The 72,089-nt window shown below is 41.0% G+C and overlaps 1 long non-coding RNA gene and 1 pseudogene across 3 annotated transcripts in view; both read right to left on the bottom strand.

Annotated features, from left to right (window-relative positions):
* The window catches only part of LOC123732901 (uncharacterized), a 10,543-nt gene extending 2,291 nt beyond the window's left edge, over nucleotides 1-8,252 (bottom strand). Inside the window, exon 1 of one of the 2 annotated variants that reach the window (XR_006763478.1) lies at nucleotides 7,254-8,252. This is a non-coding gene — a long non-coding RNA (uncharacterized lncRNA). Of the gene's footprint in view, nucleotides 6-7,253 lie in introns of those variants that run through there. The other variant, XR_006763479.1, reaches the window with a different exon arrangement.
* Nucleotides 8,253-49,676: 41,424 nt separating this feature from the next.
* On the bottom strand, nucleotides 49,677-52,683 carry LOC123732899 (haptoglobin-like; annotated as a pseudogene). The gene is made up of 4 exons (XR_006763476.1): nucleotides 52,502-52,683; nucleotides 52,061-52,173; nucleotides 50,626-50,894; nucleotides 49,677-50,440 (listed from the first exon to the last, which is right to left on the bottom strand). The product of XR_006763476.1 is annotated as a haptoglobin-like (transcript).
* Nucleotides 52,684-72,089: the final 19,406 nt, after the last annotated feature.

Raw genomic sequence — 72,089 nt, 5'->3', positions numbered from 1 at the left:
CCCTTCACATAACAACAGTAACCAGAGGGTGGAGCTAACAGTCAGTTTCAACTGTAGTCAAGGAGTCACCCTTCATATAACAACAGTAACCAGAGGGTGGAGCTAACAGTCAGTTTCAACTGTAGTCAAGGAGTCACCCTTCACATAACAACAGTAACCAGAGGGTGGAGCTAACAGTCAGTTTCAACTGTAGTCAAGGAGTCACCCTTCATATAACAACAGTAACCAGAGGGTGGAGCTAACAGTCAGTTTCAACTGTAGTCAAGGAGTCACTCTTCATATAACAACAGTAACCAGAGGGTGGAGCTAACAGTCAGTTTCAACTGTAGTCAAGGAGTCACCCTTCACATAACAACAGTAACCAGAGGGTGGGGCTAACAGTCAGTTTCAACTGTAGTCAAGGTGTCACCCTTCACATAACAACAGTAACCAGAGGGTGGAGCTAACAGTCAGTTTCAACTGTAGTCAAGGAGTCACCCTTCATATAACAACAGTAACCAGAGGGTGGAGCTAACAGTCAGTTTCAACTGTAGTCAAGGTGTCACCCTTCACATAACAACAGTAACCAGAGGGTGGGGCTAACAGTCAGTTTCAACTGTAGTCAAGGAGTCACCCTTCACATAACAACAGTAACCAGAGGGTGGAGCTAACAGTCAGTTTCAACTGTAGTCAAGGAGTCACCCTTCACATAACAACAGTAACCAGAGGGTGGAGCTAACAGTCAGTTTCAACTGTAGTCAAGGAGTCACCCTTCACATAACAACAGTAACCAGAGGGTGGGGCTAACAGTCAGTTTCAACTGTAGTCAAGGTGTCACCCTTCACATAACAACAGTAACCAGAGGGTGGAGCTAACAGTCAGTTTCAACTGTAGTCAAGGAGTCACCCTTCACATAACAACAGTAACCAGAGGGTGGAGCTAACAGTCAGTTTCAACTGTAGTCAAGGAGTCACCCTTCACATAACAACAGTAACCAGAGGGTGGAGCTAACAGTCAGTTTCAACTGTAGTCAAGGAGTCACCCTTCACATAACAACAGTAACCAGAGGGTGGGGCTAACAGTCAGTTTCAACTGTAGTCAAGGTGTCACCCTTCATATAACAACAGTAACCAGAGGGTGGAGCTAACAGTCAGTTTCAACTGTAGTCAAGGAGTCACCCTTCACATAACAACAGTAACCAGAGGGTGGGGCTAACAGTCAGTTTCAACTGTAGTCAAGGAGTCACCCTTCACATAACAACAGTAACCAGAGGGTGGAGCTAACAGTCAGTTTCAACTGTAGTCAAGGAGTCACCCTTCACATAACAACAGTAACCAGAGGGTGGGGCTAACAGTCAGTTTCAACTGTAGTCAAGGAGTCACCCTTCACATAACAACAGTAACCAGAGGGTGGAGCTAACAGTCAGTTTCAACTGTAGTCAAGGTGTCACCCTTCACATAACAACAGTAACCAGAGGGTGGAGCTAACAGTCAGTTTCAACTGTAGTCAAGGTGTCACCCTTCACATAACAACAGTAACCAGAGGGTGGGGCTAACAGTCAGTTACAACTGTAGTCAAGGTGTCACCCTTCACATAACAACAGTAACCAGAGGGTGGAGCTGACAGTCAGTTACATGAGACAGCAGTAACGTGACATTGTTCTGAATCTTGCTTAAAAAATGTTATAGTCCTTCTTCAAGACATCTCTCTTACATTATTTTAGCTAAACTTATAATTTACTCGAAATCAGGTTTAGTTGTGTTTTTCCCCTGTAAGGTGTGTACGTGCTGGATAAGAACCAAAGGATGAGAAACCCTGAGATAAACATAAAACCATATAATGTAAAAGCTCCTCCACCATCTTTACCAGACGTTTTACTGATAACATGTAGACCTACTGATTAGTTTCCACTTTGAAAACTGCAGTCTGTCAGCAACTCAGCTCAAGTAGCAGTTCTACTAACTAGTAATATCTCATTCCAGGTATTCATTCACATACTCTGTCATTTAGAATGAATTATTGTTCATAAATACTTACTTCATTTGTCAGTATTGTCCATATAGTGTTTTCTGCTCTGTCGTCTCAAAATGGATCCTGTACAAAATCACATATTTACTTTCAGTCACCTCCTGGGTGGTGCAGTGGTCTAAACCACCCCATCTGAACAGTTTCTCACCAACTGGCCACCTGGTCTATAGAGACTAAATGACTATACACTCTACGCTGCACACCACATCAACGGGGATGTGGTGGAGGGTAAACCCACGTAAACGCGCTTACGCACCTTTTTATTTGTAAAATAGCGTTTACTCAACTTTGTATTTTGTTAATTATCGTTTACCACTTCTTATGCGTTTCCAGCGTTAAGCCTAAATTCCATCGTGGAAAACGGGCCCAGGTTGGTCAGCATGATAAAGAATCATATCTCAAGCCTACTCTGTCTATTGAATGTCTGACTACGACCTAACTTTATAATAGTTATATGTAGCCAAGACTTACCAGAGTCTGTACGTCTGTCCTTCAAATCAACATCATTTATCCTGCTTCTAATGTTGCAGAGAAATGTGCGCTACATTTTGTAACCACAGTTACTTTCACTTTCATATGAGGAAACACGTCAATTCGCACGTCACTGGTGTATGGTTAAATAATGATGACAGAAGAGATCTACTAACTAGTAATAATATGTAATTCCAGGTATTCATTATCTTACTCTGTCCTTTATTGTTCAGAAATACTTTATTTGTACTTCTCTCCATATAGTGTGTTTTCATCTTTTGTCATCTCACCATGGATCCTGCACTCAGCCGTCTCCCCACCCTGATAATAAAGTGTTTTATTGGAATCTTCCACTAGATGGCAGTAAACACCTGCTGTAACTACACTTTACAACAGCATTCCTTATTCATAAAGGCAGTGTCTCAATTGAGGAGTGCTGATCTAGGATCAGGTCCCCCCTCTCCATGTAATCTGATTCATTATGATCTAGGATCAGGTCCTCCCTCTCCATGTAATCTGATTCATTATGATCTAGGATCAGGTCCCCCCTCTCCATGTAATCTGATTCATTATGATCTAGGATCAGGTCCCCCCTCTCCATGTAATCTGATTCATTATGATCTAGGATCAGGTCCCCCCTCTCCATGTAATCTGATTCATTATGATCTAGGATCAGGTCCCCCCTCTCCATGTAATCTGATTCATTATGATCTAGGATCAGGTCCCTCCTCTCCATGTAATCTGATTCATTATGATCTAGGATCAGGTCCTCCCTCTCCTTGTAATCTGATTCATTATGATCTAGGATCAGGTCCCTCCTCTCCATGTAATCTGATTCATTATGATCTAGGATCAGGTCCCCTCCTCTCCATGTAATCTGATTCATTATGATCTAGGATCAGGTCCCCCCTCTCCATGTAATCTGATTAATTATGATCTAGGATCAGGTCCCCCCTCTCAATGTAATCTGATTCATTATGATCTAGGATCAGGTCCCTCCTCTCCATGTAATCTGATTCATTATGATCTAGGATCAGGTCCCCCCTCTCCATGTAATCTGATTCATTATGATCTAGTTGTCAGAGCTAGAGTGGTGTTTGTCAGACTATGAGACATCCCGGTTTGGCCAACAAACTATTATGATACCACTCTATTGTAAACTGTGACTTGTACAAACAAGCTGGTGTTCTATGTGTTGCTCTAGGAATTACAGCAAACTAACAGGGTGGAAAGTGATATTAGGGACACACAGAAAAACTTAAATTAAATAATATGAATGAACAAATGAATGAACAAATGAATGAATGAATGACATTTTATTTCCATGTCAAATCGCCAACTGGCAACCCATCCCTTATGGGGTTAATTGCCACATAAACAAACATTACAATAATTGACTGTGGTAATTAAATGATCATTCTCCTTCCGGTGTTCTCTGCATTGGGCATCGCATGAATAGTGAAAAAAATAAGGTAAAAATCAATACATAATAGTAAATAAGGTGATGCAAACAATAATTATATCCCTAGAGCAGAACAATAATATACATATATACACACACTGTATATATGCACATACCATTTACCACATAGAAGAGTCATATGGGAGACAAGTCTATACACAATCTATATATACACATACCATTTACCACATAGAAGACTCATATGGGAGACAAGTCTATACACAATCTATATATACACATACCATTTACCACACAGAAGACTCATATGGGAGACAAGTCTATACACAATCTATATATACACATACCATTTACCACATAGAAGACTCATATGGGAGACAAGTCTATACACAATCTATATACACATGTACCATTTACCACGCAGAAGCTAAATATTTTTACAATTTAATTATAGGTAAACATTTTTCTTATATTCCAGGATTTATCTAAATATTCCACAAACGGAAATACACAATGGACAAAAAAACATTTCAATTTCTCCTCATCACTCATCACATACTGCCAGGGTATATCTGGTGGTCTTTCTGGAATAAGAGCAAGCGTATATCATGGTAGAACAGGAAATAGAGGATTAAATCAGTTTAATTCTCTATTTCTTTAAGGTCACAATAGTTACATAGTCTTTCCTCCATTTCACCACAATACTGACCTGTTTCAATACTCAGAGAAAATATCCCTGATCTTACCTGTTTCAATACTCAGAGGCAATATCCCTGATCTGACCTGTTTCAATACACAGAGACAATATCCCTGATCTGACCTGTTTCAATAGGCAGAGACAATATCCCTGATCGTACCTGTTTCAATACACAGAGACAATATCCCTGAAATAACCTGTTTCAATACTCAGAGACAATATCCCTGATCTGACCTGTTTCAATACTCAGAGACAATATCCCTGATCTGACCTGTTTCAATACACAGAGACAATATCCCTGATCTGACCTGTTTCAATACACAGAGACAATATCCCTGATCTTCCCTGTGCACATAGAGATCTCTTGCTTTTAGGTAGGTTATACATAATATATCTCTCACACACCAATTCACCCTGAATCAAACAAAAGGTTCTCAATTTGGGTTGATGATTCATCTCCTCCACCCATCTTTTTTCATGTCGCATCAACAGTTGTTTTTTAATCATATCTATGTCTCCCTTCATTTGGTTTTGGTACAGATGTTCATAGTTACACTGTTGAAAAAGCTCAGACATTTCAGTTGCCCAGGCTTCCCCTATGGATAGATAAATACAATAATCATGAAAAAAGTCATTGATGAAAGAGACTTCAACTAGGACTATAAAATAATGAAGAAACAGTTTAACATTTTGTTATTTTATGGCTTATATTTATTGTAGAAGTTGTTAAATAACACCTGGGGACAAAAACGCCTACATCTTCTGACAAAAAGTGTTAAAATGCATAACATTCCCTTTCAGGATCCATATTTTGGTGTTTATAAGGTAAAGGACACCTGATATTTAAAGCCTTTTTGAATCCACATTTTACACTAAATAAGAACTGATTTTTCCCGGGGACAGAAAAGACACCACATGGTAGGAATGACTCAGCAGCACCTAGACACTAGTTTAGTGGATTCCAAATGTTCCCTCTACTTTATTCTACATTATTAACCTGAAATACTCACTTTACTTGGAAACTGAGTTGCAGTTTAGAGGTTAAACTATGAGCTGCTCTGTCATCTCAAAATGACCCTGTACAGATACTTTCTTATATTCAGTTTCAACTGTAGTCAAGGAGTCACCCTTCACATAACAACAGTAACCAGAGGGTGGGGCTAACAGTCAGTTTCAACTGTAGTCAAGGTGTCACCCTTCATATAACAACAGTAACCAGAGGGTGGGGCTAACAGTCAGTTTCAACTGTAGTCAAGGAGTCACTCTTCATATAACAACAGTAACCAGAGGGTGGGGCTAACAGTCAGTTTCAACTGTAGTCAAGGAGTCACTCTTCATATAACAACAGTAACCAGAGGGTGGGGCTAACAGTCAGTTTCAACTGTAGTCAAGGTGTCACCCTTCATATAACAACAGTAACCAGAGGGTGGGGCTAACAGTCAGTTTCAACTGTAGTCAAGGAGTCACCCTTCACATAACAACAGTAACCAGAGGGTGGGGCTAACAGTCAGTTACAACTGTAGTCAAGGAGTCACCCTTCACATAACAACAGTAACCAGAGGGTGGAGCTAACAGTCAGTTTCAACTGTAGTCAAGGTGTCACCCTTCACATAACAACAGTAACCAGAGGGTGGGGCTAACAGTCAGTTTCAACTGTAGTCAAGGTGTCACCCTTCACATAACAACAGTAACCAGAGGGTGGGGCTAACAGTCAGTTTCAACTGCAGTCAAGGTGTCACCCTTCACATAACAACAGTAACCAGAGGGTGGAGCTAACAGTCAGTTTCAACTGCAGTCAAGGAGTCACCCTTCACATAACAACAGTAACCAGAGGGTGGAGCTAACAGTCAGTTTCAACTGCAGTCAAGGAGTCACCCTTCATATAACAACAGTAACCAGAGGGTGGAGCTAACAGTCAGTTTCAACTGCAGTCAAGGAGTCACCCTTCACATAACAACAGTAACCAGAGGGTGGAGCTAACAGTCAGTTTCAACTGCAGTCAAGGAGTCACCCTTCACATAACAACAGTAACCAGAGGGTGGAGCTAACAGTCAGTTTCAACTGTAGTCAAGGAGTCACCCTTCACATAACAACAGTAACCAGAGGGTGGGGCTAACAGTCAGTTTCAACTGTAGTCAAGGTGTCACCCTTCACATAACAACAGTAACCAGAGGGTGGGGCTAACAGTCAGTTTCAACTGTAGTCAAGGTGTCACCCTTCACATAACAACAGTAACCAGAGGGTGGGGCTAACAGTCAGTTACATGAGACAGCAGTAACGTGACATTGTTCTGAATCTTGATTAAAAAATGTTATAGTCCTTCTTCAAGACATCTCTCTTACATTATTTTAGCTAAACTTATAATTTACTGGAAATCAGGTTTAGTTGTGTTTTTCCCCTGTAAGGTGTGTACGTGCTGGATAAGAACCAAAGGATGAGAAACCCTGAGATAAACATAAAACCATATAATGTAAAAGCTCCTCCACCATCTTTACCAGACGTTTTACTGATAACATGTAGACCTACTGATTAGTTTCCACTTTGAAAACTGCTGTCAGCAAGTCAGCTCAACAGTTCTTCTAACTAGTAATATCTCATTCCAGGTATTCATTCACATACTCTGTCATTTAGAATGAATTATTGTTCATAAATACTTACTTTATTTGTCAGTATTGTCCATATAGTGTTTTCTGCTCTGTCATCTCAAAATGGATCCTGTACAAAATCACATATTTACTTTCAGTCACCTCCTGGGTGGTGCAGTGGTCTAAACCACCCCATCTGAACAGTTTCTCACCAACTGGCCACCTGGTCTATAGAGACTAAATGACTATACACTCTACGCTGCACACCACATCAACGGGGATGTAGTGGAGGGTAAACCCACGTAAACGCGCTTAAGCACCTTTTTATTTGTAAAATAGCGTTTACTCAACTTTGTATTTTGTTAATTATCGTTTACCACTTCTTATGCGTTTCCAGCGTTAAGCCTAAATTCCATCGTGGAAAACGGGCCCAGGTTGGTCAGCATGATAAAGAATCATATCTCAAGCCTACTCTGTCTATTGAATGTCTGACTACGACCTAACTTTATAATAGTTATATGTAGCCAAGACTTACCAGAGTCTGTACGTCTGTCCTTCAAATCAACACATTTATCCTACTTCTAATGTTGCAGAGAAATGTGCGCTACATTTTCTACAGTCATTTTGTAACGGTGTAGACTACACAGTTACTTTCACTTTCATATGAGGAAATCACGTCCCTTCTGACGTCACCGGTGTATGGGTAAATAATGATGACAGAAGAGCCTCTACTAACTAGTAATAATATGTCATTCCAGGTATTCATTATCTTAATCTGTTCTTTATTGTTCAGAAATACTTTATTTGTACTTCTCTCCATATAGTGTGTTTTCCTCTTTTGTCATCTCACCATGGATCCTGCACTCAGCCGTCTCCCCACCCTGATAATAAAGTGTTTTATTGGAATCTTCCACTAGATGGCAGTAAACACCTGCTGTAACTACACTTTACAACAGCATTCCTTATTCATAAAGGCAGTGTCTCAAAGGAGGAGTGCTGAATCAGGATCAGGTCCCCCTGTCTATGTAATCTGATTCATTATGATATAGGATCAGGTCCCCCCTCTCCATGTAATCTGATTCATTATGATCTAGGATCAGGTCCCCCCTCTCCATCTAATCTGATTCATTATGATCTAGGATCAGGTCCCCCCCTCTCCATGTAATCTGATTCATTATGATCTAGGATCAGGTCCCCCTCTCCATGTAATCTGATTCATTATGATCTAGGATCAGGTCCCCCCTATCCATGTAATCTGATTCATTATGATCTAGGATCAGGTCCCCCCTATCCATGTAATCTGATTCATTATGATCTAGGATCAGGTCCCCCTCTCCATGTAATCTGATTCATTATGATCTAGGATCAGGTCCCCCCTATCCATGTAATCTGATTCATTATGATCTAGGATCAGGTCCCCCCTATCCATGTAATCTGATTCATTATGATCTAGGATCAGGTCCCCCCTATCCATGTAATCTGATTCATTATGATCTAGGATCAGGTCCCCCTCTCCATGTAATCTGATTCATTATGATCTAGGATCAGGTCCTTCCTCTCCATGTAATCTGATTCATTATGATCTAGGATCAAGTCTCTCCTCTCCATGTAATCTGATGCATTATGATCTAGGATCAGGTCCTCCTCTCCATGTAATCTGATTCATTATGATCTAGGATCAGGTCCCCCTCTCCATGTAATCTGATTCATTATGATCTAGGATCAGGTCCCCCCTCTCCATGTAATCTGATTCATTATGATCTAGGATCAGGTCCCCCCTCTCCATGTAATCTGATTCATTATGATTTAAAATCAGGTCCCCCTCTCCATGTAATCTGATTCATTATGATCTAGGATCAGGTCCCCCTCTCCATGTAATCTGATTCATTATGATCTAGGATCAGGTCCCCCTCTCCATGTAATCTGATTCATTATGATCTAGGATCAGGTCCCCCTCTCCATGTAATCTGATTCATTATGATCTAGGATCAGGTCCCCCCTCTCCATGTAATCTGATTCATTATGATTTAAAATCAGGTCCCCCCTCTCCATGTAATCTGATTCATTATGATATAGGATCAGGTCCCCCCTCTCCATGTAATCTGATTCATTATGATCAAAAAGGCTAAACTGACCCTAGATCAGCTCTCCTACTCTTTATGAATACTGTCACAGGTGACTCCTCAAGATGAGGCTCATGATTTATAAGTTATATTCTTTAAGAATCAATTAGTATCTTTATATAACAACAGTAACCAGAGGAGACTTCAGGGATCTCTTCGTCACACCTTTATATAACAACAGTAACCAGAGAGTGGCGCTAACAGTCAGTTGCATGCTGCAGCAGTAAATCATGACATTGTACCGAATCTTGCTTCAGTTTTTATTATAGTCCTTCTTCAAGACATCTCTTTTACATTATTTTAGCTAAATGTAGAATTTACTCAACCAGGTTTAGTTGTGTGTTTTTCCCTCCTTACTCTAGGACAATAATAATTGTTAACAGGCCTACAAACCCAAAATGTTTTAATTTGAGAATGTTCATTTGTATGCCTCAAATATTAAACTGTCTTAAAATATTTAATGATTAGTTGAATCAGGTGTGTAAGTGCTGGTCAGAACAAAAGGATTGAGAAACCCTGAGATAAACATAAAACCATATAATGTAAAAGCTCCTCCACCATCTTTACCAGACGTTTTACTGATAACATGTAGACCTACTGATTAGTTTCCACTTTGAAAACTGCTGTCTGTCAGCAACTCAGCTCAAGTAGCAGTTCTACTAACTAGTAATATCTCATTCCTAGTATTCATTCTCTTACTCTGTCCATTAGAATAGATTATTGTTCAGAAATACTTACTTTATTTTTCAATAATCTCCATATAGTGTTTTCTGCTCTGTCGTCTCAAAATGGATCCTGAACAAAATAACATATTTACTTTCTGTTTCAGCTCAGCCGCCTCCCGAGTGGTGCGGAGTCCCGCCTCTTGCGTCACTGCAGTACCTGGTTAGAGTCCAGGCTGCATGGTTGGGAGTCCCATAGGGCGGCGCACAATTGGCACAGCGTCGTCAAGGTTTGGCCGGGGTAGGCCGTCATTGTTAATAAGAATTTGTTCTGACTTACCTAGTTAAATAAAAGTGAAATAAAAATAAAATATCTTCCACTAGATGGCAGTAAACACCTGCTGTAACCTGACTTTACAGGAGTATCAATATGATATAAACAGCTAAACTGATCTGAGATCAGCTCTCCTATGAAGACTGTCACAGGTTTACAGCAGTATCAATATGATATAATAAGCTAAACTGATCCGAGATCAGCTCTCCTATGAAGACTGTCACAGGTTTACAGCAGCTGACAGTTGCTACTTCATCGCTACTAACTCAAACTACCTTGGTTTAAATAAAGACAATATATGTAAAGATTAAAAGGTATATAACTTATAAATCATGAGCCTCATCTTGAGGAGTATGTGATTGGATGTTATAGACCCCCATCTGAACAGTTTCTTTTCCCATGCTGTGGCCCTCACCATCTGGCCCATAGAGACTAAAGGACTATGCTGTGGCCCTCACCATCTGGCCCATAGAGACTAAAGGACTATGCTGTGGCCCTCACCATCTGGCCCATAGAGACTAAAGGACTATGCTGTGGCCCTCACCATCTGGCCCATAGAGACTAAAGGACTATGCTGTGGCCCTCACCATCTGGCCCATAGAGACTAAAGGACAATGCTGTGGCCCTCACCAACAGGCCCATAGAGACTAAAGGACTATGCTGTGGCCCCCACCATCTGGCCCATAGAGACTAAAGGACTATGCTGTGGCCCTCACCAACAGGCCCATAGAGACTAAAGGACTATGCTGTGGCCCCCACCATCTGGCCCATAGAGACTAAAGGACTATGCTGTGGCCCTCACCATCTGGCCCATAGAGACTAAAGGACTATGCTGTGGCCCTCACCATCTGGCCCATAGAGACTAAATGACTATGCTGTGGCCCTCACCATCTGGCCCATAGAGACTAAATGACTATGCACTCTACGCTGCACACCACCTCAACGGGGATGTGGTGGAGGGTAAACCCACGTAAACGCACTTACACACCTTTTTATTTGTAAAATAGCGTTTACTCAACACTGTATTTTGTTAATTATCGTTTACCACTTCTTATGCGTTTCCAGCGTTAAGTCTAAATTCTATCGCAGAAACCGGGCCCAGGTTGGTCAGCATGATAAAGAATCATATCTCAAGGTTACTCTGTCTATTGAATGTCTGACTACGACCTAACTTTATAATAGTTATATGTAGCCAAGACTTACCAGAGTCTGTACGTCTGTCCTTCAAATCAACACATTTATCCTGCTTCTAATGTTGCTGAGAAATGTGCGCTACATTTTGTAACCACAGTTACTTTCATTTTCATATGAGGAAACACGTCAATTCGCACGTCACTGGTGTATGGGTAAATAATGATGACAGAAGAGATCTACTAACTAGTAATAATATGTAATTCCAGGTATTCATTATCTTACTCTGTCCTTTATTGTTCAGAAATACTTTATTTGTACTTCTCTCCATATAGTGTGTTTTCCTCTTTTGTCATCTCACCATGGATCCTGCACTCAGCCGTCTCCCCATCCTGATAATAAAGTGTTTTATTGGTATCTTCCACTAGATGGCAGTAAACACCAGCTGTAACTAGACTTTACAACAGCATTCCTTATTCATAAAGGCAGTGTCTCAAAGGAGGAGTGCTGAACCAGGATCAGCTCCCCCTGTCTATGTAATCTGATTCATTATGATCTAGGATCAGGTCCCCCCTCTCCATGTAATCTGATTCATTATGATCTAGGATCAGGTCCCCCCCTCTCCATGTAATCTGATTCATTATGATCTAGGATCAGGTCCCTCCTCTCCATGTAATCTGATTCATTATGATCTAGGATCAGGTCACCCCCCTCTCCATGTAATCTGATTCATTATGATCTAGGATCAGGTCCCTCCTCTCCAGTTAATCTGATTCATTATGATCTAGGATCAGGTCCCTCCTCTCCATGTAATCTGATTCATTATGATCTAGGATCAGGTCCCTCCTCTCCATGTAATCTGATTCATTATGATCTAGGATCAGGTCCCCCCCCTCTCCATGTAATCTGATTCATTATGATCTAGGATCAGGTCCCTCCTCTCCATGTAATCTGATTCATTATGATCTAGGATCAGGTCCCTCCTCTCCATGTAATCTGATTCATTATGATCTAGGATCAGGTCCCCCCCTCTCCATGTAATCTGATTCATTATGATCTAGGATCAGGTCCCCCCTCTCCATGTAATCTGATTCATTATGATCTAGGATCAGGTCCCCCTCTCCATGTAATCTGATTCATTATGATCTAGGATCAGGTCCCCCCTCTCCATGTAATCTGATTCATTATGATCTAGGATCAGGTCCCCCCTCTCCATGTAATCTGATCCATTGTGATCTAGGATCAGGTCCCCCCTCTCCATGTAATCTGATTCATTATGATCTAGGATCAGGTCCCCCCCTCTCCATGTAATCTGATTCATTATGATCTAGGATCAGGTCCCCCTCTCCTTGTAATCTGATTCATTATGATCTAGGATCAGGTCCCCCCTCTCCATGTAATCTGATTCATTGTGATCTAGGATCAGGTCCTCCTCTCCATGTAATCTGATTCATTATGATCTAGGATCAGGTCCCCCCTCTCCATGTAATCTGATTCATTATGATCTAGGATCAGGTCCCCCCCTCTCCATGTAATCTGATTCATTATGATCTAGGATCAGGTCCTCCTCTCCATGTAATCTGATTCATTATGATCTAGGATCAGGTCCTCCTCTCCATGTAATCTGATTCATTATAATCTAGGATCAGGTCCCCCTCTCCATGTAATCTGATTCATTATGATCTAGGATCAGGTCCCCCCTCTCCATGTAATCTGATTCATTATGATCTAGGATCAGGTCCCTCCTCTCCATGTAATCTGATTCATTATGATTGTTTTGTCTCATGTCTTTATATTCATATAGCCTGGGGGCCATGTAGCTGTATTGAAATGACCTTGTTTTATAACCTTCTTTGTTGCTCAGTGGTACTTCAATTGTCCTGACCATCCACTCAGAGCTTATGCATCTAATGCATTCCTCAAATACTGCAGAGTTGTTAAGCAAGTCCCTGAGATCGTCATGTTGAACCATATTTATTTGTCAGATGAGACCTGAGGGGATCACTGTAGTGGGTCATAAATGCATCAAAATGGTTCTGAGGTCCTCAACAATGTTATTCTGTACCGTAGCTGGGATGCAGTGTTCTTTCCTGATTTACTAAATAAAAAGACAGATATTGTTTTAGAGACCTTCAATTAGCTGCTCAGTGTTGATCTCTGTGGCTTGAACATATTCAGCCTCTGGCAGACTCTCTACATCGCTCATGTCATCTTCAATGGGATCAGTCCCAGTCTCAAATTCATCATGAGGGCAATTCTCATCTAAGTTGGCTCTTAAAATCTCTCTGTGGTTTTGGTAGATGTGTGACTGATAGATGCTGAAACATCTATTTGTTTTCCCCACACCCATTAACTCCACAGGTCATTACAACATGTGGTTCGTGCTGGTGATAGAGGACAATATGTGTGAGTAGTCTGGACACAGAGGAAGGATGCTCATTGCAAAGTGGACAGTTGAATAGAGTTGGCATTCTGCAGACAGATTGTGAACCTTGGAATGATGGGATGGAATCATGGAATCATTGGTACTCAGCCACTTGCAGACATCATCAAGGGACCAGTCTTCCACAGCCACACTCTAATTCAAGTTGACACTAAAAGCAGAAGTGAAATGTATCAGTGTTGAGGCTAAAACAAAACCTCTCCTACTCTTTCCAGACAACCACCTTTCCTCCTAATGTGTATTCATGGTTGTTCTATAACGAAGCAGAGCTTGTCAGGAAAGGTGAAGATGTCCGTCTCTTATTTATCTGACTCCATATTTCTTAGTTTGGGACATGATGGGATTCTGCAGTTCCACATTTAAGTGTTCAGATAATATGATGGTCCAAATGGGGCATTAAGTTCTTCTTCCATGTCGACCCAAGTTGGCCTATTAGAGTTGTCAATAAAGAGCCTATCAGGGCAGTTATAAAGTCTTCTTGATATAATTACATGTTAGGGAGCTTTAATCCTCCTTCTAAGTCTTTGTCTGTAAACGAGCTTGATTCATCCTGGTCCTTTTAATAGTCCAGATTAATAATTTTGCCTCTGGTGTTAAAGGTGTAGGCAGGTAATGGACATTGGAAACATGCTGATGACGTCATTCAGTTTAGGAGCTGTAACCATCTTTATAACATGTGGTCATCATTCAGTTTAGGAGCTTTAACCATCTTTATAACATGTGGTCATCATTCAGTTTAGGAGCTGTAACCATCTTTATAACATGTGGCCGTCATTCAGTTTAGGAGCTTTAACCATCTTAAAGCGTCCCACCTACTCAACAGCCAGTGTAATCCCATGGCGCAATATTCAAATACCTCAAAAATGCAAAAACTTCAATTTTTCAAACATATGACTTTTTTACACCATTTTAAAGACAAGACTCTCGTTAATCTAACCACACTGTCCAATTTCAAAAAGGCTTTACAGCGAAAGCAAAACATTAGATTATGTCAGCAGAGTACCCAGCCAGAAATAATCAGACACCCATTTTTCAAGCTAGCATATAATGTCACATAAACCCAAACCACAGCTAAATGCAGCACTAACCTTTGATGATCTTCATCAGATGACAACCCTAGGACATTATGTTATACAATGCATGCATGTTTTGTTCAATCAAGTTCATATTTATATCAAAAACCAGCTTTTTTACATTAGCATGTGACGTTCAGAACTAGCATACCCCCGCAAACATCCGGTGAATTTACTAAATTACTCACGGTAAACGTTCACAAAAAACATAACAATTATTTTAAGAATTATAGATACAGAACTCCTCTATGCACTCGATATGTCCGATTTTAAAATAGCTTTTCGGTGAAAGCACATTTTGCAATATTCTCAGTAGATAGCCCAGCCATCACGGCTAGCCATTTAGACACCGACCAAGTTTAGCCCTGATCAAACTCCGATTTACTATTACAAAAGTTTGATTACCTTTGTTGTCTTCGTCAGAATGCACTCCCAGGAATGCTACTTCAATAACAAATGTTGGTTTGGTCCAAAATAATCCATTGTTATATCCAAATTGCGGCGTTTTGTTCGTGCGTTCCAAGACACTATCCGAAATGGTAAATCAGGGTCGCGAGCATGGCGCAATTCGTGACAAAAGATTTCTAAATATTCCATTACCGTACTTCGAAGCATGTCAACCGCTGTTTAAAATCCATTTTTATGCCATTTTTCTCGTAAAAAAGCGATAATATTCCGACCGGGAATCTCCGTTTACCTAAACAGAGGAAAGAAAACAAAGCTTTCGGTCGACGCGGGGTACGCGCCTGAGTCTCACAGTACTGTAACCAGCCACTACCCAAACACGCTACTTTGTTTCAGCCAGAGCCTGCAAAGCCACGATTCAGCTTTTTGCCACCTTCTGAGAGCCCATGTGAGCCGTAGAAAGTGTCACGTAAGAGCAGAGATCCCCTGTAATAGATAGAGATAATCAACAAGGCCAAGAAATGGTCAGACAGGGTACTTCCTGTACAGAATCTTCTCAGGGTTTGGCCTGCCAAATGAGTTCTGTTATACTCACAGACACCATTCAAACAGTTTTAGAAACTTTGGAGTGTTTTCTATCCAAAGCTAATAATTATATGCATGTTCTAGTTTCTGGGCAGGAGTAATAATCAGATTAAATCGGGTATGTTTTTTATCCGTCCGTGAAAATACTGCCCCCTATCCATAACAGGTTAAGAAATCATGTAAAGCGCAATGCCTTATTTTTATATTGCCAAACAGCTTAAAACAGATTTACGTCAACTTCTGCAGATGTCAGTGGGGAAATGGTTTCTGTCTCTCTCATGGTTCTGAACTCTCTGATGGAGTCACCACTCTAATGAATCATTTCAATGGTTTCTGTCTCTCTCATGGTTCTGAACTCTCTGCTGGAGTTACCACTCTAATGAATCATTTCAATGATTTCTGTCTCTCTCATGGTTCTGAACTCTCTGCTGGAGTTACCACTCTAATGAATCATTTCAATGGTGTCTTGTCATCAACTGTAACAACATCATTATAACCAACATTTATTGGTTCAATTCCAAACTTGAAAATGATCAGTGACTTGAATCTTTGGAAAAGCCTATTCTCCATTGGCTAACCAAGTACCCTAATGCTTTACTTATAGTAGGTGTGGATATTATCACTTTGAGGCAGTTTATGTAAAGGTTTGATATTATAGATATTTGGAGAGTAAAGTTTCCTAATGACTAGTCTATCACTTGGAGTAACTAGACCCAGTCCAGACAATCACCACAGATCTTTGGTTGGTGTCTCAATGTTTTGATAAACAGGCTATTTCTGTTAACATCCTGGTCACTCCCCTTACTGACCATAGAGCTGTTTATATTGACATTACACTGTTTATCTCTGATAATGGCCCTTACTGATCATAGAGCTGTTTATATTGACATTACACTGTTTATCTCTGATAATGGCCCTTACTGATCATAGAGCTGTTTATATTGACATTACACTGTTTATCTCTGATAATGGCCCTTACTGATCATAGAGCTGTTTATATTGACATTACACTGTTTATCTCTGATAATGGCCCTTACTGATCATAGAGCTGTTTATATTGACATTACACTGTTTATCTCTGATAATGGCCCTTACTGATCATAGAGCTGTTTATATTGACATTACACTGTTTATCTCTGATAATGGCCCTTACTGATCATAGAGCTGTTTATATTGACATTACACTGTTTATCTCTGATAATGGCCCTTACTGATCATAGAGCTGTTTATATTGACATACACTGTTTATCTCTGATAATGGCCCTTACTGATCATAGAGCTGTTTATATTGACATTACACTGTTTATCTCTGATAATGGCCCTTACTGATCATAGAGCTGTTTATATTGACATTACACTGTTTATCTCTGATAATGTCCCTTACTGATCATAGAGCTGTTTATATTGACATTACACTGTTTATCTCTGATAATGGCCCTTACTGATCATAGAGCTGTTTATATTGACATTACACTGTTTATCTCTGATAATGGCCCTTACTGATCATAGAGCTGTTTATATTGACATTACACTGTTTATCTCTGATAATGGCCCTTACTGATCATAGAGCTGTTTATATTGACATACACTGTTTATCTCTGATAATGGCCCTTACTGATCATAGAGCTGTTTATATTGACATTACACTGTTTATCTCTGATAATGGCCCTGGCAGAGCATCCTATTGGAAGATTAATAGCTCTATTAAAACATGAGTTGGTCCAGATGGAGATAAACAATGTAATTACACACTTCTGGAACAAAGCTCTAAATAACAATTCATACAGTAATAACTGGGAGCTTTTTAAATATGAGGTTGGAAAATATGCAAGTAAACATGGGAGTATTGTTGCCAAGACCAGGAGAGCTGAAGTAGAAAGTGTTATTACAAAGATCACCTGTCTTGTTCAAAAGCCTGTTGAAAGTCTTTCAGAGGAGGATAAATCTGTTCTGTTTGATCTACAACACCAGTTGGATGATATTTATAGACTGAAAGCAGACGGAACCTTTGTCACATGTAGGTAGAAATGGCTAGAGGAGGGTGGACAAAATTAATCCAGTTTTTCTTTTCAGGTTAGAAAAATACCACTCTAAAAATAATACAATTCAGCAATGAAATATGACTGGTCTCATCACAGATGACCCCACATTAATCTCCATCTTTAGTTCAACTTCTACAGTATTGTGAGGTGTCCTCAACTCTTTGTTTTGATTGTCTGGGGGATGTGAAATCAGTTGGTGAGGCTGACAGGGAACAGTGTGACGACCCTACTATAGTTGAACACATCATTTATTCTATTGAACAACTTAAAATAATATGTCTCCTGGGACTGATGGTGTAACTGCTGCGTTTAACAGAACTGTTTCTGTTGGAGGTCTCCTGGGGACTGATGGTGTATCTGCTGAGTTTAACACAACTGTTTCTGTTGGAGGTCTCCTGGGACTGATGGTGTATCTGCTGAGTTTAACACAACTGTTTCTGTTGGAGGTCTCCTGGGACTGATGGTGTATCTGCTGAGTTTAACACAACTGTTTCTGTTGGAGGTCTCCTGGGACTGATGGTGTATCTGCTGAGTTTAACACAACTGTTTCTGTTGGAGGTCTCCTGGGACTGATGGTGTATCTGCTGAGTTTAACACAACTGTTTCTGTTGGAGGTCTCCTGGGACTGATGGTGTATCTGCTAAGTTTAACAGAACTGTTTCTGTTGGAGGTCTCCTGGGACTGATGGTGTATCTGCTGAGTTTAACACAACTGTTTCTGTTGGAGGTCTCCTGGGACTGATGGTGTATCTGCTGAGTTTAACAGCACTGTTTCTGTTGGAGGTCTCCTGGGACTGATGGTGTATCTGCTGAGTTTAACATAACTGTTTCTGTTGGAGGTCTCCTGGGACTGATGGTGTATCTGCTGAGTTTAACACAACTGTTTCTGTTGGAGGTCTCCTGGGACTGATGGTGTATCTGCTGAGTTTAACAGAACTGTTTCCCAACAGTTGGTATCTTTTCTGTTGGAGGTCTTTTCTGAAAGCATTGTAAATAATGCTCTCCCTCCCAGTTTGACTCAAGCTCTGACTACATTAATACCTGACCCCAAGAAAGACCTGTCAATATATTAATCTGTGATAGAGGATCACTCTGTAAATGTATTAATCTGTGATAGAGGATCACTCTGTAAATGTATTAATCTGTGATAGAGGATCACTCTGTAAATGTATTAAACTGGGATAGAGGCTCACTCTGTAAATGTATTAACCTGTGATAGAGGATCACTCTGTAAATGTATTAAACTGTGATAGAGGATCACTCTGTAAATGTATTAAACTGTGATAGAGGATCACTCTGTCACTGTATTAAACTGTGATAGAGGATCACTCTGTCAATGTATTAACCTGTGATAGAGGATCACTCTGTAAATGTATTAAACTGGGATAGAGGATCACTATGTAAATGTATTAAACTGTGATAGAGGATCACTGTGTAAATGTATTAACCTGTGATAGAGGATCACTCTGTCACTGTATTAAACTGTGATAGAGGATCACTCTGTCAATGTATTAAACTGTGATAGAGGATCACTCTGTCAATGTATTAAACTGTGATAGAGGATCACTATGTAAATGTATTAAACTGTGATAGAGGATCACTTTGTAAATGTATTAAACTGTGATAGAGGATCACTCTGTCAATGTATTAACCTGTGATAGAGGATCACTCTGTAAATGTATTAAACTGTGATAGAGGATCACTCTGTCAATGTATTAAACTGTGATAGAGGATCACTATGTAAATGTATTAAACTGTGATAGAGGTTCACTCTGTAAATGTATTAAACTGGGATAGAGGATCACTCTGTAAATGTATTAAACTGGGATAGAGAATCACTCTGTAAATGTATTAAACTGTGATAGAGGATCACTCTGTAAATGTATTAAACTGTGATAGAGGATCACTCTGTAAATGTATTAAACTGTGATAGAGGATCACTCTGTAAATGTATTAAACTGTGATAGAGGATCACTCTGTCACTGTATTAAACTGTGATAGAGGATCACTCTGTCAATGTATTAACCTGTGATAGAGGATCACTCTGTAAATGTATTAAACTGGGATAGAGGATCACTATGTAAATGTATTAAACTGTGATAGAGGATCACTGTGTAAATGTATTAACCTGTGATAGAGGATCACTCTGTCACTGTATTAAACTGTGATAGAGGATCACTCTGTCAATGTATTAAACTGTGATAGAGGATCACTCTGTCAATGTATTAAACTGTGATAGAGGATCACTATGTAAATGTATTAAACTGTGATAGAGGATCACTTTGTAAATGTATTAAACTGTGATAGAGGATCACTCTGTCAATGTATTAACCTGTGATAGAGGATCACTCTGTAAATGTATTAAACTGTGATAGAGGATCACTCTGTCAATGTATTAAACTGTGATAGAGGATCACTATGTAAATGTATTAAACTGTGATAGAGGATCACTCTGTAAATGTATTAAACTGGGATAGAGGATCACTCTGTAAATGTATTAAACTGGGATAGAGAATCACTCTGTAAATGTATTAAACTGTGATAGAGGATCACTCTGTAAATGTATTAAACTGTGATAGAGGATCACTCTGTAAATGTATTAAACTGGGATAGAGGTTCACTTTGTAAATGTATTAAACTGTGATAGAGGATCACTATGTAAATGTATTAAACTGGGATAGAGGATCACTCTGTAAATGTATTAAACTGTGATAGAGGATCACTATGTAAATGTATTAAACTGTGATAGAGGATCACTCTGTAAATGTATTAAACTGGGATAGAGGATCACTCTGTAAATGTATTAAACTGGGATAGAGGATCACTCTGTAAATGTATTAAACTGTGATAGAGGATCACTCTGTAAATGTATTAATCTGTGATAGAGGTTCACTCTGTAAATGTATTAAACTGTGATAGAGGATCACTTTGTAAATGTATTAAACTGTGATAGAGGATCACTATGTAAATGTATTAAACTGAGATAGAGGATCACTCTGTAAATGTATTAAACTGTGATAGAGGATCACTCTGTAAATGTATTAAACTGTGATAGTCATATAGGTTCACTTTGTAAACGCTTAAATCCCCTTAAATATGTCATTATTAAATCACCTTAATTATGTCATTATTAAATCACCTTAATTATGTCATTATTAAATCACCTTTATTATGTCATTATTAAATCACCTTTATTATGTCATTATTAAATCACCTTTATTATGTCATTATTAAATCACCTTAATTATGTCATTATTAAATCACCTTTATTATGTCATTATTAAATCACCTTTATTATGTCATTATTAAATCACCTTTATTATGTCATTATTAAATCACCTTTATTATGTCATTATTAAATCACCTTTATTCTGTCATTATTAAATCACCTTTATTATGTCATTATTAAATCACCTTTATTATGTCATTCTTACAGCACCTTAATTATGTCATTATTAAATCACCTTTATTATGTCATTCGTACAGCACCTTTATTATGTCATTATTAAATCACCTTTATTATGTAATTCGTACAGCACCTTTATTATGTCATTCTTACAGCATTTGTATCTATTTATAAATGTTGATTTGCGACAAAATGGTTTGTCAACTTCCATACTGATGCAGTCTGTTTGTAATTACTGTAGCTATCGAGGAGAAGGTCAATTCCTCTACTTGGCTTCGAGCTCAACTCAATTATAGTTGGATTGTCACGTCCTGACCCTAGTAAGTTGTCATTTTCTATAGTAGAGTGATCAGGGCGTGACAGGGGCTGTTTTGTGTTTTCTATGTTTTCTATTTCTATGTTTTTAGTTCTGTTTTTTTTCTTCTATGTTGGGGTTGTTTAGGTTGATCTCCAATTATAGGCAGCTGGTCCTTGTTGTCTATAATTGGATGTCATATTTAAGTAGGGGTTTTCTTCCTGGGTGTTTGTGGGTTGTTAATTTTGAGTAGTGTTTTCTCTCTGCGTCACGGGTTGTTATTTTGTATGTTCTAAGTGTTTTGGTGATTTTTGCAAAGTTTCACGATTTAAATAAAGATGTGGAACTACGAACACGCTGCGCCTTGGTCCGATCCTTGATACACCAGTGACATGGATGCCAGTTTGGATGCCTGTTTGTGCCGTGAACTATGCAACTACATTTTCCTTAGTCTAGTTTACGTGCTTTTGGTTTTGTCGTATTTTTGCTTTTATTTGTGTGTTTATTGGGCTGGAATCTGCAGAAGCCCCATTAAGTGTTTGGAGGTGAATTCCTGCTGAATGTCTGGGAGAGCTGGTCATCCACAGTGAGGTGTATTATTGCCCTCTCCCTCCATTACACAACCAGGCCTTAAGTGGTTTCCCTCATGTTTGGTTAGTGCAGGAAACAGAAACAGACTCCAGGGGTGCGTTCAGTTGGGTTCAACGTTTGCTTCATTTCGTGACGGTTTGTACTGAACGACACGTTTCCCCAAAACGATGCTCACTGTTCTTCAAAAGCCTTTGAAGTATGTTTTCTCCCATTTGGTGGGTATGGCGAAGTGTGGCCTGGTCATTATGGGTCTCACTATTTGAAATCTCATATCTCGAGTCGTGCAGCACACCATACACAGTCACCCTCTGGGCCACCATAATCACACCTTTCTTTAACTGGTTGTACAGTACCGTTTCCGTTGAACTAACCTCTCTTGGGTAGGGGGCAGTATTTTCACGTCCGGATGAAAAACGTACCCAATTTAATCTGGTTACTACTCCTGCCCAGAAACGAGAATATGCATATAATTAGTAGATTTGGATAGAAAACACTCTAAAGTTTCTAAAACTGTTTGAATGGTGTCTGTGTGTATAACAGAACTCATATGGCAGGCCAAAACCTGAGAAGATTCCATACAGGAAGTGCCCTGTCTGACAATTTGTTGTCCTTCTGTTGCATCTCTATCGAAAATACAGAATCTTTGCTGTAATGTGACACTTTCTAAGGCTTCCATTGGCTCTCTGAAGGCGCCAGAATGTCTGCTGTCTCTGGGCAAGGTTCAGGAGCTCTGTTTGTGAGTGGTCAGCCTGGGGACAGTGAGACTGAGATGCGCATTCACGAGACTTTTCCATTTTTTCCTTTCAGCCTTTGAATGAATACAACGTTGCCCGGTTGGAATATTATCGCTATTTTACAAGAAAAGTAGCATAAACATTCATTTTAAACAGCGTTTGACATGCTTCTAAGTACGGTAATGGAATATTTTGAATTTTTTTCTCATGAAATGCACTCGCGGGTCACCGTTTGGATAGTTACCTGAACGCACAAACAAAACGGCGGTATTTGGATATAACTATGGATTATTTGGAACCAAAACAACATTTGTTGTTGAAGTAGAAGTCCTGGGAGTGCATTCTGACGAAGAACAGCAAAGGTAATCCAATTTTTCTAATAGTAATTCTGAGTTTACTGAGCCCCGATGTTGGCGGGTGTCTGAATAGCTAGCCTGTGATGGACGAGCTATGTACTCAGAATATTACAAAATGTGCTTTTGCCGAAAAGCTATTTTAAAATCTGACACCGCGATTGCATAAAGGAGTTCTGTATCTATAATTCTTAAAATAATTGTTATGTATTTTGTGAACGTTTATGCTGAGTAATTTAGTAAAATCACTGGAAGTTTTCGGTGTGTATGCTAGTTGCGAGTTCATATAGTTCAGAACATATGAGAAATGGTCAGAGAGATAAGCCAATCACCTTTAAGCCACGTCTGACACATGCCAATCCCCCAACCCCTGCCACCCTGACAGCACCCCTCAAAGCATTCACAGACAAATCCGATTCATCTTCCAAATGTGCCAAATGCAAAGCAGGTGATATCAGACTTCTTCAGTTTTCACCTGTGAGTTTTATGTCAGTTTAATGCCAATCAATGTGTGAGTCACTCAAGTGTGGACTAATGACTAACTCTTACAGTATGTGAAGCAGATTTTAAATGACCACTAAAGCTTAGTCATGATGTAGAATGTTAATTTCAGACAGTTTGCTACAGCATGAAAATAATCCAATGTGAATTATCATGTGGATTATAATTAATGGACATTTTTCTAGTGGTTGTAACATTTTTCTTAAGGGAAAATCAAGTCTGAAATTTCGAAGTGGAAATTACAAACTTCAGAAGCCATTTTAAACCTCAAATACAGTACAGGTTGTACATGTCCTGTATTGCAGGGACGTCCTCCTGCAACAGGGTGATTACATTAACATCCTACCTCCTGTAGTTCCTTTAATACAAAGTTTGTTTATTGACAAATAGAAGATTCACTATCAAACCTGGATTTATTTCCTAGTTTTGGGCTGTGCAGCATGGTTGTGCAAAGACATTCCAGTCAACTTGAGCTACGAAGTCTTCGGGAAAGCTAGCCCTGCTCACTTCATTTCCAAGTGTTAAGGCCCAAGTGTTAAGGCCCAAGTGTTAAGGTCCAAGTGTTAAGGCCCAAGTGTTAAGGCCCAAGTCAACCCCATTGCAATAACGGGAAGACGGATCATTAGCCGAACATATCGATGCCACGCCACAACTTCAATAACAAATGCCTACTTAATAATGAACTAATGCCTCTTCAGTAATCAGCTAATGTCTCTGGTTATAAATGAAACATAAACGTAGGGGTGTATAGCTTTCTCCTTTATCCCTTCATTTAACTAATTCAATCTCTTTATTTTATAACACTGGTTTCCTTGCTATATGAAATAAATCGAGGGTTTATGTCATGCAGTTCGTTTTATTTTTCATGCCAGCTCAGAATCTGGATGTTGGGACATTGTCTACGATATCCATTCATGTCAGGAACTCAATGGTGGGACATATGTCCACGATATCGGTTCGCTGCAAGAATCTCAACGTTGCGACATTTGTCCACGATATGAAATCACTGACTGCAAGCAACTCTTATAAAAAAGGGTTCTTCAGCTGTCCCCATAGTAGAACCCTTTTTGGTTCCAGGTTGAACTATTTTGGGTTCCATGTAGGAAAGGGATTTACATGGAACTCAGAAGGGCTTTAACTGGAAGCAAAAAGGGTTATTCAAAGGCGTCTCCTATGGGGACAATCGTAGAACCCTTTTAGGTTCTAGATAGCACTTTTCTTTCTAAAAGTGTAGTACATCACTGGTGGAAACTTGGCCATAGGCATGTGCCTCCTTAGCAGTTTAGACATTGAGTGAGATCTTCCATCAGAGCAACCCAAATGCAGGCTTTCTATACCTGGTGGGAGGTGCCAATTCCAGCATTCTGATTGGTGCTTGCACACAACCACACCTGATGCTTCTCCACAGTGAGCAGGCTCACACCTGATTCTGTTTTCCTTGAGTAGCAGGAGGTATTGTGCCCCCAAGTAGAACATCAAGGTTGTGTTTCCCTGCTCAGATGTTGCATGCGTCAACCAATGGTTACGTGCCGTTGGTCACCAGATTGCTATAACGTGATGTGGTTAGCCAATATGTAAAATACCTAAGGCGTTGTAAGATCTGGCGGAATACATGACAATGTAATGCTGCATTCGTAACCAAGTGGGAAGTGGGAATGTACCACATACGACTAATAAAAAATCTACATTAACGGCCCTCCAACTGGTAATTACTAGTGGGAAACTCGTCTATCATCCTGAGCTCCCACTACTCCCACATGCTGACCTCTGACGTCACCTACAAACCAAATTACCTCCATAACAACGTTTTTGGCAGTTTAATACAACAACAAATCATTATTTATTTAAAGTGATCTATTAATATGGTTATGGAACACTATAATTTGTTTACAAGCATGATAGCTGTACTTTTAGTTGATGTTTTACGCAGCTTGTTGCCATTAGCTAATCGGCGTTTCTCAATGAGTTCAAAGCACGTGAATGCATACAACTGGTATTTACGACTTAACAGCTGGTAAATTCCCACCTCCCATTTACGAATGCAACACAACACCAAGCATAAGCAGCTGACACAAACAATGTCAATAGGAAGACCAAGATGCTGGACCCTAGTAGACTAAGTCTTATTCTGAAAGGGGTCAGACGGTAGGAAATATTAAAGTCACAGTTCCTACTTTGATGAGGACGGGGGAAAGAGATGGAAATGGAAGATTGAATGATGGCTGTTCTGTTTTCCCCTCCGTCACCCCACGTTTCAGGACAACATGATGGAAATGGAAGATGGAATAATGGCTGATATGTCACCCCACGTTTCCACATATGTTCCTTTGTAAGCGCGGAGTCACTGCGCTGATAGGGAAATGACCTGTTAGTGGTGAGCTCCCACTGCTACGTCTTACTGGCCGTCATAGTGACCACCTAGCTGTGTCTGTCGGACCAACCTGCTGCACCAGACCAGCCACGACAATGACGGTATTCAGAAAGTAGGGTTTTAGGGCACAGCTTGACACTAATACAAAACGAAGAATGGAAGTAGAAAATGTAATGCAAATGTTCTTGGTGGGAAAGTAGGCCAACCACTTCCTCTAACTACTCAGGTTTTCTTGGAATTTGATAAGTGTTAGCCCTGTGCCTCTGGCTTGGTTATTATTGAGAACATTAGCTATTATAAAGAGACTTTACTGTGACCGTGGGACAGGATTCCTGTTATATAAGGACAAGACAAGACCGTGGGACAGGATTCCTATTATATAAGGACAAGACAAGACCGTGGGACAGGATTCCTGTTATATAAGGACAAGACAAGACCGTGGGACAGGATTCCTGTTATATAAGGACAAGACAAGACCGTGGGACAGGATTCCTATTATATAAGGACAAGACAAGACCGTGGGACAGGATTCCTGTTATATAAGGACAAGACAAGACCGTGGGACAGGATTCCTGTTATATAAGGACAAGACAAGTCCGTGGGACAGGATTCCTGTTATATAAGGACAAGACAAGACCGTGGGACAGGATTCCTATTATATAAGGACAAGACAAGACCGTGGGACAGGATTCCTATTATATAAGGACAAGACAAGACCGTGGGACAGGATTCCTGTTATATAAGGACAAGACAAGACCGTGGGACAGGATTCCTGTTATATAAGGACAAGACAAGACCGTGGGACAGGATTCCTGTTATATAAGGACAAGACAAGACCGTGGGACAGGATTCCTGTGAAGACACTGTAAGGACATGGAAGTGTAGTCACCAGCAGACATGGCAGAGGTGTTAGGAGACCCTTTAAGGCATGTCTGTCTGACTGACCAGCTGCACCAGACCAGCCACGATGATGACGCTCTTCAGAAAGTAGAGTTTTAGGGCACAACTTGATACAAAAAAACTCTAATAAAAAACAGAAAGTAAAAAAGGTAAGGTTATGTTAATAGATAATGCGTGTGGTTCTTGTTAGAAAAGAAGGACAAAGCCTTTCTCACTCAGATTTCCTTGGGATATAGTGTAAGCGCAATGGCTCTGTCTCAGCTGTTGAGATCATTGACAATTTATTGTGCAGACCTTATTGAGATAGTGGGACACGGACAGGATTCCACTAAGGACATTATAAGGACACTAGGGTGTACAAGTACCAGCAGACATGGCTTTATCATCACACTGAAGGGCTTTACTTCAACAGGTGGACATGTACCTTATACAGTGGCAGCCATTGGAAACACTTTGATGTCATAGCATATGAGGTTTTTTTGGAGACCCTTTAAGAATGGTCTAATGTTCTGTTGGCCATTAGCCCTGTATGGAATGTTTGTGCACATTCCTCAGAGGAAAACAGGAACCAAGTCGTATACTCAGGCCAGGATTCAAATGGAGGCTGCGTTGTAGAACACTTGACAGTTAAAGGTAATTTCCGATTCAACCGACATCTGCAGCGTTTACCATAAATTCCATCACTGCTGACACAGGAACATTGCCTTTAAAAAGGTCTAAGGGCCCAGGGATGGGTTTCTACTAAGCTGACATAGGGAATTGTTTTAAGATGGTCATACCAAGTATCATTTAGATAATTCATTTGGACTTTTAGGACCCCTGTAAGTAATGAAAACAGATATTTGATTAGACATTGAATTTGGCCTTACTGCTATTAGCCCACAGAAACACATTGAATAACAACAGTTCTGTAAGGTTATACATGTATATGATGTAGCCTACATAGATAACGCATGCAGACACGGGCACAAAAAACACACATGCAAGCACATGTGTCGGATAGCTACGCACGCACACACACATCCACACACAAACACACCCCAATTAATGATGCGATGGAAGTGAGTCAAATGACCAAATTTCCCTCTAGTGACCTCATGGGTGGAACCTTATTAATATGTTTCATCATTTCATCATTAATAAACATTATATTGGTTTAAACTGCGAAAATATGGTGTTTCTGTGTCAAATGGTTTTGTTATATTTCAGTCTTCTGTGATGTATATAAAGTGTAATATTGGGAGGCAAACTCAAAATTAAATACACTATATATATACACACTATATATGGACACCCCTTCAAATTAGTGGATTCGGCTATTTCAGCCACACCCGTTGCTGACAGGTGTATAAAATCGAGCACATGGCCAAGCGATCTCCATAGGAAAACATTGGCAGAAGAAAGGCCCTACTGAAGAGCTCAGTGACATTCAACGTGGCACCGTCATAGGATGCCACCTTTCCACAAAGTCAGTTCGTCACATTTCTGCCCTGTTAGAGCTGCCCCGGTCAACTGTAAGTGCTGTTATTGTGAAATAGAAATGTCTTGGAGCAACAACGGCTCAGCCACGAAGTGGTAGGCCACACAAGCTCACAGAATGGGACCACAGAGTGCTGAAACGGATAGCACGTAAAAATCATCTGTCCTTGGTTGCAACACTCACTACCGAGTTCCAAACTGCCTCTGGAAGCAACGTCAGCACAAACACTGTTCATTGGGAGATTCATGGAATGGGTTTCCATGGCCTGCAGCCGCCACTTTGTGAATGTATTAAACTGGGATAGAGGATCACTCTGTAAATGTATTAAACTGTGATAGAGGATCACTATGTAAATGTATTAAACTGTGATAGAGGATCACTATGTAAATGTATTAAACTGTGATAGAGGATCACTCTGTAAATGTATTAAACTGTGATAGAGGATCACTCTGTAAATGTATTAAACTGTGATAGAGGATCACTCTGTAAATGTATTAAACTGTGATAGAGGATCACTATGTAAATGTATTAAACTGTGATAGGGATAGAGGATCACTCTGTAAATGTATTAAACTGTGATAGAGAATCACTTTGTAAATGTATTAAAATGTGATAGAGGATCACTCTGTAAATGTATTAAACTGTTATAGAGGATCACTCTGTAAATGTATTAAACTGTTATAGAGGACCACTCTGTAAATGTATTAAACTGTGATAGAGGATCACTTTGTAAATGTATTAAACTGGGATAGAGGATCACTCTGTAAATGTATTAAACTGTGATAGAGGATCACTCTGTAAATGTATTAAACTGTGATAGAGGATCACTCTGTAAATGTATTAAACTGGGATAGAGGATCACTAAATGTATTAACCTGTGATAGAGGCTCACTTTGTAAATGTATTAAACTGTGATAGAGGATCACTCTGTAAATGTATTGAACTGGAATAGAGGATCACTCTGTAAATGTATTAAACTGTGATAGAGGATCACTCTGTAAATGTATTAAACTGTGATAGAGGGTCACTCTGTAAATGTATTAAACTGTGATAGAGGATCACTCTGTAAATGTATTAAACTGTGATAGAGGTTCACTTTGTAAATGTATTAAACTGGGATAGAGGATCACTCTGTCAATGTATTAACCTCTATGGGACCGGCGGGACGAATTCGTCCCACCTACGTAACAGCCACTGCCATCCTGTGGCGCGATTTTCAAAATCTTCAAAATCATATTACTTCAATTTCTCAAACATATGACTATTTTACAGCCATTTAAAGATAAGACTCTCGTTAATCTAACCACACTGTCCGATTTCAAAAAGGCTTTACAACGAAAGCAAAACATTAGATTATGTCAGCAGAGTACCAAGCCAGAAATAATCAGACACCCATTTTTCAAGCCAGCATATAATGTCACCAAAACCCAGAAGACAGCTAAATGCAGCACTCACCTTTGATGATCTTCATCAGATGACAACCCTAGGACATTATGTTATACAATACATGCATGTTTTGTTCAATCAAGTTCATATTTATATCAAAAACCAGCTTTTTACATTAGCATGTGACGTTCAGAACTAGCATACCCCCCGCAAACTTACGGGGAATTCGCTAACATTTTACTAAATTACTCACGATAAACGTTCACAAAAAGCATAACAATTATTTTAAGAATTATAGATACAGACCTCCTCTATGCACTCGATATGTCCGATTTTAAAATAGCTTTTTGGTGAAAGCACATTTTGCAATATTCTCAGTAGATAGCCCAGGCATCACGGGCTCGCTATTTAGACACCCGGCAAGTTTAGCACTCACCATAATCATATTTACTATTATAAAAATGTCATTACCTTTTGTTGTCTTCGTCAGAATGCACACCCAGGACGTCTACTTCAATAACAAATGTTGGTTTGGTCCAAAATAATCCATCGTTATATCCGAATAGCGGCGTTTTGTTCGTGCGTTCCAGACACTATCCGAAATAGTAAAGAAGTGTCGCGCGCTTGGCGCAATTCCTGACAATAAAATTCAAAGTATTCCATTGCCGTACGTGGAAGCATGTCAACCGCTGTTTAAAATCAATTTTTACGTCATTTTTCTCGTAGAAAAGCGCTAAAATTCCGACAGGGAATCTCCTTTTCGGCAAACAGAGGAAAAAATCCCAAAGGCGGGGGCGGTCGGGGTCACGCGCATAAGCTAGTGTCTCTTGATGGGCCACTTGAGAAAGGCGATAATGTGTTTCAGCCTGGGGCTGGAATGACGACATTCTCTTTTTTCCCGGGCTATGAGAGCCTATGGAAGACGTGGGAAGTGTCACGTTAGAGCAGAGATCCTTAGTAAATGATAGAGATGGCAAAGAAGTTCCAGAAATGGTCAGACAGGCCACTTCCTGTAAAGGAATCTCTCAGGTTTTGACCTGCCATTTGAGTTCTGTTATACTCACAGACACCATTCAAACAGTTTTAGAAAATTTAGGGTGTTTTCTATCCATATGTAATAAGTATATGCATATTCTAGTTACTGAGTAGGAGTGGTAACCAGATTAAATCGGGTATGTTTTTTATCCAGCCGTGTCAATGCTGCCCCCTAGCCCTAACAACTGTGATAGAGGATCACTATGTAAATGTATTAAACTGTGATAGAGGATCACGATGTAAATGTATTAACCTGTGATAGAGGATCACTTTGTAAATGTATTAAACTGTGATAGAGGATCACGATGTAAATGTATTAACCTGTGATAGAGGATCACTTTGTAAATGTATTAAACTGTGATAGAGGATCACTCTGTAAATGTATTAAACTGGGATAGAGGATCACTCTGTAAATGTATTAAACTGTGCATTTTACCAGTTCCAGTCCCCTTCCTTCTGGGCATACTTTTTGAGAAGCTCTGTTCTGAGAAACTCAGTTCTGGTGACCAAATAAAAGTACATTCTACTCCAAAATGTATCAAAATAAAATTATGCTGACACCATCTAAAATATAATTTACACCTCCAGAAATGAGCCCAATAAGATATTGGTAAAAATGTTAAATGATTTTAACACATTGGAACAAAAAACCTGTATGGATGGTATATTATCAGCTATTAGTAATAAGCATTATCACCTGATGCAGCACAGTGTCTATAAATACATAGGCTGAAGCATGGGGTTTGTCTATCTACATTATCACCTGCAACCCAACTGATGCAGCATAGTGTCTATAAATACATAGGCTGAAGCATGGGGTTTGTCTATCTACATTATCACCTGTATCAACTGATGTAGCATAGTGACTATAAATACATAGGTTGAAGCATGGGGTTTGTCTATCTACATTATCACCTGCAACCCAACTGATGCAGCATAGTGTCTATAAATACATAGGCTGAAGCATGGGGTTTGTCTATCTACATTATCACCTGCAACCCAACTGATGCAGCATAGTGGCTATAAATACATAGGCTGAAGCATGGGGTTTGTCTATCTACATTATCACCTGCAACCCAACTGATGCAGCATAGTGGCTATAAATACATAGGCTGAAGCATGGGGTTTGTCTAACTACATTATCACCTGTATCAACTGATGCAGCATAGTGGCTATAAATACATAGGCTGAAGCATGGGGTTTGTCTATCTACATTATCACCTGCAACCCAACTGATGCAGCATAGTGACTATAAATACATAGGCTGAAGCATGGGGTTTGTCTATCTACATTATCACCTGCAACCCAACTGATGCAGCATAGTGTCTATAAATACATAGGCTGAAGCATGGGGTTTGTCTATCTACATTATCACCTGTATCAACTGATGCAGCATAGTGGCTATAAATACATAGGCTGAAGCATGGGGTTTGTCTATCTACATTATCACCTGTATCAACTGATGTAGCATAGTGGCTATAAATACATAGGCTGAAGCATGGGGTTTGTCTATCTACATTATCACCTGTAACCCAACTGATGCAGCATAGTGACTATAAATACATAGGCTGAAGCATGGGGTTTGTCTATCTACATTATCACCTGTATGAACTGATGTAGCATAGTGGCTATAAATACATAGGCTGAAGCATGGGGTTTGTCTATCTACATTATCACCTGTATCAACTGATGTAGCATAGTGGCTATAAATACATAGGCTGAATCATCGGGTTAGTCTATCTACATTATCACCTGTATGAACTGATAACACATGGTCTGATAAACACTCCTAACAACCCCACCACTAGGAGGTGTCCACATGGTCTGATAAACACTCCTAACAACCCCACCACTAGGAGGTGTCCACATGGTCTGATAAACACTCCTAACAACCCCACCACTAGGAGGTGTCCACATGGTCTGATAAACACTCCTAACAACCCCACCACTAGGAGGTGTCCACATGGTCTGATAAACACTCCTAACAACCAGACCACTAGGAGGTGTCCACATGGTCTGATAAACACTCCTAACAACCCCACCGCTAGGAGGTGTCCACATGGTCTGATAAACACTCCTAACAACCCCACCACTAGGAGGTGTCCACATGGTCTGATAAACACTCCTAACAACCCCACCACTAGGAGGTGTCCACATGGTCTGATAAACACTCCTAACAACCCCACCACTAGGAGGTGTCCACATGGTCTGATAAACACTCCTAACAACCCCACCACTAGGAGGTGTCCACATGGTCTGATAAACACTCCTAACAACCCCACCGCTAGGAGGTGTCCACATGGTCTGATAAACACTCCTAACAACCCCACCGCTAGGAGGTGTCCACATGGTCTGATAAACACTCCTAACAACCCCACCACTAGGAGGTGTCCACATGGTCTGATAAACACTTCTAACAACCCCACCGCTAGGAGGTGTCCACATGGTCTGATAAACACTCCTAACAACCCCACCACTAGGAGGTGTCCACATGGTCTGATAAACACTCCTAACAACCCCACCGCTAGGAGGTGTCCACATGGTCTGATAAACACTCCTAACAACCCCACCACTAGGAGGTGTCCACATGGTCTGATAAACACTCCTAACAACCCCACCACTAGGAGGTGTCCACATGGTCCTAAATCACACCGTTTCCTCATTTTGTATCACATTCCAATGATAAAACTGGTCATGTTGCCTAGTGGTTAGAGTGTTGGGAATGTAGCTGAAAGGTCACTGGTTTGAATACCTGAGCTGTCAAGGTGTAAATCTGTCTATGTGCCGTTAAGCAAGGCACTTAACCCTAATTTGCTCCAAGGGAACCGTACTACTATGGCTGACCCTGTAAAACAACATATTTCACTGCACCAATATGGTGTTTGTGACAATAAAACATTTTATGTATTTTTCTCTCAATTACAACAATTCATTTAACAATGCTGGTAACAGATCTTGATGACATTCCTCCAAGGACACCTTGACTTGCATTACATTCTCACTGCAGAAAAATATTCTCATGTTATTGAACCATAAATTGTACATATATGTGTTAGATAATAACCCTGGATGATGAATGTGTGAACTATCTTGTCATCTTTTTGGGTAACCACAATGGAACATTCTAGTCTTTAAGGACATGAACTGGCAGAACAGGTTTCAGCAAAGTATGGAGTCATTGTTTTCAGGAAGGTGCAACCATGGTGATAGGAGGGACAGGAGGCAGACTAAGGGAAAGGGATAACAAACCAGGGTCACCATACTACTGTCTGACCCTGTATAACAACACATTACACTGCACCTATCATACTACTGTCTGACCCTGTACAACAACACATTACACTGCACCTATCATACTACTGTCTGACCCTGTACAACAACACATTACACTGCACCTATCATACTACTGTCTGACCCTGTACAACAACACATTACACTGCACCTATCATACTACTGTCTGACCCTGTACAACAACACATTACACTGCACCTATCATACTACTGTCTGACCCTGTACAACAACACATTACACTGCACCTATCATACTACTGTCTGACCCTGTACAACAACACATTACACTGCACCTATCATACTACTGTCTGACCCTGTACAACAACACATTACACTGCACCTATCATACTACTGTCTGACCCTGTACAACAACACATCACACTGCACCTATCATACTACTGTCTGACCCTGTACAACAACACATTACACTGCACCTATCATACTACTGTCTGACCCTGTAAAACAACACATTACACTGCACCTATCATACTACTGTCTGACCCTGTACAACAACACATTACACTGCACCTATCATACTACTGTCTGACCCTGTACAACAACACATTACACTGCACCTATCATACTACTGGCTGACCCTGTACAACAACACATTACACTGCACCTATCATACTACTGTCTGACCCTGTACAACAACACATTACACTGCACCTATCATACTACTGTCTGACCCTGTACAACAACACATTACACTGCACCTATCATACTACTGTCTGACCCTGTACAACAACACATTACACTGCACCTATCATACTACTGTCTGACCCTGTACAACAACACATTACACTGCACCTATCATACTACTGTCTGACCCTGTACAACAACACATTACACTGCACCTATCATACTACTGTCTGACCCTGTACAACAACACATTACACTGCACCTATCATACTACTGTCTGACCCTGTACAACAACACATTACACTGCACCTATCATACTACTGTCTGACCCTGTACAACAACACATTACACTGCACCTATCATACTACTGTCTGACCCTGTACAACAACACATTACACTGCACCTATCATACTACTGTCTGACCCTGTACAACAACACATTACACTGCACCTATCATACTACTGTCTGACCCTGTACAACAACACATTACACTGCACCTATCATACTACTGTCTGACCCTGTACAACAACACATTACACTGCACCTATCATACTACTGTCTGACCCTGTACAACAACACATTACACTGCACCTATCATACTACTGTCTGACCCTGTATAACAACACATTACACTGCACCTATCATACTACTGTCTGACCCTGTACAACAACACATTACACTGCATCTATCATACTACTGTCTGACCCTGTATAACAACACATTACACTGCACCTATCATACTACTGTCTGACCCTGTACAACAACACATTACACTGCACCTATCATACTACTGTCTGACCCTGTACAACAACACATTACACTGCACCTATCATACTACTGTCTGACCCTGTATAACAACACATTACACTGCACCTATCATACTACTGTCTGACCCTGTACAACAACACATTACACTGCACCTATCATACTACTGGCTGACCCTGTACAACAACACATTACACTGCACCTATCATACTACTGTCTGACCCTGTACAACAACACATTACACTGCACCTATCATACTACTGTCTGACCCTGTACAACAACACATTACACTGCACCTATCATACTACTGTCTGACCCTGTACAACAACACATTACACTGCACCTATCATACTACTGTCTGACCCTGTACAACAACACATTACACTGCACCTATCATACTACTGTCTGACCCTGTACAACAACACATTACACTGCACCTATCATACTACTGTCTGACCCTGTATAACAACACATTACACTGCACCTATCATACTACTGTCTGACCCTGTATAACAACACATTACACTGCACCTATCATACTACTGTCTGACCCTGTACAACAACACATTACACTGCACCTATCATACTACTGTCTGACCCTGTAAAACAACAAATTTCACTGCATCTATCATACTACTATGGCTGACCCTGTACAACAACACATTACACTGCACCTATCATACTACTATGGCTGACCCTGTAAAACAACACCTATCATACTACTGTCTGACCCTGTAAAACAACATCTATCATACTACTATGGCTGACCCTGTAAAACAACACCTATCATACTACTATGGCTGACCCTGTAAAACAACACATTACACTGCATCTATCATACTACTATGGCTGACCCTGTAAAACAACACCTATCATACTACTGTCTGACCCTGTACAACAACACATTACACTGCACCTATCATACTACTATGGCTGACCCTGTAAAACAACACCTATCATACTACTATGGCTGACCCTGTAAAACAACACCTATCATACTACTATGGCTGACCCTGTAAAACAACATCTATCATACTACTGTCTGACCCTGTACAACAACACATTACACTACACCTATCATACTACTGTCTGACCCTGTACAACAACACATTACACTACACCTATCATACTACTGTCTGACCCTGTAAAACAACACATTACACTGCACCTATCATACTACTGTCTGATCCTGTAAAACAACATCTATCATACTACTATGGCTGACCCTGTAAAACAACACATTTCACTGCACCTATCATACTACTATGGCTGACCCTGTAAAACAACAGCTATCATACTACTATGGCTGACCCTGTAAAACAACACATTTCACTGCATCTATCCGCTGTCTGTGACAATAAAACATTTTTAAAGCTAGCTAACATAGAAAATGACAGCATTGATTTTTTTTATTATATAACAACAGTTAATTTAACGATGCTGGTTATAAATCTTGTTGACATACATCCAAGGACAGCTTGACTTGCATTACACTCTCACTGCAGAAAAATATTCTCATGAAATCACATGATTTCTAGTTAGAGAAAAGGATTCCTGTAAACACGGCCTGCTACAAGCAGGAAACAAGTTATGGACGAACCAGAAATGTAACATATATGTTTGATAGTAACCCTGGATGATGAATGTGTGAACTATCTTGTCATCTTTTTGGGTAACCACAATGGAACATTCTAGTCTTTAAGGACATGAACTGGCAGAACAGGTTTCAGCAAAGTATGGAGTCATTGTTTTCAGGAAGGTGTACCCATGGCCAGTGGTGTAAAGTACTTCAGTAAAAATACTATAAAGTACTACATAAGTCGTTTTTTGGGGGGGTATCTGTACTTTACTTTTGAATTTATATTTTTGATAACTTTACATCACTACATTCCCAAAGAAAATAATGTACTTTTTAATCTATACATTTTACCTGACACCCAAAAGTACTCGTTACATTTTGAAAGCTTAGCAGGAAAGGAAAATTGTCTAATTCACTTATCAAGACAACACATGGTCATCTCTACTGCCTCTGATCTGGCGGAGTCAGGAAACACAAATGCATCTTTTGTAAATTACGTCTTCGTTTTGGTATGTGCCCCCTATCCATACATTTAAAAAAACAAGATAATGGTGACGCCTGCTTTGCTTAATAGAAGGAATTTGAAACGATTTATACTTTTAATTTTACTTTTCATACTTAAGTATATTTAGAACCAAATATTTTTAGACTTTTACTCAGGTATGACAATTGGGTACTTTTTCCACAACTGTCTATGATGATAGGAGAGACAGGAGGCAGACTAAGAGCAAGGGCAGCCACCTGAACTACTGCCCTAGAAAAGACAAGGAGCAGTCTACACAAACAGCCACCTGAACTACTGCCCTAGAAAAGACAAGGAGCAGTCTACACAAACAGCCACCTGAACTACTGCCCTAGAAAAGACAAGGAGCAGTCTACACAAACAGCCACCTGAACTACTGCCCTAGAAAAGACAAGGAGCAGTCTACACACACAGCCACCTGAACTACTGCCCTAGAAAAGACAAGGAGCAGTCTACACACACAGCCACCTGAACTACTGCCCTAGAAAAGACAAGGAGCAGTCTACACAAACAGCCACCTGCACTACTGCCCTAGAAAAGACAAGGAGCAGTCTACACAAACAGCCACCTGCACTACTGCCCTAGAAAAGACAAGGGGCATCTACACAAACAGTGAATCTGAGAAAAATGGTTTCAAGTTTGTTTTTTAGTCCATGCATATCAACCATGACCACTGATCTGACCTATGACCCCTAAAACACAAAAGAAAAGTGCAATATCTAGAAATCTGAATGTGTTTATCCAGCTTTCTTGTTGTTTTTCTGTTTGATGGAACTAGTTGAGAGTTCTGTGTTATTTCTTATTTTATGTACCTTTATTTAACCAGGTAGGCCAGTTGAGAACAAGTTCTCATTTACAACTGCGACCTGGCCAAGATAAAGGAAAGCAGTGTGACACAAACAACACAGAGTTACACATGGAATAAATGTCACGTCCTGACCAGTAAAAGGGGTTATTTGTTATTGTAGTTTGGTCAGGGCGTGGCAGGGGGGTGTTTGTTTTGTGTGTTTCGGGGTTTTGATGTATGTTCTATATTTTCTATTTCTATGTTTATTCTAGGTTTCTCTTTCTATGTTGTGTTTTTTCAATGACCTCCAATTAGAGGCAGCTGGTGGTTGTTGTCTCTAATTGGAGGCCATATTTAGTGTGTTCGTTTTCACTTGTGTTTGTGGGTGGTTGTTTCCGGTTTAGTCTGTGCACCTTACTGGACTGTTATCGTCGTTATTTTGTTTGAGTGTGTTTACCTTCAATAAATACGAAGATGAGCAATATACCCGCTGCATATTGGTCCGATGATTTTTCCTCTTCAGACGAAGAAGTTTATGACAATAAACAAATGTACAGTCAATAACGCAATAGAAAAGTCTATATACAGTGTGTGCAAATGTAGTAAGATTAGGGAGGTAAGGCAATAAATAGGCCAGAGTGGAGAAATAATTACAATTTAGCAATTAAACACTGGAATGATAGATGTGCAGAAGATGAATGTGCAAGTAGAGATACTGGGGTGCAAAGGATAAAGGAAATTACAAAATGGGGATGAGGTAGTTGGTTGGGCAATGTACAGATGGGCTATGTACAGGTGCAATGATCGGTAAGCTGCTCTGATAGCTGATGCTTAAAGTTAATGAGGGAGATATAAGACTCCAGCTTCAGTGATTTTTGCAGTTCGTTCCAGTCATTGGCAGCAGGGAACTGGAAGGAAAGGTGGACAAATGAGGAATTGGCTTTGGGGGTGACCAGTGAGATATACCTGCTGGAGCGCGTGCTACTGGTGGGTGCTGCTATTGTGACCAGTGAGCTGAGATAAGGCAGGGCTTTACCTAGCAAAGGCTTATAGATGACCTGGAGCCAGTGGGTTTGGCGATGAATATGAAGTGAGGGCCAGCCAATGAGAGCATACAGGTCGCAGTGATGGGTAGTATATCGGGCTTTTGGTGACAAAACGGATGGCACTGTGGTAGACTACATCCAATTTGCTGAGTAGAGTGTTGGAGGCTATATTGTAAATGACATCGCCGAAGTCAAGGATCGGTAGGATAGTCAGTTTTACGAGGGTATGTTTCACAGCATGAGTAAAGGATGCTTTGTTGCGAAATAGGACGCCGATTCTAGATTTAACTTTGGATTGGAGATGTTTGATGTGAGTCTGGAAGGAGAGTTTACAGTCTAACCAGACACATAGGTATTTATAGTTGTCCACATATTCTAAGTCAGAAACGTCCAGAGTAGTGATGCTGGATGGGCGGGTGCAGGCAGCGATCGGTTGAAGAGCATACATTTAGTTCTACTAGCGTTTAAGAGCAGTTGGAGGCCTCAGAAGGAGAGTTGTATGGCATTGAAGCTCATCTGGAGGTTAGTTAACACAGTGTCCAAAGAGGGGCCAGAAGTATACAGAATGGTGTCGTCTGCGTAGAGGTGGATCAGAGAATCACCAGCAGCAAGAGCAACATCATTGATGTATACAGAGAAAAGAGTCGGCCCGAGAATTGAACCCTGTGGTACCCCCATAGAGACTGCCAGAGGCCCGGACAACAGGCCCTCCGATTTCACACACTGAACTCTATCTGAAAAGTAGTTGGTGAACCAGGCGAGGAAATCATTTGAGAAACCAAGGCTGTTGAGTCTGCTGATAAGAATACGGTGATTGACAGAGTCGAAAGCCTTGGCCAGGTCGATGAAGACGGCTGCACAGTATTGTCTTTTATCAATGGTGGTTATGATATCGTTGAGGACCTTGAGCGTTGCTGAGGTGCACCCATGATCAGCTCTGAAACCAGATTGCATAGCGGAGGAGGTACGGTGGGATTCTAGATGGTCGGTGATCTGTTTATTAACTTGTCTTTCGAAGACTTTAGAAAGGCAAGGTCGGATAGATATAGGTCTGTAACAGTTTGGGTCTAGAGTGTCACCCCCTTTGAAGAGGGGGATGACCGCGGCAGCTTTCCAGTCTTTAGCGATCTCAGACGATACGAAAGAGAGGTTGGACAGGCTAGTTATGTAGTTGTGTTTTCATGTTTTGAATGTTGTATTGTAGTAGGCCTAACCCTCACCAATTATTCTGGTGATGGAGAGAGACACCAGACAAGACACAGAGACAGCAACAGAAGAATAGGATATGATGGAGAGAGACACCAGACAAGACACAGAGACAGCAACAGAAGAATAGGATATGATGGAGAGAGACACCAGACAAGACACAGAGACAGCAACAGAAGAATAGGATATGATGGAGAGAGACACCAGACAAGACACAGAGACAGCAACAGATGACACAGAGAAAGTGATGGAGAGAGGCAAAGAAGGGGAGTGTTGAGAAGACTGTAGTACTTATAGCTGCTATAGGGGTTCTAATTACTGCACTGTTTGTGAGTCTGTATGTGTGTGTGTGTGTGTGTGTGTGTGTGTGTGTGTGTGTGTGTGTGTGTGTGTGTGTGTGTGTGTGTGTGTGTGTGTGTGTGTGTGTGTGTGTGTGTGTGTGTGTGAGTGAGAGGGTGTTTTGGAACTGTAGGATTCTTTAATCAATGTGGCTCATTGGACAGGTCAGAGTCTCAACACAATTGAAAACTTACCATCAATAAAACACCAAATTATGTAATTTCTTGTGGAAGAATGGTTTCACATCCCTCCAATAGACTTCCAGACAGTTGTAGAATGTTTGCCAAGGCTCATTGTAAGAGCTGTAAAGAGAGAGGGACTCGGAGAGAGAACAGGCAGAACCTGATATGTAAATGTGCAGAGCAAACGAAAGTAACTTTCGACGACCGAATGATCATTCAGACTCTGTTTCTATTGAGAGATAAAAGGTAAGACGACGATTGTTATGTGTATTAATATAGTTGATGATATTGTTGTGTGTATTAATATAGTTGATGATATTGTTGTGTGTATTAATATAGTTGATGATATTGTTATGTGTATTAATATAGTTGATGATATTGTTGTGTGTATTCATATAGTTGATGATATTGTTATGTGTATTAATATAGTTGATGATATTGTTGTGTGTATTCATATAGATGATGATATTGTAATGTGTATTAATATAGTGAATGATATTGTTATGTGTATTCATATAGTTGATGATATTGTTATGTGTATTAATATAGTTGATGATATTGTTGTGTGTATTAATATAGTTAATGATATTGTTATGTGTATTCATATAGTTAATGATATTGTTGTGTGTATTAATATAGTTGATGATATTGTTATGTGTATTAATATAGTTGATGGTATTGTTATGTGTATTCATATAGTTGATGATATTTTTGGGGGACAGTGTTATAATAGTCCTACTCTCCTTAAAATGTTTTGGATATAAATTAGATGCGTGGGGTGAATTCGTTCTGTGCCCATCTGTGTGCCCCAGGGTGATCGCTCCTACACTATCTACAATCTAAAAGGGTTCTTTGGCTGTCCCCATAGGAGAACCCTTTGTAGAACCCTTTTTTTGGTACTAGGTAGAACACTTTTGGGTTCCGTGGAGAACCCTTTCCACAGAGGGTTTTACATGGAAGCCAGAAGGGTTCTACCTGGAACCCCAAAGCGTTCTCCTACGGGGACGGCCGGAGGACCCGTTTGGAACCCTTTATTCTAAGAGTGTACTGTATCATAGGTCTATAGACTTGTCTTCTCAAAACAGGCTTAAAACACAACAAGTAACAAACAAACATGTTCTCTTTATAATCTACAGTTAACTCTTTTCACTCAGGAAGGTATGTTGTGTGAAAGAGAGACAAAAAAATATTGTTCGAGAGACTAACAACAACTTACACTTCCTCAAAACAGTTTGTGTGTATTCATTAGTGCCCACCGTAGCAAAACGTTTGGCAACAGAAACCGTTTAGGTCACATTGTACAGCGTTTAGAGTAAACGGTTTATGTTTTATTTAACATCTTAAAACTGTTGGCTGTGGAGTAAACTAATGAATACGACCCAGGTTGTTGCCTACGACTCGGCATGTTGATACCTGCCTCTTGCTGAAACCTGAACGTAGCCTGAGGGGTATACTATGATACAGGCTTGATATACTGGTTTTCTAAAGTTAGCCAGCTTCAGTTAGCTTCACATTCCAGCTCAGGCCTCACCCATCACAATATACACAACAGAACAGAAAAAAATCACAATGAAGTTTCAAGGTGAGAATCCTGCCAGGGATTATAGTAAAGTGTGTAGATAAATTAAATGTAATGTTAGTATAGTGAATGACAGTAAAACACTCCTAACAGTCTACTACTACTGAGACAGGTTGGTGTAATGTTAGTATAGTGAATGACAGTAAAACACTCCTAACAGTCTACTACTACTGAGACAGGTTGGTGTCAGTTTAATCATATAAATGGAGCAGACTGGACGTGGTCAAGTCAAATTCAATATATCAATATTCAGATATTATACTTCTACATTTAACATTTCATATGATAATGTAATTGTATCATAGTTCCACTATAGTGCACTGATCCTCTACATTTCATATGATTATGTAATTGTATCATAGTTCCTCTATAGTGTAGTGATCCTCTACATTTCATATGATAATGTAATTGTATCATAGTTCCACTATAGTGTAGTGATCCTCTACATTTCATATGATAATGTAATTGTATCATAGTTCCTCTATAGTGTAGTGATCCTCTACATTTCATATGATAATGTAATTGTATCATAGTTCCTCTATAGTGTAGTGATCCTCTACATTTCATATGATAATGTAATTGTATCATAGTTCCTCTATAGTGCAGTGATCCTCGCTATATGAGCCACTTCACAATTCTAACCAAGTGACCCAATTGGTGCCAATGGTGCGATGCGTAGGTTGTTGGCCTTTTACATGTGAGACCTGGGTTCACTTCCCTGCCCAGCTGTTTGCTACATTGGTGTCAAAAGTGGTATGGTGTCTGTGAGGTCATCAGAATGGACCGGATGTGTGAGGGGTCTGAGTAGTCGAAGCACGGGACTAATTAACACTGATACTGGGTTAACACTATTGATACTGATACACTATTGATATTGATACTGGGTTAACACTATTGATACTGATACTGGGTTAAACCTATTGATACTGATACTGGGTTAACACTATTAATACTGATACTGGGTTAACCCTATTGATATTGATACTGGGTTAACACTATTGATACTGATACTGGGTTAACCCTATTGATATTGATACTGGGTTAACACTATTGATACTGATACTGGGTTAACCCTATTGATATTGATACTGGGTTAACACTATTGATACTGATACTGGGTTAACCCTATTGATACTGATACTGGGTTAACCCTATTAATACTGATACTGGGTTAACCCTATTGATACTGATACTGGGTTAACACTATTCATACTGATACTGGGTTAACACTATTAATACTGATACTGGGTTAACCCTATTGATACTGATACTGGGTTAACCCTATTTATACTGATACTGGGTTAACACTATTTATACTGATACTGGGTTAACCCTATTGATACTGATACTGGGTTAACACTATTTATACTGATACTGGGTTAACCCTATTGATACTGATACTGGGTTAACCCTATTGATACTGATACTGGGTTAACACTATTGATACTGATACTGGGTTAACACTATTGATACTGATACTGGGTTAACCCTATTGATATTGATACTGGGTTAACACTATTGATATTGATACTGGGTTAACCCTATTGATATTGATACTGGGTTAACACTATTGATATTGATACTGGGTTAACCCTATTGATACTGATACTGGGTTAACCCTATTGATATTGATACTGGGTTAACACTATTGATATTGATACTGGGTTAACCCTATTGATACTGATACTGGGTTAACACTATTGATACTGATACTGGATTAACACTATTGATACTGATACTGGGTTAACCCTATTGATACTGATACTGGGTTAACCCTATTGATACTGATACTGGGTTAACCCTATTGATACTGATACTGGGTTAACACTATTAATACTGATACTGGGTTAACCCTATTGATACTGATACTGGGTTAACCCTATTTATACTGATACTGGGTTAACACTATTTATACTGATACTGGGTTAACCCTATTGATACTGATACTGGGTTAACACTATTTATACTGATACTGGGTTAACCCTATTGATACTGATACTGGGTTAACCCTATTGATACTGATACTGGGTTAACACTATTGATACTGATACTGGGTTAACACTATTGATACTGATACTGGGTTAACCCTATTGATATTGATACTGGGTTAACACTATTGATATTGATACTGGGTTAACCCTATTGATATTGATACTGGGTTAACACTATTGATATTGATACTGGGTTAACCCTATTGATACTGATACTGGGTTAACCCTATTGATATTGATACTGGGTTAACACTATTGATATTGATACTGGGTTAACCCTATTGATACTGATACTGGGTTAACACTATTGATACTGATACTGGATTAACACTATTGATACTGATACTGGGTTAACCCTATTGATACTGATACTGGGTTAACCCTATTGATACTGATACTGGGTTAACCCTATTGATACTGATACTGGGTTAACACTATTGATACTGATACTGGGTTAACCCTATTAATACTGATACTGGGTTAACCCTATTGATATTGATACTGGGTTAACACTATTGATATTGATACTGGGTTAACCCTATTGATACTGATACTGGGTTAACACTATTGATACTGATACTGGGTTAACACTATTGATACTGATACTGGGTTAACCCTATTGATACTGATACTGGGTTAACACTATTGATACTGATACTGGGTTAACACTATTGATACTGGGTTAACCCTATTAATACTGATACTGGGTTAACACTATTGATACTGATACTGGGTTAACCCTATTGATACTGATACTGGGTTAACCCTATTGATACTGATACTGGGTTAACCCTATTGATACTGATACTGGGTTAACCCTATTAATACTGATACTGGGTTAACCCTGTTAATACTGATACTGGGTTAACACTATTAATACTGATACTGGGTTAACCCTATTGATACTGATACTGGGTTAACACTATTGATACTGATTCTGGGTTAACCCTATTGATACTGATACTGGGTTAACACTATTGATACTGATACTGGGTACTGATACTGATACTGGGTTAACCCTATTGATACTGATACTGGGTTAACCCTATTGATACTGATACTGGGTTAACCCTATTGATACTGATACTGGGTTAACCCTATTGATACTGATACTGGGTTAACACTATTGATACTGATACTGGGTTAACCCTATTAATACTGATACTGGGTTAACACTATTTATACTGATACTGGGTTAACCCTATTGATACTGATACTGGGTTAACACTATTGATACTGATACTGGGTTAACACTATTGATACTGATACTGGGTTAACCCTATTGATACTGATACTGGGTTAACACTATTAATACTGATACTGGGTTAACCCTATTGATACTGATACTGGGTTAACACTATTGATAATGATACTGGGTTAACCCTATTGATACTGATACTGGGTTAACCCTATTGATACTGATACTGTGTTAATACTATTGATACTGATACTGGGTTAACCCTATTGATACTGATACTGGGTTAACACTATTGATACTGATACTGGGTTAACCCTATTGATACTGATACTGGGTTAACACTATTAATACTGATACTGGGTTAACCCTATTGATACTGATACTGGGTTAACCCTATTGATACTGATACTGGGTTAACCCTATTAATACTGATACTGGGTTAACCCTATTTATACTGATACTGGGTTAACACTATTGATACTGATACTGGGTTAACCCTATTGATACTGATACTGGGTTAACACTATTAATACTGATACTGGGTTAATACTATTGATACTGATACTGGGTTAACCCTATTAATACTGATACTGGGTTAACACTATTGATACTGATACTGGGTTAACACTATTTATATGTTAAGGGCTCTAACATTGGAACAAAACTATTTGTCTCCCTCTTGATGTTGCTTGCAGTTCCTCTCTCTCTTCCTGCATTCCTCTAACCCCACCCCTCTGGCAGAACCAGGAAATCCATCCCCCTTCACAAACTGTCTTCTGAGGAAACGAAACTGATCTGAGTCTCTGTCTCGTCTGTCTGTGTGAGAGTGAACAACCGTCCAAATGGCTCAACAGGGAGTTCTGCTGGACCAGGACCAGTTCTGTTGTTCTGTCTGTCTGGATCTACTGAAGGAACCAGTCACCATCCCCTGTGGACACAGTTACTGTAGGAGCTGTATTGAGGGCTGCTGGGATCAGGATGTTCTGAAAGGGGTCTATAGCTGTCCTCAGTGCAGACAGACCTTCAGTCCGAGGCCGACGCTGAGTAAAAATAACATGTTGGCTGAAATGTAGAGAAAGTGTTTTAAAATAGGCATCCTATCATTTGAAAATGAGTTGAAAGGCTAAGTGATTCTCCTCCTGAGAAGAAGCTGACAGCCTTCAAACAGAGCAAAAAAAGTGGTCCCAAAAAATATGTCAAAATGAATAAAAAAATGATACAGCTGTCTTTAATAAGATCAAACTGAACTAACTGCTATCTTGAAATGTTGAAAAAGTGTTTTTAAATAGCTCAGTCTTATCACTCAATATGAGTCAAAATCTGTCACTTCCAGGACTGCTCATTTTGTCAAAAATGAAAAAATGAAAAAAATAACTACTCACAGCTGTGTTAAAACCTCTTGGGGATAGGGGGCAGTATTGAGGATTTTGAAAAAAAATATGTGCCCATTTTTAACTGCCTCCTACACCAACTCAGAAGCTAGAATATGCATATTATTGTTCAGGTTTGGATAGAAAACACTGAATTTTCTAAAACTGTTTGAATGGTGTCTGTAAGTATAACAGAACTCATATGGCAGTCAAAACCCTGAGACAAATTCTGACAGGAAGTGGATACCTGATGTGTTGAATTACCTTTAAGCCTATGCCATTGAAACACACAGGGGCTTATTAATCGTTGAGCACTTCCTATGGCTTCCACTAGATGTCACCAGTCTTTACAAAGTGTTTTGAGTCTTATACTGTGAGATCTGACCGAACAAGAGCCTTGGAACGGTGATGGCCGATTAGACTCTGGTGCGCGAGTTCATGTTGGGTACTCTCGTTCCAATACGTTTTAAAAGAGAATGCAATCGTCTGCCTTGAATATTATTCATGTTCTGGTTAAAAAAGGCACTAATGATTTATGCTATACAACGTTCGACATGTTTGAACGAACGTAAATATTTTTTCTCCCTTCTTTCATGAAGAGAAGTCCGGCGGGCTTAGATCATGTGCTAACAACACGGAGCTTTTTGGACATAAATTATGAGCTTTTTCGAACAAAACTACATTTGTTATGGACCTGGGATTCCTGGAAGTGACATCTGATGAAGAGAATCAAAGGTAATGGATTATTTACATAGTATTTTCGATTTTAGATCTCTCCAACATGGCGGTTAGTCTGTATCGCAAAGCGTATTTTTATGGGCGCAGTGCTCAGATTATTGCAAAGTGTGATTTCCCAGTAAGGTTATTTTTAAATCTGGCAATCCGGTTGCGTTCAAGAGATGTAAATCTATAATTCTTTGAATGACAATATAATATTTTACCAATGTTTTCGAATAGTAATTATTTAATTTGTCGTGCTGATTTGACTGGCGGTTATTGGAGGGAAACGATTTCCTCAACATCAACGCCATAGTAAAACGCTATTTTTGTATATAAATATGAACTTGATAGAACTAAAAATGCATGTATTGTCTAACATAATGTCCTAGGAGTGTCATCTGATGGAGATTGTCAAAGGTTAGTGCATAATTTTAGCTGGTTTTCTGCTTTTGGTGATGCCTGTCTTTGAATTGACAAAACATTACACACAGCTATTGTCAATGTACTCTCCTAACATAATCTAACTTTATGCTTTCGCCGTAAAGCCTTTTTGAAATCGGACAACGTGGTTAGATTAAGGAGATGTTTATCTTTCAAAGGGTGTAAGATAGTTGTATTTTTGAGAAATTTGAATTATGACATTTAATAGTTTTCAAATTTGGCGCTCTTGATATTTCACCTGTTGTTGATAGGGTGTACCAGGGGTGGGACGCATGCCCCTAGTACATAGAGATTAAAGGAAAAAGCTTCTACCAGTCCGTGGTGAGTAATCCCAGTTCTGATGTCCAGTAGTTATTTTCGGTCGTAAGAGACGGTAGCAGCAACATTATGTACAAAATAAGTTAAAAAATAAGTTACAAACAACACAAAAAAATGAACAAAATAGCACAATTGATTACGGGCATGTAAAACATCAGCCATACTCTTCGGCACCATTTCTGAGATATCTCTTGTTGAAACTGAACAAATTGTGGTACAACAGGCTGCTCCAAAGCAAGAGAGCTATTAACTAGTGTTGAGCTGTGATGACAAGCCTTTTGTCTTCTGTATTTAAATTAGTCACTAACCAGGAGTGACATGACCTCCATTCCCCTGCTGGGAGGGATTCTAGACCCTCGTTTATGTAGCTCTATTTTAGAACAAGTTATTTCCTTCTTGAATGATTTTCATGACAAATCTACTAAAAAACCCTTGCTGGTCTCAACACAATATCCTCCTTGGCCAGATAACAATTTTCCTTAATAATTCCATTACTTAAATGAACTTCAAAATCGTCTCATGTCCTAGCTGTAGGTTACTTGTTTTAATGGCTCTAACATGCTCTAAGGTTCCAGCTTGTAGAGATGATCTAAAACATGTTTCCCAGCATTCTAAAAGGAGTTGAAGAAAATGTGAATAAAAGTTATAAGGTGAAACATCGGAAACCAAACTTCTTAGGAGAGATTAATTTATTGAAAATCCTTTGAAATCAACATCGGAAGACACACTCAATCAGGCGGGGGCACACACTCAATGAAAGTCGAAACTTGAGAGAGTTTTACAAGATCAAGTCAGAAAATTACTTTGTTAGCAAAGGCATAATGGAGATTATGAGCCCCGGCTCTCATATCTGAAACTGTGCTGAGTGGAGGCTACAACTGCCTCGAAAACATCTCAGACATTACACTGGAGCGGAGACTGGCTGATTTCTCACTGTCACCCCTGAGGACACTGTTGATCCAAGGCATGTAGGCAGAGAGCTTCATGTAGACAGCGTATTTCCTCACGGCACAGGCCTTATCGAAGGACAGGATCCCTGCAGCATACACTCTGCCGTCTTTGGGGTCCTGGACTGCCAGGGCACCGCCTGCATCCCCAAAGCACACATTCTCCTGGTACTTGCTGGCTCCAGTACAGAACATGTTGTCGTCTATGGTTGGAGTGCTGCCACCACGGTTGTACTCTGCCTTACAGAAGCTATGCGATGCCACAGGCAATACCAGGTGTTTCAGTGACTCAGCGGGGGTGAAGTGGACCCCCAACCCCAGCCTGTGATGATGCCTTTCTCCTGGGCTGCCTCAGCCAGGTCCTCACCCCTCTCAGGCAGAGGGATGGGCATCACAGCCTCGCTCAAGGTGAATGGCTCCTTCAGCTGAATCAGAGCCAGGTCGTTGTCCCAGTCTGACACGCTCTGGAAGCCTGGGTGCAGAACCACCTAGAAGGGGAAGGGAATAATTCATAGGACCTTTTTTTTGACGATCTACTGTATTTGTGCTCTAACTACCTATAAGACTGAAAATGATGATGTAGGTGAGAGAGCCCAGTGCAGTTCTGCTTGCTGTAAATACTGAATTGTCTGTATATTGTTTGAAAGAGATGGTAATGGGTATACTAGCTCACCTTTTCTACAGCAACTTCTTTGGAGTCATTGGCTTGGGAGTATCGCGTGATGCCTAGGTACACCTTGGGGATGATTGGTTCTTTCCCCTGGGTGTCCTGCCTACTCTTCCTGACAAACAAGTTCCTGCCAGCGGTCAGGACCCAGCGGTCAGAGATTAGAGCTCCCCCAGCGAAGCCCCCGTTCATGACGTTTTTACTCAGATAGACCATGGCCTGCCAGGGGACATGAGGGGCCAGGGTGCCCCCAACCATACGCCTGAAGCGCAGGTCTGGGCAAGAAACACAACAACATTATTTCTATACAATCTCTATATGGTTAAAACATCCCCAACTCAGCACCACCTAGCACTTACTGCTGTGCAACTCAAACACAACCATAAAAGATTATTGCAGAAAAATGAAATGTGCCTCAATACAATTCCAGCCTTGGTTTTAGTTTGAGTTTGAGTTTGCTAAAATCAACACTATTCACTTGAATACACATAGCATTTGGTAGTAGCTTTCTGGAACCTTTTTGCTTTGACCTGACAAAAGTTCAGTAAATTCATTAATCATCTACTATTATCTAAAAAAAATAAGTGTTGTCATGACTTGAGCCAGACAAGGCTAGCTTTCACAGAATTACCTTGGAGGTCACAATACGCAGAAACCTAGATGAGGATGGAATTAGTGTCATTTCTCTTCTCAAACATTTTCCTGAAACGTTTGATGAGAGGTGGATTTTGAGGAATTTTACTTTTCAAGGCTTTCATGCTCTGTAGATTTTCCTAATGACATATTTTACCATCCAGCTTGGAGGAAGCTGAGACTGAGGATCTCTCCTTCCTTTCCTCCCTGCTTGCCTTCTCTTTGATCCCTGTCATCTCATGTGTGTCGCTGCTGAATCGATTTTTAAGATAATCGGGATAATAGCTGTGAGCCGTGAGACTTAACAAGGTTCTCACTTGAAAGTGATGGTGACATCCTCATTTTGGCCACAGCTACTGTATTCTCCAACAGGCTGAATAGGAACAGCTTGTGTCTGCTCAGCTCAGAGTTGCGTAAGGGGATCCATAGTGAAGATTGGCTTCAGAACATCCGATGAGAGTGACAGTGTAATTGAAATGTGAGTGATATCCTTACACGAACCAGTCACAATGGGCCAGCAAATATAATATGTTTCGGAAATAGACAAATTGCACGTGTGAAAACACACGTGTAATGTGTAAGTCCAATATTTTTGGGCGATATTCTGCATCAATGGTGTCACTAACACCCACCTTAACATAGACATGGGACAAGAAAGGTTGTCAATGATCTTTGAAATGTACATGTTTTTGTTTGAAAACGTTTCATCCCTCTCACTTTGTTGACATTTCAATCTAAATCAGAAAAAGTAAGCCCGTATTGGCATAAGGCAGGGAGTTGGTTATGTGTCAGTTAGACAGATAGCTACCTGAATTGTCTGACATCTCATCAATTGATTTGGTATTGGTTTTGATTTTGATTTTGATTTTGTCCTGTTCCAGACAGACACAGGAGGCCGCGAGGAGCACTACCAGGAATGACCTGCGGACAGAAGGAACACATAAGTACAGTACACACACACAGAGCCAACTGACAGACAGCGCCCAAACACTCACTAGTACCACAACTAACGGTTCCTTTACTTAGGAAGTCTCTGGGCTTGCTTGTTAACCTATATTTAGAAAAGGTCTCTAGCTAGAGCAATTTGAATGTTTTTTGAAAGATTTAAGTAGCTGTGTTTCCCTGCCATTTTACAAAGATCCATTGTCCAAAGACATTTCAGAGATTCATTTGGATTGGTACTGCAATGACAACAATTGCCAGGCAACTAGGGTTTTGTTGAAGAAAGAATATGAAAAGTATAACATACCACATTTTGATGGAAATATCTGTTTATCAGTTTGTATGTTGAGCTGTGTCTCCTCTGTAAAGACGATGTACTCCGTGAGAAGTTATAGGACCAAGGCCTTATATCTGCTGAGGAGAGAACTCACCCCCTGTCTGCCCACCGCTGGGAATTTTGCTGGACACAGCTTCAGTTCTGATTCCCGAAAATCGGAGAGATTGCAAAATCTCTGTTCATGCCAACTCATTATTGGAATCGTGTCCAAACCCTAACCCTGACCCCATCTGGAGCTCAGCCACAGCCAACTAGTATCAGAGAAGACCATCTGAGGGATAAATCATTTCATAGGGTATGAATTATGAAATCAGAACAGGACACAGCACATCTATAATTTGTGTGTCAATTTGGTTTATTGAAAGTAAATGAGGTGCATATAAATGCCGCATCAGAGTGTGTTATTTAAAAAATGTGATACCGTCATAGTTGTTGTTGTTTGTTGTTGACTCACATTTGCTGTTTACGACTCACTTTGGTAACACTGTACTTGACATCCAGCGTCATAAAACATTATGACACAGTCATAACCATGTCATAATATGTCATAACAGCTGACATAACTTGTCATAGCCTGTTATAATATGGTCATAACACTGTTATGACACATATTTGGACCTGTTGTGACATATATTGAGTTATTTTATGGCTGGTTATAACACCTACATAAGAGTGTCAAAACCCACAAAACCTACCACACAAGGCAAACCATTCCATTACACCATAGCCTACATGTCAACAGTATGTTTATGTTATATACAAATGTTTGAAATTGACCATATTCAATTATTGTAGTTGCTCACACATTGATGTCAGACATTTTTTTTTTATAAACAAAAACATTTATTTCACCTTTATTTAACCAGGTGGCCAGTTGAGAACAAGTCCTTTATTTAACCAGGTGGGCCAGTTGAGAACAAGTCCTTTATTTAACCAGGTAGGCCAGTTGAGAACAAGTCCTATATTTAACCAGGTGGGCCAGTTGAGAACAAGTCCTTTATTTAACCAGGTAGGCCAGTTGAGAACAAGTCCTTTATTTAACCAGGTGGGCCAGTAGAGAACAAGTCCTTTATTTAACCAGGTAGGCCAGTTGAGAACAAGTCCTTTATTTAACCAGGTGGGCCAGTTGAGAACAAGTCCTTTATTTAACCAGGTAGGCCAGTTGAGAACAAGTCCTTTATTTAACCAGGTGGGCCAGTTGAGAACAAGTCCTTTATTTAACCAGGTAGGCCAGTTGAGAACAAGTCCTTTATTTAACCAGGTGGGCCAGTTGAGAACAAGTCCTTTATTTAACCAGGTAGGCCAGTTGAGAACAAGTCCTTTATTTAACCAGGTAGGCCAGTTGAGAACAAGTCCTTTATTTAACCAGGTAGGCTAGTTGAGAACAAGTTCTCATTTACAACTGCGACCTGGCCAAGATAAAGCAAAGCAGTTCGACACAAACAACAACACAGAGTTACACATGGAATAAACAGAAGTACAGTCAATAACACAATAAAAAAATCCAGTGTTATTAACACTGGAGTGATAGATGTGCAGATGATGATGTGCAAGTAGAAATACTGGTGTGCAAAAGAACAAAAAAAGTAAATAAAACAATATGGGGATGGGTTGGCGCCCCCCCCCCTTGGGTTGTGCCATGGCGGAGATCTTTGTGGGCTATACTCGGCCTTGTCTTCGGTGAGTTGGTGGTTGTAGACATCCCTCTAGTGGTGTGGGGGCTGTGCTTTGGCAAAGTGGGTGGGGTTATATCCTGCCTGTTTGGCCCTGTCCGGGGGCATCATCGGATGGTGCCACAGTGTCTTCTGATCCCTCCTGTCTCAGCCTCCAGTATTTATGCTGCAGTAGTTTATGTGTCGGGGGGCTAGGGTCAGTCTGTTACATCTGGAGTATTTCTCTTGTCTTATCCGGTGTCCTGTGTGAATGTAAATATGCTCTCTCTAATTCTCTCTTTCTCTCTTTCTTTCTTTCTCTCGGAGGACCTGAGCCCTAGGACCATGCCTCAGGACTACCTGGCATGATGACTCCTTGCTGTCCCCAGTCCACCTGGCCATGCTGCTGCTCCAGTTTCAACTGTTCTGCCTGCGGCTACGGAACCCTGACCTGTTCACCGGACGTACTTGTTGCACCCTCGACAACTACAATGATTATTATTATCTGACCATGCTGGTCATTTATTAACATTTTAACATCTTGACCATGTTCTGTTATAATATCCACCCGGCACAGCCAGAAGAGGACTGGCCACCCCTCATATTCTGGTTCCTCTCTAGGTTTCTTCCTAGGTTTTTGGCCTTTCTAGGGAGTTTTTCCTAGGGAGTTTTTCCTAGCCACCGTGCTTCTTTCACATGCATTGCTTGCTGTTTGGGGTTTTAGGCTGGGTTTCTGTACAGCACTTTGAGATTTCAGCTGATGTACGAAGGGCTATATAAATACATTTGATTTGATTTGATTTGTAGGTAGTTGGATGGGCTATTTACAGATGGGCTATGTACAGCTGCAATGATCGGTAAGCTGCTCAGATAGCTGATGCTTGAAGTTAGCCAGGGAGCTATACCGTTGAAGTTGGAGGTTTACATACACCTTACCCAAATACATTTAAACTCAGTTTTTCACAATTCCTGACATTTAATTCTAGTAAAAGTTCCCTGTCTTAGGTCAGTTAGGATCACCACTTTATGTTAAGACTGTGAAATGTCAGAAAGATAGTAGGGAGAATAATTTATTTCAGCTTTTATTTCTTTCATCGCATTCCCAGTGGGTCAGAAGTTTACATACACTCAATTAGTATTTGGTAGCATTGCCTTTAAATTGTTTAACTTGGGTCAAAGGTTTTGGGTAGCCTTCCTCAAGCTTCCCACAATATGTTGGGTGAATTTTGCCCCATTCCTCCTGACAGAGTTGGTGTAACTGAGTCAGGTTTGTAGACCTTGCTCGCACACACTTTTTTCAGTTCTGCCCACACATTTTCTATAGGATTGAGGTCAGGGCTTTGTGATCGCCACTCCAATACATTAACTTTGTTTGTCCTTAAGCCATTTTGCCACAACATTGGAAGTATGTTTGGGGTCATTGTCCATTTGGAAGACCCATTTGAGACCAAGCTTTAACTTCCTGACTGATGTCTTGAGATGTTGCTTCAATATGTCCACATAATTTTCCTACCTCATGATGCCATCTATTTTGTGAAGTGCACCAGTCCCTCCTGCAGCAAAGCACCCCCACAACATGATGCTGCCACCCCCGTGCTTCACAGTTGGGATGGTATTCTTCGGCTTGCAAGCCTCCCCCTTTTTCCTCCAAACAGAACGATGGTCATTATGGCCAACAGTTCTATTTTTGTTTCATCAGATCAGAGGACATTTCTCCAAAAAGTATGATATTTGTCCCCATGTGCAGTTGCAAACTGTAGTCTGGCTTTTTTTATGGTGGTTTTGGAGCAGTGGCTTCTTCCTTTCTGAGTGGCCTTATGTTGATATAGGACTCGTTTTACTGTGGATATAGATACTTTTGTACCTGTTTCCTCCACCATCTTCACAAGGTCCTTTGTGTTGTTCTGGGATTGATTTGCACTTTTTGCACCAAAGTACGTTCATCTCTAGGAGATTTTCACCAAAGTTGATTTGTCACGTGCGCTGAATACAGCAGGTGTAGACCTTACAGTGAAATGCTTACTTACAGGCTCTAACCAATAGTGCATAAAAGGTATTAGGTGAGCAACAGGTAAGTAAAGAAATAAAACAACAGTAAAAAGACAGGCTATATACAGTAGCGAGGCTATAAAAGTAGCGAGGCTACATACAGACACCGGTTAGTCAGGCTGATTGAGGTAGTATGTACATGTAGATATGGTTAAAGTGACTATGCATATATGATGAACAGAGAGTAGCAGTAGCGTAAAAGAGGGGTTGGCGGGTGGTGGGTGGGACACAATGCAGATAGTCCGGGTAGCCATTTGATTACCTGTTCAGGAGTCTTATGGCTTGGGGGTAAAAACTGTTGAGAAGCCTTTTTGTCCTAGACTTGGCACTCCGGTACCGCTTGCCATGCGGTAGTAGAGAGAACAGTCTATGACTGGGGTTGCTGGGGTCTTTGACAATTTTTAGGCCCTTCCTCTGACATTGCCTGGTGTAGAGGTCCTGGATGGCAGGCAGCTTAGCCCCAGTGATGTACTGGGCCGTATGCACTACCCTCTGTAGTGCCTTGCGGTCAGAGGCCGAGTAGTTGCCATACCAGGCAGTGATGCAACCAGTCAGGATGCTATCGATGTTGCAGCTGTAGAACCTTTTGAGAATCTCAGGACCAATATCAAATCTTTTTAGTTTCCTGAGGGGGAATAGGCTTTGTCGTGCCCTCTTCACGACTGTCATGGTGTGTTTGGATCATTCTAGTTTGTTGTTGATGTGGACACCAAGGAACTTGAAGCTCTCAACCTGCTCCACTACAGCCCCGTTGATGAGAATGGGGGCGTGCTCGGTCCTCCTTTTCCTGTGGTCCACAATCATCTCCTTAGTCTTGGTTACGTTGAGGGATAGGTTGTTATTCTGGCACCACCTGGCTAGGTCTCTGACCTCCTCCCTATAGGCTGTCTCGTCGTTGTCGGTGATCAGGCCTACCACTGTTGTGTCGACTGCAAACTTAACCTCTATGGGCTAGGCGGGACGAATTCGTCCCACCTACGTAACAGCCACTTGAAGCCTGTGGCGCGATTTTCAAAACCTTAAAAATCCTATTACTTCAATTTCTCAAACATATGACTATTTTACAGTTATTTAAAGACAAGACTCTCGTTAATCTAACCACACTGTCCGATTTCAAAAAGGCTTTACAACGAAAGCAAAACATTAGATTATGTCAGCAGAGTACCCAGCCAGAAATAATCAGACACCCATTTTTCAAGCTAGCATATAATGTCACCAAAACCCAGAAGACAGCTAAATGCAGCACTCACCTTCGATGATCTTCATCAGATGACAACCCTAGGACATTATGTTATACAATACATGCATGTTTTGTTCAATCAAGTTCATATTTATATCAAAAACCAGCTTTTTACATTAGCATGTGACGTTCAGAACTAGCATACCCCCCGCAAACTTCCGGGGAATTCGCTAACATTTTACTAAATTACTCACGATAAACGTTCACAAAAAGCATAACAATTATTTTAAGAATTATAGATACAGACCTCCTCTATGCACTCGATATGTCCGATTTTAAAATAGCTTTTTGGTGAAAGCACATTTTGCAATATTCTAAGTACATAGCCCAGGCATCACGGGCTAGCTATTTAGACACCCGGCAAGTTTAGCACTCACCATAATCATATTTACTATTATAAAAGTTTGATTACCTTTTGTTGTCTTCGTCAGAATGCACTCCCAGGACTGCTACTTCAATAACAAATGTTGGTTTGGTCCAAAATAATCCATCGTTATATCCGAATAGCGGCGTTTTGTTCGTGCGTTCCAGACACTATCCGAAATGGTAAAGAAGGGTCGCGCGCATGGCGCAATTCGTGACAAAAAAATTCTAAATATTCCATTACCGTACTTCGAAGCATGTCAACCGCTGTTTAAAATCAATTTTTACGCCATTTTTCTCGTAGAAAAGCGATAATATTCCGACAGGGAATCTCCTTTTCGGCAAACAGAGGAAAAAAATCACAAAGGCGGGGGCGGTCGGGTCACGCGCATAACCCCAGAGTCCCTTGATCGGCCACTTGAGAAAGGCGATAATGTGTTTCAGCCTGGGGCTGGAATGACGACATTCTGTTTTTCCCGGGCTCTAAGCGCCTATGGACGACGTAGGAAGTGTCACGTTAGAGCAGAGATCCTTAGTAAAAGATAGAGATGGAAAAGAAGTTCAAGAAATGGTCAGACAGGCCACTTCCTGTAAAGGAATCTCTCAGGTTTTGACCTGCCATTTGAGTTCTGTTATACTCACAGACACCATTCAAACAGTTTTCGAAACTTTAGGGTGTTTTATATCCATATGTAATAAGTATATGCATATTCTAGTTACTGGGTAGGAGTGGTAACCAGATTAAATCGGGTATGTTTTTTATCCAGCCGTGTCAATACTGCCCCCTAGCCCTAACAGGTTAATGATTAGGTTGGAGTCGTGCCTGGCCATGCAGTCATGGGTGAACAAGGAGTACAGGAGGGGACTGAGCACACACCCCTGGGGAGCTCCAGTGTTGAGGACCAGCGTGGCAGATGTGTTGCTACCTACCCTCACCACCTGGCCCGTCAGGAAGTCCAGGATCCAGTTGCAGAGGGAGGTGTTTAGTCCCAGGATCCTTAGCTTAGTGATGAACTTTGAGGGTACTATGGTGTTGAACGCTGAGCTGTAGTCAATGAACAGCATTCTCACATAAGTGTTCCTTTTATCCAGGTGGGAAAGGGCAGTGTGGAGTGCAATAGAGATTGCATCATCTGTGGATCTGTTTGGGCGGTATGCAAATTGGAGTGGGTCTAGGGTTTCTGGGATAATGGTGTTGATGTGAGCCATTACCAACCTTTCAAAGCACTTCACAGCTACAGACGTGAGTGCGTGAGTCATTTAGACAGGTTGCCTTTGTGTTCTTGGGCACTGGGACTATGGTGGTCTTTTTGAAAGTTGTTGGTATTACAGACTCAATCAGGGACATGTTGAAAATGTCAGTGAAGACACTTGCCAGTTGGTCAGCACATGCCAGGAGCACACATCCTGGTAATCCATCTGGCCCCGCAGCCTTGTGTATGTTATTTTTTATTATTTTTTACCCCTTTTTTTCTCCCCAATTTCATGGTATCCAATTGGTAGTAGTGACAGTCTTGTCTCTTTGCTGCAACTCCCGTACTGACTCGGGAGAGGCAAAGGTCAAGAGCCATCCTCCAAAACACAACCCAACCTAGCCGCACTGCTTCTTGACACAATGCACATCCAACCCGGAAGCCAGCCACACCAATGTGTCGGAGGAAACACCGTACACCTGGCGACCTGGTCAGCGTGCACTGCGCCCGGCCCGACACAGGAGTCGCTAGTGCGCGATGAGACAAGGATATCCCTGCCGGCCAAACCCTCCCTAACCCGGACGATGCTGGGCCAATTGTGCACTGCCCCATGGGCCTCCCGGTCGCTGCCGGCTGCGACAGAGCCTAGGCTCAAACCTCGAATCTCTGGTGGCACAGCTAGCACCTTAGACCACTGCGCCACCCGGGAGGCTAGCCTTGTGTATGTTGACCTGTTTAAAGGTCTTACTCACGTCGGCTACGGAGAGCATGATCACACAGTCGTCCGGAACAGCTGATGCTCTCATGCATGCCTCAGTGTTGCTTGCCTCGAAGTGAGCATAGAAGTGATTTAGCTCATCTGGTAGGCTCGTGTCACTGGGCAGCTTGCGGCTGTGCTTCCCTTTGTAGTCTGTAATAGTTTGCAAGCCCTGCCACATAAGACGAGCATCGGAGCCAGTGTAATATGATTCAATCTTAGCCCTGTATTGACACTTTGCCTGTTTGATGGTTTGTCACAGGGCATAGCAGGATTTCTTATGAGCTTCCGGGTTAGAGTCCCGCACCTTGAAAGCGGCAGCTCTACCCTTTAGCTCAGTGCGAATGTTGCCTGTAATCCATGGCTTCTGGTTGGGGTATGTACATACAGTCACTGTGGGGACGACGTCCCCGATGCACTTATTGATGAAGCCAGTGACTGATGTGGTGTACTCCTCAATGCCATCGTTAGAATCCCAGAACATGTTCCAGTCTGTGATAGCAAAACAGTCCTGTAGTTTAGCATCTGCTTCATCTGACCACTTTTTTATTGACCGAGTCACTGCTGCTTCCTGCTTTCATTTTTGCTTATAAGCAGGCATCAGGAGGACAGAGTTGTGGCCGGATTTACCAAATGGAGGGCGAGGGAGAGCTTTGTATGCGTCTCTGTCTGTGGAGTAAAGGTGATCTAGAATTTTTTTCCCTCTGGATGCACATTTAACATGTTGATATAAATTTGGTAGAACTGATTTAAGTTTCCCTGCATTAAAGTCTCCGGCCACTAGGAGCTCCACCTCTGGGTGAGTGGTTTCCTGTTTACTTATTTCCTTATACAGCTGACTGAGTTCCAGCTTTGTGAAATCATGTGAATTCCACTTGGCTGTTGACAGAGGGAGAGAGAACAGGTAGCCTAATAGTGTAAAGTTGAGTAGACTATTAGTCTGTCCCTTTGCCATGCTTCTTGTCTCTCAACAACATTAGGAAAAGTCCAGCCTTGCAACTAAAGAATTTGCTGGTGTTGGGGAAAGAAATTGTAGTATTATGTGACTTTCTTCCACTGGGAGATCTGGTCATTATCTGATGTATTCAATTCTGAGTTTGCATCCCAATATTACACTTTATATACGTCATAGAATACTGAATATAACAAAACTGTTAGACATAGAAACACCGGATTTTCTGCATTAAAAAAAATCGAAAAATGTTTATAAATGATTAAATTATGAAATATAAGAATATCACTCCACCCGTGAGGCCACTAGATAATTTGACTGCAGGACAGGGCTACTACCACATCCCAGTTGAAAGCACCTTCTGACATGCATCAGTGTGCGATCTCATTCTTATGGCCACTCGTTGGAGTGGAGTAGTTTGTTCATAGCCATCCTCCTTTTTGTCCGTGCAAAATTATTTTGCTATAGTATCGATTAAATGTAAAATGAGAGGCTTTCATTGACAAACAGAAAAAAAGCTGCAGTGCTTTGTAGCAAAGAGGTGAGCGTACAACGTACAGTATGTTGTCGTGTACTTATATTGCTGTAGATCAAGGGATTGATACTGGCTGAACAGTATCATGTACCTCATCAGTGTAATTAAAGCATATACAACAGCCATTGTTAATAGGAACTGTGTCAGGGCTAACGAGTTAGCAGATTGTCTCTCAGATGGTCTCATCGGTATCATTCATTCATGTTTCTGAAACAAGTGGGCGGGCTGGCATAACGCAATGACTGATGCAAGGACAGAGGGATGGATTGCCTGGCACTGTAATGCTGTTGATGTCTCTGAACTGTCATGCTCTTAGTGCCTGATGTTACATAAGACTGGTAACGTCATTGTGGCTCTATGTCACACTGTCACAACCACTGATTGTCCTTAGTGCTTGTGATTCCAGACTGGAACCTGTGTGTTGTGTTGGGTATCACACTACAGGACAGGACATGATGTACAGGTACGTGTACAGATAAAAACACCCATCTGCCAGCAGCCATTACATTACATTTAGCATTTCACGTGTGTGTGTGTGTGTGTGTGTGTGTGTGTGTGTGTGTGTGTGTGTGTGTGTGTGTGTGTGTGTGTGTGTGTGTGTGTGTGTGTGTGTGTCAAATCAAATGTTATTTGTTACATGCGCCAAATACAACAGTGAAATGCTTACTTACAAACTCTTTCCCAAAGATGTAGAGTTTTAGATAAAATGATAAAAAAAAGCGAGAAATAAAACACACAAGCATGAAGCTATATACAAGGAGTACCAATACCATATCAATGTGCAGGGATACGTGGTAGTTGAGGTAAATATGTACATGTACAGGAGGCTGGGGCTCCCGAGTGGCACAGCGGTCTAAGGCACTGCATCTCAGTGCAAGAGGTGTCACTACAGTCCCTGGTTTGAATCCAGGCTGTATCACATCCGGCCGTGATTGAAAGTCCCATAGAGCGGCGCACAATTGGCCCGGTGTCGTCCGGGTTTGGCCGGGTAGGCTGTCATTGTGAATAAGAATTTGTTCTTAACTGACTTGCCTAGTTAAATAAAGGTTAAATAAATATACACTGCTCAAAAAAATAAAGGGAACATTTAAACAACACAATGTAACTCCAAGTCAATCACACTTCTGTGAAATCAAACTGTCCACTTAGGAAGAAACACTGATTGACAATACATTTCACATGCTGTTGTGCAAATGGAATAGACAACAGGTGGAAATTATAGGCAATTAGCAAGACACCCCCAATAAAGGAGTGGTTCTGCAGGTGGGGACCACAGACCACTTCTCAGTTCCTATGCTTCCTGGCTGATGTTTTGGTCACTTTTGAATGCTGACGGTACTTTCACTCTAGTGGTAGCATGAGACGGAGTCTACAACCCACACAAGTGGCTCAGGTAGTGCAGCTCATCCAGGATGGCACATCAATGCGAGCTGTGGCAAGAAGGTTTGCTGTGTCTGTCAGCGTAGTGTCCAGAGCATGGAGGCGCTACCAGGAGACAGGCCAGAACATCAGGAGATGTGGAGGAGGCCGTAGGAGGGCAACAACCCAGCAGCAGGACCGCTACCTCCGCCTTTGTGCAAGGAGGAGCAGGAGAAGCACTGCCAGAGCCCTGCAAAATGACCTCCAGCAGGCCACAAATGTGCGTGTGTCTGCTCAAACGGTCAGAAACAGACTCCATGAGGGTGGTATGAGGGCCCGACGTCCACAGGTGGGGGTTGTGCTTACAGCCCAACACCGTGCAGGACGTTTGGCATTTGCCAGAGAACACCAAGATTGGCAAATTCGCCACTGGCGCCCTGTGCTCTTTACAGATGAAAGCAGATTCACACTGAGAACGTGACAGACGTGAAAGAGTCTGGAGACGCCGTGGAGAACGTTCTGCTACCTGCAACATCCTCCAGCATGACCGGTTTGGCGGTGGGTCAGTCATGGTGTGGGGTGGCATTTCTTTGGGGGGCCGCACAGCCCTCCATGTGCTCGCCAGAGGTAGCCTGACTGCCATTAGGTACCGAGATGAGATCCTCAGACCCCTTATGAGACCATATGCTGGTGCGGTTGGCCCTGGGTTCCTCCTAATGCAAGACAATGCTAGACCTCATGTGGCTGGAGTGTGTCAGCAGTTCCTGCAAGAGGAAGGCATTGATGCTATGGACTGGCCCGCCCGTTCCCCAGACCTGAATCGAATTGGGCACATCTGGGACATCATGTCTCACTCCATCCACCAACGCCACATTGTACCACAGACTGTCCAGGAGTTGGCGGATGCTTTAGTCCAGGTCTGGGAGGAGATCCCTCAGGAGACCATCCGCCACCTCATCAGGAGCATGCCCAGGCGTTGTAGGGAGGTCATACAGGCACGTGGAGGCCACACACACTACTGAGCCTCATTTTGACTTGTTTTAAGGACATTACATGAAAGTTGGATCAGCCTGTAGTGTGGTTTTCCACTTTAATTTTGAGTGTGACTCCAAATCCAGACCTCCATGGGTTGATAAATTGGATTTCCATTGATTATTTTTGTGTGATTCTGTTGTCAGCACATTCAACTATGTAAAGAAAAAAGTATTTAATAAGATTATTTCTTTCATTCAGATCTAGGATGTGTTGTTTAAGTGTTCCCTTTATTTTTTTGAGCAGTATATATATAAATATAATAATAAGAGTGAAAAGTAGCAGCAGTGCATATGCTGGGTGTGAGTCTGTGGTGGCGTGTGTGTGTGTGTGTGTGTGTATGTGACATCAGTATGCGTGAGTGTGTTATGTGTGTGTGTTGTGTGTGTGGATAGAGACATGTGTATGTGTATATAGCCAGTGCAGGTAGAGTCAGTACAGATAGTCTGAGAAGCTATTCAGCAGTCGAATTGCTTTCAAGATAGAAGCTATCTTGGAGCCTGTTGGTCTGAGACCCGTTGCTCCGGTAGCACAGAGAACAGTCCATGTGCTTAGGTGGCTGAAGTCTTTGGCAATTTCCTGGGCCTTCCTTAGACACCGCCTGGTATAAACGTCCAGGATGGCATGGAGTTCGGCCCCAGAGAAGTACTAGGCTGTCCGCACCACCCTCTGTAGAGCCTTGTGGTCAAGGGCGGTGCAGTTGCCATACCAGACGGCGAAGCAGCCAGTCAAGATGCTCTCATTGGTGCAGCTTTAGAACTTCTTGAGTATCTGAGGACCAAATCTCTCTGTGTGTGTGTGTGTGTGTGTGTGTGTGTGTGTGTGTGTGTGTGTGTGTCTGTGTGTGTCTGTGTGTGTGTGTGTGTGTGTGTGTGTGTGTGTGTGTGTGTGTGTGTGTGTGTGTGTGTGTGTGTGTGTGTGTGTGTGTGTGTGTGTGTGTGTGTGTGTGTGTGTGTGTGTGTGTGTGTGTGTGTGTAGTGTATAGTGTGTGTGTGTGTGTGTGTGTGTGTGTGTGTGTGTGTGTGTGTGTGTGTGTGTGTGTGTGTGTGTGTGTGTGTGTGTGTGTGTGTGTGTGTGTGTGTGTGTGTGTCTTCTTTGTTATTGTTTTTGTTTTGTTGTTGAAACAGAGGAGAGGAGACTCCGGCAGCGACGTCAGAAAATTGCAGTACATATTGTGCTGTTCTATCACGCATGCAATAATGTCAGAGGGAAAAACAGTGTTGGTTTGTATGCAGTAACTTCTTTGTTGTTGTAATCCCAAACGGATGTGGCAGTTTCACCAATTAAGGATTCCAGCTGTAGCCCTTTCCTGCAGTCAAATGACCTAGTGGCCTCAAAAAGGAGGATGGTTATGAACAAACCACTCCTACGAGTGGAGTACTTTTGTTTCAAAGTAGATTTGTTTGACTACCAAGAAACACTCTGTGTGACACTGATGTAGTCCTCTGCAGTAAAAGGTTTTTAAAGCAGGAGAAAGAGACGAGTTGGTGCACTGTTACCAGCCTTTACTCTTCAGCTGTATGGTTGCACTTTCACGTTGCTGTACTATGCATTACTGTACTATGCATCCTCTCTATTTTCGCTGCAGCACAAATCAGGATAGCTATGTCTGTCTATACAAAGGTCATGAATGTTTCAAGCTATTCACGTTGATTCAATCACTGCTATTCAATACGGAATCAACAAAGGTTTACACCACACACTGATTGCCAATCAGAGGATGGTGAACTGTCCCTTTGAACCAGGTGACTCAAATGCCTGAGTCATATGTGATCATATAACATTCAAAACCTCCTGAGATCAACAAGTTATCACATAGTCTTGAATGACAACTACAGGAATTTTGTAACTCTGGACGTCATTCATTTCTTTGATATTTTATTTTGAAAGAATATTTCAAATCCATTGCTCTGAGTCATAAGAGTTCATTGTATTTCAGTTGAATTAATTGTATTCACAAGTGCTGCTCCCATTGAGAAGCCTCTCTATCTATGTAAATAGTGTTGTGTATTTTTCCAGACCCTTAATAAAAAATTGTACTCTTCTGAATAGCAGGAGTCAGGCAAGTGGGCTGTGGACTTTCTTGACTTTTCTTGACGTCTTTTAGTTTGATTGACTCCACCAAGGGGCAAAGATATAATCCTGTCAACAGTTTAATTTATAGATTTGTTGCTTCAGAGTGCAATCATTTATGATGCTTACGCATTTGACCTTCACTGTCCTCAAACCTCTGTCAGACCACATACAAACAGACATCTGTTGTTAGATGTTCGTTACAAATATGAAATATTAAATCAGTGACTTTCTATATATTTCTGTGTTGGTATCAAAGCAGAGCACAGCTTGTGTGAGCAGACAAAGGTGCTCAGGCAGCAGTCTGGAGGACTGGCTGCTGGCTGCTTGTCAACAACTTTTCAATACATCTATTTATGACCTTAGTTTAACTGTTGTACCCCATCAGAATGCAAAATATAATCTTGTTTAACTCCATTGTTTGGAAACAATGTGAATGTAAACAAACACTGTATAGCCTCAAAACCTGGTTAAAACTATAACTTTGATACCGTGGAAGGTCAGTCCTTGCATTCATAACTCTGTCTATAATTTTGAAAGTGGTTTCATTTCTCCAGTGCCATCCCTCATCCCTTTACTAAAACGTTGTTATGGTTCAAACTGCACATTACCATTGGCTACATCAGAGTGCTTCTGAGACAGGATGGAATAATTCACAAATGACAAGAGGAGAATCTACATAGTAAAGCACTCGTAGCAAAAATATCAATAACACCACTCTCAGTACAGATGCTATGACTCTACCTGACAGCCATGTGGTTGAAAATACAGTACATTCTTACCAGAGTGCCGTACCTTTAAAGAGATAGGGTGTGCTGTGGGGGACCATATGTTGTGTTGTCTCTCTTGTTTTGATGTGTGTTTTGTCCTATATTTATATTGTTTTTATTTTTTATTTTTAATCCCAGGCCCACGTCTCTGCAGGAGGCCTTTTGCCTTTTGGTAGGCCGTCATTGTAAATAAGAATTTGCTCTCAACTGACTTACCTAGTTAAATAAAGGTTCAATTAAAAATAAATATGGTGAGAGGACACCAAGGGACTTTGCAGATCATAATGAGGTATGGGGTCATTAAGTGGGAGGGGTGGGGAAAAGGGTGGGTGGGGTGCTGTGACTGACCGAGAAAATGGGCGGAGGGCATGGGAAGGCAATGGGAGCAGTGCTTCCCAGGTCTGACATTGTGATGTCAGCGTAGTAATCTACCGATCAGCTGCATTCCCCAGTTGTCTCTCATTGTGGGTCATATGACCATAGAATTATGAATTAGAATACTAGAATAGTTATTTAATAGGATCTCTATACATATTATTCAGCTGGAGTGGACCGACAAACTCATTAGCTAGCTACATCGCCTCATGAGAAACAAAAGTCATTTCAGAAAATTTGTCAAATTAACCGCATGGGTGAGCTTACTTTCATTCAGAGCATAATTTAGTTACATGGAGAGTTTTTCTCCTGGAATTTCTATTTTGCATCAGGCTATGTCACTACATGCTGATTAGCTTTTAAAAGAGGATAATAAACTGTCTTTTCTCTGGGTATTGTTTTGCTATCTTGTCTGTGTAATTCAAGGACAAGTTGACTGAGTGTGATCGTGGAGGGAAGACACTGTGCTGAAAATATACATATAAATAGCAACTGTCAGGCCCATTGACTGCACTGATACAGGTGGAGACTGTTGTATTATTCATTACATGAGCTTGAAGCCACAACAGACAGTGAAGTCATATGTTTGTCCCACTCCATTAACAGTCAGCACGCCATTTTAATTTAGCCTTCTGGATTTGTAGGTATGTGGACTCCATACCACACAAATGCATTATAAGACAAGACAAACATGGACATGCTAGGGGGAATGCTTTGACGTTGCCAGATTATCCAAATCGGAAAGAAGAATGACCTTGTTATATTGCTATGAGATTGAGTGTGTGCATTTATATGACGTTCATTTATATATTGTTAACAATTATGTGGTAAGTCATTAATAGTTCACCACCCCAGTATTACAATCTAGTGATTAAAGAAGTGTTTACCTGGCTAGGTGGATCTACCGTTGACTGCAAGCTGTTGTTATTTTATTGTGATAAGTTATTATGATTGGGTGAAGCAGCCATGAATGCTCAGTGCTTACACATGAAGTGCAGTGATAGTGGAGGGGGAGTTGACTAGGATGGTGCCTCCCTGAAGGCTGCGGCAGGGCCGTGGCAGGATGTGACCCATGCCAGGGCCCCTAAGCGATATGCTGCTACCTCATCAACTGGAGCTGGGCTGACGGTCGCCAGCGTATGCTCTCTGCTCTACAAGGGCATGGACTCTGGCGGGGGGGGATTAAGAGTGCACTGCCAGGGGTGGAAGAATGAGAGAGGAACAGAGTAGAGAGGGGGAGAAAGGAGAGAAAGGGGGAAGAGGAGAGAGCGAGTAGGGGAGGGAGAGAGTGCCCAAACAAGGAAACCAGGGGAAAGAATACAAGCCACAGAGAGAGAGAGAGAGAGGCTAGGTAAGGGTTAGTCACGTGTCAAACTCATTCCACAGAGGGCCAAGAGTCTGCAGGTTATCCCTCCACCCTTGTACTTGATAGATTAATTAAGGTCACTAATTAGTTAGGAACTCCCCTCACCTGGTTGTCTAGGTCTTTATTGAAAGGAAAAACCAAAAACCCGCAGACACTTGTGAATCGAATTTGACACCCCTAGGCTAGACGTTGTTGACTGTGGAGTTGTTGACTGTGGAGTTACTGGAAAAAGACTGACTGAGGGAGAAAAAAGAGCTAGACAGTGCCTAATTTGTAAATCAGGAGTTGCCGGAACAAGTGAGCACGAGAGGGGGGTGACCTGCATTGCATGCATATCATCACATTTGCGTAGTGGCATAGAGCAGTAAGTAGAGGCATTTACAGAAGTTGCCCACATGGGGAAAAAAGGTTTGTGGCCTAGGGTCCAGAAAATGTTTGGCCTTTTTATAAACGCATTTAATGCAATTCTACGTCATTTTACGATTGGAGATTTTGGCACGATCTTTTTTAATGCTGCGTTCAAAACAACTGGGAACTCGGAGCTGGGCATTCTACGACTTCAGACTTCCGTGCGTTCAAGACAACTGCGAAATTGGGGAAATAACGAGCTCAGACTGGAAAAATTTGTTTTGGATGGTCATCCAATTTGAAATTCCACATGGGGAACTCTGGCCTCTTCTAGAGCTCCGACTTTCCGACCTGACGATCACTGACATCATGATTCGGCTTATTTGTTTTCGAGTTCCAAGTTGTCTTGAAAGCACAAAATGATCGAAATGACAGGCAATTTAGACACGGACAAACTGAGAATCTGAGATCAATGAAAACGACATTGAATCCATCAATAGCCTAGGCCTATTTAATTTATTTCTCAACAGACAGCAGTAACCATAACTTTGTCAAATGTATTTCAACCCTTTGCGCGGCTCTATAAGGACATTATGAATTGCAATGCTGGAGAGATGAGAGTTGCAGGCTCTTGTCTATCGGAGTAGAGAGCGGGAGAGAGAGATAATAGAAAGTGAATCTCATTGTAGTGAGAGATGGGGGGGATTAAAGAAGAGGCAACTCCAAAGAACTTTGATCACGTTTATTAGAATCTTTACATTGCAAAAAGTGACAATTATTTTTCATGCCAGAAGAGGTACCGGATCCGGACAAAACGAAACTGTTCCAAGACGGAGAGGTGCCAGATCCTGTTCCAGTAGGATCCGGCTAAAATTAAGCACTGGAGAGAGGGCAAGTGCTGAGCGATTAACCGAAATTTCGTATTTTTTCTCCGGTTATTCAACAACTAATTGACCGATGTGGGTTCAATGACTTGAATTCCATTTAGTTCGTTATTTCTGTGATCCCAACGCGCCGTTTCTCCAGAGAGAAATCAAATCATTCACGAGAGAAATCAAGTCAAGAACTATGTGGGACACTGGGCTGAAGGGAGTTGTAGTTTTCATTAACCAAATATTCAACCTAGTTCAGCGCAGAAATGTCGTAATTAACTACATTAACCACGTTTTTATCAACAGTTTTTAATTTGTTCGTTCGACATGGTGGGATATTTTTGTCTGTAAAATTAATTATGCGAGAAATGGCGGTGGAAACGCCTTTATGCTCAAATCTTTATGTCATTTCCATCATATCGAAGTAAACTTGTCACGCGATGATATTGAGTGTGGCCCTCCGACTACTACTCAGGAAACCATGCAGTTTCTTAGGCAACAGATTAAGTATATTATGATGAATTTCACAGTGTTGAAAGTGCACGGTGATGAGCTTGGTGCTCCTTTCCAATAAATATCGAGGGTCTTATTCTGGTGACACGATGCTCAACTGCCCTTTTGACAAATACAAATATCTTATCCAAAATAATTGAATCATGTGTACTAGCCAGTGGCAACCCGTCATTCAGGGCAGGTGAGGCAGATGTCTTTCTTGCTATCCACAAAAACATTGTGCCATCTGGTTTGCTTAATATAAGTATTTTGAAATTATTTTTACTTTAGCAATTCCATTTATTTTAAGTATATTTAAAACCAAATACTTTTAGACTTTTATTCCTGAGTGGCGCAGCGGTCTAAGGCACTGCATCTCAGTGCAAGAGGTGTCACTTCAGTCCCTGGTTTGAATCCAGGCTGTATCACATCTGGCCGTGATTGAGAGTCCCATAGGGTGGCGCACAATTGGCCCAGCGTCGTCCGGTTTTGACCAGGGTAGGCCGTCATTGTAAATAATAAATATTTGTTCTTAACTGACTTTCCTAGTTAAATTAAAATAAAAATCTAATTACTGAAGTCGTATTTTACTGGGTGACTTCCACTACTACTTGAGTCATTTTCTATTAAGGTATCTTTACTTTTACTCAACTATGACTATTGAGTACATTTTGCACCTCTGCAAGCTGGCTGTTCTTTCCAGCTCGGACAGAGAGAAACTTTTACGCCTGCTACTTTAGGTTAGATACACACAGACCGCATAAACCACATAGGAGATGTACACAACACAACAATGAGAGAGGGATAGAGACAGTTTGTGAAAGTATGCCTTAACTCAGCCTGGTCTCATAGACTAGATGTAACATAGTAAATGTAAATCCGGGACCTCCAAATTAGTATGATGTGTTATGTTTGGTATGGTTACATAAGACAGAAGGTTAATTATGGCAAAAACAAAAGTTGGGTGGTTGGTCGGGGTGGTTGGGTCTAGCAACCCAAAGGTTGTGTATTTGAATGTCATCATGTACAACTTTAACATTTTTGCTAATTAGCAACTACTTTTTAGCTACTTTGCAACTACTTGGCATGTTAGCTAAAAATCCCCTAAATCAAATTTATTTTTATATAGCCCTTCGTACATCAGCTGATATTCTCAAAGTGCTGTACAGAAACCCAGCCTAAAACCCCAAACAGCAAGCAAAGCATGTGAAAGAAGCACGGTGGCTAGGAAAAACTCCCTAGGAAAAACTCCCTAGAAAGGCCAAAAACCTAGGAAGAAACCTAGAGAGGAACCAGGCTATGAGGGGTGGCCAGTCCTCTTCTGGCTGTGCAGGGTGGATATTATAACAGAACATGGTCAAAATGTTAAAATGTTAAAATGTTCATAAATGACCAGCATGGTCAAATAATAATAATCATAGTAGTTGTCGAGGGTGCAACAAGCACGTCCGGTGAACAGGTCAGGGTTCCATAGCCGCAGGCAGAACAGTTGAAACTGGAGCAGCAGCACGGCCAGGTGGACTGGGGACAGCAAGGAGTCATCATACCAGGTAGTCCTGAGGCATGGTCCTAGGGCTCAGGTCCTCCGAGAGAAAGACAGAAAGAGAGAAAGAGAGAATTAGAGAGAGCATATTTAAATACACACAGGACACCGGATAAGACAAGAGAAATACTCCAGATGTAACAGACTGACCCTAGCCCCCGACACATAAACTACTGCAGCATAAATACTGGAGGCTGAGACAGGAGGGATCAGAAGACACTGTGGCCCCATCCGATGATACCCCGGACAGGGCCAAACAGGCAGGATATAACCCCACCCACTTTGCCAAAGCACAGCCCCCACACCACTAGAGGGATGTCTCCAACCACCAACTTACCGTCCTAAGACAAGGCCGAGTATAGCCCACAACGATCTCCGCCATGGCACAACCCAAGGGGGGGGCGCCAACCCAGACAGGAAGACCACGTCAGTGACTCAACCCACTCAAGTGACGCACCCCTCCCAGGGACGGCATGGAAGAACACCAGTTAGCCAGTGACTCAGCCCCGTAATAGGGGTAGAGGCAGAGAATCCCAGTGGAAAGAGGGGAAACCGGCCAGGCTGAGACAGCAAGGGCGGTTCGTTGC

Source organism: Salmo salar, unplaced genomic scaffold (genome assembly GCF_905237065.1).
Source record: "Salmo salar unplaced genomic scaffold, Ssal_v3.1, whole genome shotgun sequence".
NCBI classification, from domain to species: Eukaryota; Metazoa; Chordata; class Actinopteri; order Salmoniformes; family Salmonidae; genus Salmo; species Salmo salar.
This window is presented reverse-complemented; position numbering and strand designations above follow the sequence as displayed.